Below are 72,089 nucleotides of genomic sequence, written 5' to 3'. Positions count from 1 at the left end.
CTGTTGTTTGTATAAGACCACATATGGGTAGTGTGGGTATTTTTGTTACTCTTTTACGCGTTTGGGATAAACAAGATAATAGACTGTCAGTTAATTGTTCAAATTCACTTAGTAGGAAGTAGCATTCTTAGGGTCACTTAGAGGTAGTGTATTGCCTGCCCTTTTCCCTGTTCAACTCCAAACCATCACGGTGGGTGATTTTATAATGGATGTATAAACTGAAGAGGTGAAAATTATTTAGTAGAACTATTTTTTTTTTTTTTTTTTTGAGACGGAGTCTTGCTCTGTCCCCCTGGCTGGAGTGCAGTGGCGCGATCTCGGCTCACTGCAAGCTCCGCCTCCCGGGTTCCTGCCATTCTCCTGCCTCAGCCTCCCAAGTAGCTGGGACTACAGGCACCTGCCACCGCGCCCGGCTAATTTTTTGTATTTTTAGTAGAGACGGGGTTTCACCATGGTCTCGATCTCCTGACCTTGTGATCCGCCCGCCTCGGCCTCCCAAAGTGCTGGGATTACAGGCGTGAGCCACCGCGCCCGGCCAGTAGAACTATTTAGTAAGATTGGGAAAACAGAAACATCCCCCTAACCTCCACTCACCCACCTAGTCCCTGGTAGCCTCTACTCCTCCTAGTTCAACGTTTTTTATTGCTCCACATGTAAGTGAGATCATGTGGTATTTGTCCTTCTGTCCCTGGCTTATGTCATTTAACATAATGTCCTTTAGGTGCATTCATGTCACAAATGACAGGATTACCTTCTTTTTTAAGGCTGACTAGCATTCCATGTGTACATATACCACATTTGCTTTATTCATTCATCTTATTTTCTAAAGTCATAATGTGAGTAGTTGTGGTCCTCTGAATTCTTCATATCTTACTTGCCTTTCACCGTTAGTGGTATATTCAATACCTACTTTAAACATCTGGCATATACTAGACTCTGTAGTGGAGTCTAGAGGCACAAAGATGAATTTGAAATATTCCCTGACCTCACCATTGGTTAAGAGACATATCAATGTAGTTTCTACAAAAAGGGAGATGAATAAATTAATGGTTGCATCTTGCTTACTCCTTCCAAGAAAACTTGGGTCTCTCTGTCCACTAGAAACAGTGATTTCCTCTAGGGAGCAAGGCCACAGCTGATGCTGGAGAGGCCTTAGAACTTCCCATATCTACACTCCATCCAATAGACTGCAAAGGTTTAATCCTGTAGCAACCTTGTGATAAATGTAATCTACTATGACTCATATTATTATCTCTGATCGCCATCCAGTATATAAACTCCTCTGGCATCTGCTCTTTCCTACAGCCTTACTCTTAGGAATGTTCAGCCTCCATATCCGTGATTGGTCCTTATGCTGTTCCTCTTCAATTGCCCCGTGGACCTGATGTCTATAGTCTCCTCTTAGAAACTCTCTGTTTATAGCTAAGCTTGTCTGTATTTTCTCTAACTGGTGGCCTTAATTGAAACTGAGACCTTCATTATGACAGCCCTTCTGCCATGTAAATGGGAAAATCTAGTATCAGGAAGGAGGCAATCATAAGAGGTTGTGTGGGTTTATGGCTCAACTACAAACATTCTAAAAAATAGTTATTTGTTTGGCATTGCTTTTAGAAGTCAATGGGAAACTGAGACACTTTCCCAGGTGTGTTTCCATTGATCTTGAGGTCTATCAGTAGTAAGCATCTGACACCTGACTAACTGCAAGTATCAGACCTTTAAAGTAAGAGCAGAAGAATAAACCATTGAGTCAGGTCCAAGCTGTTCTATACAAGCCAGTGTTCTTTCTCTGAAGAGGGATGTGTCTATCTTGCCTTAACGTCATCTCAATTTTTAAAAATAAATTTCAAATAGCTTTGTTTCCTATCACAACATGTTGTCTTTTTTCTGGCTTGTGAATCTTTCTATATTTTTAAGCTTAATTTTATTTTTCACCTTTGTAATCTATTTTTCACTTCTACTACCACATGAGGTAAAAAATGTACGTCTGCTTCTGCTGGGTAAAGTACTACAAGAAATGTATTATTTCTCATAAATGCGTTATGAGGTATTCTGATTATCAAAAAAGAGTCATGCTATGCACATTCTCAAAATATGGCATAATAGAATGTACCGAATAATAATCTTGTTCTTTTTTTAATAGCAGCTTAAATTTAGTAACATATGAAAACTCTGCTCCTTTACAGCTTCTTTTTCATCTCTTTCAATTGTCAATATCATAAAATTATGTTTGTACATTATATACCCAAAAACATAAACTAATAATTTTTAAAATGCATTTTTCTCTTAAATTATGTAGAGAACAAAATATGAAGTTACAAACCAATGTTAAAATAATACTAGATTTTAATCTAATAATGTTTTAATGTATTAGTCTCAAGTCATGTAGAAAACAAAAATGTAGTTACAAACCATTATAATAATACTAACTTTCATAATTGTCCATATAATTACCTTTATTGAGATTTCTATTTCTTTGTACAGCGTTTAGTCTTGTTCTAAGTTTAATTTACACCTTCTTAAGATGACTCAAAAGCCAATTCACTATCATACAGAAATCTCAGGGACAACGTGACTTATTATGGTAAATATGCATAAGTGTCAACTAACAGATTTCAGATTCTCTGAGAAATATACTTTGTGTTTAAGTGTAAAAAATGTATGTTAATGTAAAGTACTTTATAAATAGAATTATATGTGCTGTTTTTAAGAAAATGAAAGATGTAAAAGTCTCAAGGTCACTTTCTTGAACTGCAGAAACTTCTTGATGAAAATAAATCACTAATCTGTTTTCTGGATTTCATTATCTTCTTTCAAAGATGACATTGTTTTTGCCTAGGCCAGCAATATAGTCTTTAATTCTGCCTCCCGTGTGCCAATACACAGCATCGAAACAGAAAACACTTAAGCATTGAAATCACAATCCTGAGAATGAAATAAAATCTTCTTCTACCACTTAGTAGTTTGTGACCAAGGATAACGTTTTTTAAAAACATTTCCCAGTTTTAGTTTCCTAATCTGCAAACTGGAGATAATTTTTACCACATTGAGTTCTTGCATGAATCCATGGGACAATTTAGGTAAAGCATTTAGAATTGTTCCTGGCACATAGTCTATGTTTAGCAAATGCTTTCTGTTAATATTATCCATTTTTAACTTAAAACAGTAGCTCATAGACGAGGTCCTACTAGTTTTGAGACTTAGTGAGCACATCTTTGTTGACTTAAAATGGACTATATCATCTCTTAATGGTTGTTTCTTTTTTCCAGATGGGAGAGGCCTAATCCCTTTAATCTTTGCTCATCATCATCTCATTGTGGATGCAGCATCTGGCGGCTTAGGGCATAATGAAATACTGTGGAGGTGGAGGGAGGATTCAGTGTTGCCCTAGCCTCTTAGTTGGAAAGTTCTCTCTCTGATTCCGAAGTGAAAGTCAGTTTTCCTGTATCTTCCTTTCAATTTTCCTACTCCTGCTTCCTGGGCTGCATCGACTGTGTAATCATTCTGATCATTGGACAAAGCTTCTAACATTTTTAAATAGAGATTTGTTTCAAATAAACATCTCTTTTCATTTCGACATCCCTGGTTCCTACAAGCTTTCCTGATAACTGTTTCCAAACATTTGTCATCCTGGTCACCCTCTTTTGTTCTTTGCGCCCTAAAGTGTTCTTGGAGCAGAACATGCTGTTCTAGATATTTCAAAGAATTGTGGATTTCTCTTCTTGTAGACACTATGTTTCCATTAATGCAGCATGAGATTGTACTCATTTAGGAAAAGCCTTGCTATGATAAGGCTTGAACTCAATGACAGTATTTGAATTTTTTCCTTGGAACAACTTGTTAAAATAGGTTTCCCTGGTCATGTAACTTTACTGATGGTATTTTGAACCTAATTCTAGGACTTTTCATTTCTATCTGCAAAATTTCATGTTACTACTTTCATCTAACTTCTTCAGTATATTCAGAATTTTCTATCATTGTAAGTATTTTATCTCAGCATTGAGGCATCTGATAATTTGACAGATATGCCTGAATAGATGATATATAATAATGGAATCCTTACTGATAAAGTTTATTACAGTAAGGCTCAATACACAAATGGCTGACATGCTGGACCCTTTATTCATGTTAGAAATGAACAATAATTGATAATTTTTAGTCTCTAGTCTTATCTTACCTCTTTCATGGTTAACAATTATTTTAATCGGGTGATTTACTGAATGAGACCAGTGAGTGTCTCATCATTCTATGACATAAATCATCTGGGACTGTAATGGACTTATACTCATATAAAGCATGTATGTATTCTCTTACCATTTCTACATGTTTTCTCAGTTGCAAAGTTTTTCTCTGAACACACACACACATACACACACACACACCCCACATATGCCTCTCTTGTTTATTTTTAAATTTTAAAATTTTGATTACCATATTTTATAATTTTTGTAGGTACATAGTAGATGTATATGAGGCTCTATCACTTTTTTTTTTTTTTTCCGGAGACAGAGTAGCACTCTGTCACCCAGGCTGGAGTGTTGTGGTGCCACTTTGGCCCACTGCAACCTACACCTCCCAGGTTCAAATGATTCTCCTGCCTCCACTTCCCAAGTGGCTGGGATTATAGGTGTGTGCCACCAGACCCAGCTAATTTTTGTATTTTTAGTCGATACAGGGTTTTGCCCTGTTGGCCAGACTGGTCTCAAACTCCTGTCCTCAAGTGATCTGCCCACCTCGGCCTCTAAAATGCTGGGATTACAGGCATAAGCCCTTGTGCCCGGCCCACCCCTCTTGTTTATGTAAGACTGGTATCATATGTAATATGATTTGGCTCTGTGTCCCCACTCAGATCTCAACTCGAATTTTAATCTCCATGTGTTAGGGGAGGGACTTGATGGGAGGTGATCGGATCATGGGAGTGTTTTCCCCCATGCTCTTCTCGTGATAGTGAGAACGTTCTTATGAGATCTGAATATAGACATGAAAGATACTAAGGTAGAGCATTGGAAGATTCTTCTCTGAAGAAATGGATTGGCAGGAGAAAAAAGACCTGACATGGGCATTTTACTGGTCCCTAATGAAATAACAGCCTAATTACTTTAAATTGCTGTTCACCACACAAAACCTCCAACATGTTTTTGGTGTTTTGTTGTTGTTGTTGTTGTTGCCTTTATTTTACATTTGAAGGGGGCGGGCGAAGATAACCTTACTTTGGAGAAAACCTGCTTCAAAAAAAGCTTCATTCAAAGCAAGGGAAAGGGAATTTGGAAGAAGCAAAAGCAATGCAGATAGAGAGTGAAAAATTTAAAAACCTGTAGATGTAATTAATAATGTTGTATTCTTAAAAAAGCATGTTATATTCCAAATAAAGAGCACATAAAGAATGAGAAAGAGGTCTTATCAATTAAAAATATAATAAAAACACAACATTTTGTAGAAGACTTGTGCTAAGAAGGGCAATATCTCCCACACAATAACAAAAAAGTCAAATAAATGTATAATGAATTACAAAATATATAATCATGACTGTAACAAGCCAGAAAGTTTAATTTCTAACTAACAGGAAATCCAGAGAGATAATGGAGAAAAAGGAGAAACAATCAGTGGTTAAATAAGTAATACAAAAAAATTTCTCAGAACTCTAGAAGGCATATTTTCAGATTCAAACATTTTTTTATAGCCCAGCATTATGAAAAATAAGCAACACAATATGGCATATCATTATGAAATTTTAGGTCATAAGACATAAATGACATAAGACATTCATTAAACATTCATTAAACTAAACTAGGCGAGAGGGAAAAAATAAAGGCCATATAACCAATGTAAATTAGCAAGAAAATAGGAAATTGCTTTAAAAGGCTGAAGGAATTCCTTACAGCTAAAAGATCATAACAAAGGATCTCAAAAAACCTTTTTTATCTTTTCATGGCAGAAAAGAACACAAATACATGAATAATTTATCTATATAATATCTATTGCACCTATTGCAAAGATGGAAAAGGTTTTGAAGCAAGTAATGTAGGCACATTTTTCAGCTAAAGCACATGAATTTTATTACATCTCTGTGGAATCTTACACAATCTTAACAATGGGATGTGTTACATAATTTATAAGAATAACCACTTGTTAAAAAGGAAACAGGTTCTGTAGGTAACCAAATGATTTATTAGCTGAAATTCTGCAAACAGATTTTTATTGGCAAGGAGAAAAGTGAGGAGAAGAAAACTATCTATCTATCTATCTATCTATCTATCTATCTATCTATCTATCTATCTAGTTTATCTATCTCTCTGTTATCTATCTTCATCATCATCATCTGTATCATCTATCATCATATCTCTATATAACCCAATTTATATATAATTCAGCCCTCTAAATGATTTTTGAGGAGTGATTTAAGTTAGGAAAGGTAAGTTGCCTTTGCTTCCTCTGAAAGTTATTTGAAAAAGAATACTAATTTTTCAACAATCAATTTGAAGGAGTTCAGCAAAAATTTATTATCTTTATTTCTTCTTTTTATTTATTTCTTCTTTTGATTTCTTGATATTCTGCTCCCATGCACTTTGAATAAAGGAATTATGTGAGGGTGTACAAAATAAAGAAACAATGATTTAGTTTGTATCTCTGTGTCAATCCTCTGGGTTAATTTTCTGCAGGCCATGTGCTACACATGTTAGCATATTACCACACAGTGCTCCACCAAATTTTTTCATCTTTACCAATTCAATGCAGTATAGTTTTGATTTGCATTTCTCAAGTTATCAATGAGGTTGAGTATCTTTTAATACTTTTGAGACTCACTTTTATTTTCATTTATGTGAATCTGTTGTTTCTATTGTTTTCTCCTTTGTTTTTATGTTAATCCTTTATTCATTGCTTATATTTTTGAGTCTCTGGCCCTTTTCTTATTGATTTGTAGAAACTTTCTTCTATTAGGAGAGCACCCATATTTCTGCAAATATTATTACTGTTTGTCAGCTTTTTCTTTTACTCTGTGCTTGTTGACTTTGCCATCAAGATTTTTAAAATATATTATATATTCAAATATATCAATCATTTACAAATGTTTCCTAAGCTTTTTATTACAGTTAGAAAGGCTGTGAAATCTAGAGAATTATAAAAAGTTCAGTCATGATTTCTTCTAGATTTATAAATTTTCATTTACTAAATGCACTTATGTATTTATTAGGGATATTTCTTATTGTAGTATGGGAGATATGAATCCAACTTTAATTTTTTCAGATTACATTCTATTAGAATTTATTAGTTCCAATATTACTTGTTGAATAATCCATCCCTTTCCCCTGGCACACACTGATTTGAAGCACCAAATTTATAATACACTTAATTCCTATAGGAATTTGGAAATATATCTAAATTTTCTCATAAGGGACTCTGCCCTATCAGTTTCAAAAATGGAAATTCCCCCCTACATATGAGAAGGGTGTTTGTGGACACTTCCTTCATGTCCAACTTTCATTTCTCATTAATAATCTTCGACAATCTTTTATAGCAGCTTCCACTAGAATAGAGATAACTGGGTTAGAAATGTTGAAGACTCACTTATAATTAGCTATAGTTTTGTATATTCTCTACCAGCCAATATGAGATTGTAGACACAGCTTCTAGGTACAACACATCATGGGATAAGTTAACCAGGTATATTTGTGCATACATTTTCTCAGATGTTGTAGATTCCCTGGAAAAGGTTTTACTACATATATCTCTTCTAATTTACACTTTGAACGGAAAAGGTAAGTTACTCGGTATGTGATGTTGTGCTCGGTGGGTGCTGGTTAATGTTACATATCTGTAAGAAATCTGAATTTTAAAACATTTGTAGGTCCACATTCAGGTATTTGAACTTTGTTACTTAAAGTTATCTGGGAAAAGTCCTTGTCTAAGGAATGAATGGGAAGATGGCTACGTTTATCTCCAAAAAAAAAAAAAACAAAACAAAACAAAAAAAAAGATTTCTGATGAACTTTCAGTCTCATATGCTGGGAACACTTATCCTAATGATTTTGATTGCATTATCTGGTAAGCTAGATGTAATTAATTTTAAACAGGTAAACTAAGTTTAGCAAGCATTACTCTTCTTAACGTGCTTTTTCTGGGGAGAGAGGGTACATGTATATTTTATGATCACTTGGCAAATAAATACATAAAAATAAAACTTGACTTCTCAGTGCAGGCTTTCATACATATTTTTCTATGACTTAAAATATTTCAATATACTTGTTCTAGAAAGAAGTAGATTTTCTAAAACTTTAGTTATATATTTTTATTATGTGATTCCATTATACTTAACGAGATATAGTGGGAAATGCAGTATTATGAAAACCAGTGAAGAGTAAATGGAGAATTTGTGTGTTTGTAGTGTTGAAACATGAAAAATATGTTAGCCCTTTTTTTAACCAATAAGAAAGAACAAGGAAAAGTATGGTTTTAGAAAAATAAACTTAGAGGAAATGTGACATACAATTATGAGTTTCAGTACATGCTTTTACTAATGAACTTGTGAACAGGTCTCCAGAAAAAACACGTTTTTTTTTTTCGTTTGTGAATCGTTAATGGCACTGGACATGCTTTAACTATATTGCCACGTGATTTATAAATCAAAAATGATAAAAAAAAAAAAAAAAAAAAACTTGGCCAGGTGTAGTGGCTCAGCCTGTAATCCCAGCACTTTGGGGGCTATCGCAGGCAGATCACGAGGGCAGGAGTTCAAGACCAGCCTGGCCACCATGGTGAAACCCCGTGTCTACTGAAAATACAAACATTAGCTGGGTATGGTGGCACATGCCTGTAATCCCACACTTGGGAGGCTGAGGCAGGAGAACTGCTTGCAGTGAGCCGAGATTGCACCACTGCACTCCAGTTTGGGCTACAGAGTGAGACCCCGTCTCAAATAATAATAACAATAATAATAATAATAATAACTTTCTGGCACTTTCATATTAGAGATGAAGGGAAGTAGTTATAAGGGAATGAAAATAATAGGACTGTTAATAATTTGGGAAACATAATTTCCTATTAAAGTAAAATAAACCTTTATATGCAGGACATAGGACATAAATGCAAGTTCTAAGAAATCTTTTTGTTTGTACTTGCCAAAAGCATATGTTATAACTTTAATACTAAATATATCATCCATATTTATTTTTGAAAGATAAACATCCTCAGATATTTTCAAAACCTATAAGCATTGTAAGATCAAGTATTAAAATTATGTAGTTTATGAGCCAGTATACATTCGATACACTTAACCTATAGCATTTAATTTTAAATGCCATTTTTAACATTCACATTCCCACTGATAGCATACAAAGGTTTCTATTTCTCTACATCCTTGCTGACTTACATTTTGTTTTTTTTGTATGTGTTTTCTTTGTGAATAGCAATCCCAACAGGTGTGAAGTAATATCTCATAATTTTGACCTGTATTTCCCTGATAAATAATGATGTTGAGCATCTTTTCATATACTTGTTTGGCCATTTTTATGTCTTCTTTGGAGAAATGTCCATTAAAGTCTTTTGCTCATTTGTTAATTGAATTGGTTTTCTTTGTTTATTTGTTTGTTGCTTTGGGTTGTATGAGTTGCTTATATTTCATAAATTAACCACTTATCAGATATGTAATTTGCAAATATTTTTATCTCGTTCTGTAGTTTACCTTTTCATTCTGTTGTTTTCTTTGCTGCAAAGGATTTTGTTTGTTTATTTCATATAATCCTTCTTGTCCATTTTTTTATGTTATTGTCTATGCTTTTGTTGTTGTGTCTGAGAAATCATTGCAAAGACCACACTCAAGAAATATGTCTCCTATGTTTTCTTTGAGTAGTTTTATAGTTTCAAGACTTATGTTTAAGTCTTTGATCTATTTTGAGTTTATTTTTTTGTAGATTATGTAAGATGGGGTCCAATTTTATTTTTTGTACGTGAATAGCAGCTTTCCCAACACTTGATGAAACAAACTATCTTTTCACCAATGTGTACTATTCTTGGCACCCTTGTCAAACGGTGCTATAGCTATGGAAAACAGTATGGCAGTTCCTCAAAAGTTAAAAAATAGAACTGCCATATGATTGATCAATTCCACTTCTGAACATATATCAAAAATAATTCAGGATTATCAAATCAGGATTTTGAAGAGAAATATGCAGCATTATTCACAATAGGCAAGATACCGAAACAACCCAAGTGTCTACTATCAACAGATGAATAAAGAAAATATAGTAAATCCATACAATGAAAGAAATTCCGTTATTTGCAAGAACATGGATGAATCTTGAGGAAATTATTCTAAGTGAAATAAGCCAATCACAGAAGGATAAATATTGCATGATTCCACTTAAATGGGGCATCTATAATAGTCCATCTCAGAGAAGCAGAGAATGCAATAGTGGTTTTCAGGTGCTTGGGTGTGGAGGAAATAAGAAATTTTTATCCAACCTGTGTAAAGCTTCATTTATGCTAGGTGAATAAGTTCTAGGGCTCTGCTGTATAATGAAGTGCCTGCAGTTAAGAGTACAGTACTATGCACTTTAAAATTTGTTAAGAATATAGGTTTTATAATAAGTGTTCTTACCACCCAAATAAAAAGAAAGAAAGGAATAAAGCAAAGAAAGAATAAAAGAAAAGAAAAGAAAGGGACAAAAGGAAATTTTGAGAGTTGTTGGATGTCTATTACCTTGATTGCAATAATTGTACCATGAGTGTTTGCTTATGTCCAAACTCATCAAACTGTACACATTAAATATGTGCAGTTTTTGTATATAAATTATGCCTCAATAAATCTGTTCAAGATACATAAAATGCAGGCACTTTATATGAGAAGCTTAGGCACATTCACTAATTACTCAAGAATTTTGGAAATGGAGAATTAATTTCATGTTATGAATAGAAATATATCTTTATTAGATGTGCCAGAACTCACATAATTCTTTTGGCATTAGGCTTATTCTTTACAGCCTTTTGATGATTATTTGTTGAGATCTCTCAGCTTGAGTGCACCATGTTCTTTCCAAATGTAATCCATCAAATTTTTTAACCCCATATGAAAAGATTCCCTTATGCCAATTGAAATAAATATTTTGAAATCAAGACGGAGATGTGCAGAAGGGAAAAGGTGGTATGGATTTGTTCTGCCAAATCATTTCACGCAGAATACCTGAGTTATACCCAGCACCTAAGCAAGCCAGGGTAGCTTGCAGGAATTTGGTTTCTAAAGATGGAAAAGACCCCCAAGGAACTGACTTGTATTTTTCATTTAATTCAATTTACAGAAATAGGTTTGAGGGGGTTTAGCAGTTTAATGCTCTATCAAACCACTCCAACACTCAGTAACTTAAGGCAATAAACATTCATTTACGTCACAAATCTCAAGTTTAGCTGGGCGGGATCTACTAGTCTTAGCTAGACTCTTCCATATGTCAGGGGTAGGCTGGAGTTGGCGTGATTTTGAATGGCCTTGGCTGAGCTACCTAAATTCCTTTCCATGTGTCTCATCTTCCAGCAAACTAGCCTTGGTGTGTCCTTCTTACGGATGATAGAGAGCTAAAGAGAGTAAGCCATATTGTACAAGTGATTTTTTAGACCCCGTTTGTCTGAGCAAGTCACATGGCTGACCCCAGAGTTAGAGCGGGGAGGACCTTACAAAGCTTTATGACAAAGGGCGTAGATACAGGAAGAGGTGAAGAATTAGTGCTATTTTGCAATATGCCACTGTGATTGTCCTACAATCATGTTTTCTACAATGAATATGCACACTTTATGTGTGCTCTAATGCTTCCAGAGAGCAGAACTACTTCAAAGCTATTAAAATCTCACAAGAGAGTACAGAGTTAAAGCTGTATTGCCTTATGGCACCATGTCCTATAAACATTGCACTAAAATACTCAGAGTTCATACTGTTGACTAATAATAGGAAAGATGCCATTTGGGAACATTATTCTGATACTGAAGCCTACTGGAACTTTAACCACAATGCAGTTCAGATTTTCATACATGTATCCCTTAGGAGAAATAAAGAAAACTAATTAAATGTTGAATTATTGCTCCCAAGCAACCCATTTGTGAAGGATAATGATCTCACCTGGAAGATAAAAGTTTTCAAGTGATCAGGTTCTTCAGCTCATGAAGCATTATCAAACACCTGAGAGTAATATGTAAAAGGCCTTCCTTTAGTTCCTTGGGCTAATTAAGAAGAATGGCGTCTCTAAGGAGTCTTCATGCACCAGGCTTCCACAAGTGCCTCATTGTAGGGTTTTCAGTTATAAGTCATGACTCGCAGCTGCTGGGTTTTGTTCAAGATCATGAAGTTTATTTTCAAGATGTGGTATAAATTTTTCTTCTTAGACTCCATTGCCAAGCAAACACTACCACCATTCAGCTCATAAATTGTACAACACAATAAGCAATTGCACACATTTTTTACTAGTTCTGTTTTCTTCTACCCCATGAAAAGTCTAAAAAATGCCACTTACTATGACTTGCTATTACATGAATTTCGACAGGTTCTACCAATTTTATAGTCTTCTTGTGTCATGAAATTCTAAATTTTCTTCATCTAAAGTATGGTAACCTCACTAAAAATAAAAACATTGTAATATATGTAATTAATATTAATAATGGCTAAAATTTGTTGGGCACTTACTGCTTGGATGATTTTACGTCCATATAATATATGTTATATATCTGATGTATATTACACATGTTATGTATATGTTATTTATATATAACAGATATAAAAAAATTATGTTACTTGATTTTTGCAGCAATTCTAAACAAGGGTATAATAATTATCAGGATATTTAAGCTCAGAGCAACATGTTTCTAACAGATTGGATCTTGTAGATCAAGGGAAAGAGTGATTGTGCTCAGCTTGGGAGCCATTTCCTATGTTATCTGGAAATCGACTCCACATAGAAATCTAGGAAGATTGTAGGACTCATCTCCTTTGTTACTTTTCTCTGTACCACAGCCCTATACTGCCTCTTGTTCAATGTCTGAAAACTGTTGTTTTACATATTCCTTCCAGTTATTTATTTATTTATTTATTACAAAAACAATAAGTTTAGTACCTGTTACTGGGGCATGGCAGAAGCCATTTAACTTTTCCAAGTAGAAGGAAGATATAAAGAATTTTGAAAGGGCCAATTAACAGTATCTACCACACCTTTCCATTCTGATTTTGTCTTTGAAACTCTTTTTTGGACCACCAAGGACTACATAAATCGAATGAAATGATAAGAATTATTTCAGTTCATTAGAAAATACAGATGTTTTGTTACCACAAAAGCCAAACATAACTCTTAAATTAAAAATCAACATCAGACTTCCAGGTAAAAAAATGCAGAGTAATTAAGAGTTAATTGTCTAATGCTCCACAGTCCTTGAGGTCTGTCTTACCTTAACATTTCAGGCTTAGCGAATACTAGTCCAGATCTTATGCATGGGGTGATTTGGGGGCAGTCATTTTTTCTGTGCCTGTTAATACCTTCATGGTGACACAACTTAGCATTATGCTCTTCTCTCTCTCTTTAGCTTTGAATTTCAAGTTATCAAATTATACACTAATCCTTGGCAACCATTTCAAACCATCTTTCTCTGAAATGTGCTGGGCTCTTTACAGATGTCAATCTGAATATTCCTTCAACTTAGGAAATACTGTTAATATTATGTATTCAAATCATTTCTCTGCTCAATTTGTTGATTTCTATCTGTTAGGAGATCCAATTTTTTTTTATGTTGTTTCATTTTCATCTTGCCCCAATGTCAACTATTTTCTCACAAATTGTTTGGATTTCTTAGCCTTCTTCTCAGCATTTTCTACAATTATCTCAAGTCATTCTTCTACGTTATCATCTCAATTTTAAGGTATATTTCATTTAAGGAGTGAGAAGTGTGTAGCATTTTTTTACCTGGAAGTCTGATGCTGATTTTTAACTAAGAGTTAAGTTTGGATTTTGTGGTCATAAAACATCTATTTTTCCTAAAGAACTGAAATAATTCTTATCATTTAATTACATTTATGTAGGCTTAGTTGCCAACACGTTTAATACACTAGCTCTTCTAAACCTGATTTTCTGTATAAGTGTCTATCCCCAAACTTGTATAACATGATGTTATTTTAATTTAGTGTTAGTGACTCGGTGTACTTCTTGCTTTCGACTGTAAGCCAATTCAAGTTCTGTTTGGAGTTAAGTAAAGTATGCAATTTAAAAACAAAATCACTTTCTTGGAAACAAAATGATATACCCTAAATCCCTATTATAACAACAGCTTCTCAGCCAACTGTCAAAATATTTTCTCCCACCATCATAAAGGGGCTCAAAATATTTTAATTTTGTGGCTTTTTAAAACCAAAGGAAATTAAATTAAAAAGTTAAAATAAGCACACATGATCCAACCAAATAGTCACTTTTATAGAATCCTTCAAATAGAAATTTAGTTCACAAGTGGAGACCCATTACTATGTATTTTAAGTTTTTTTGATCTGGTCATTATGCCCTTAGTTTACAAGAAGAGATGGAAAAAACAGCTCTGTGAAAATTACTTAGAGAGATGTCAATGAAGATGAAATTCCTTCTGTCAATCTGATTTGTCTTCATGAAAATCTAAGGAAGAAATTTTGCTGAAGTTACAGTATTGACAAAGGGTGAAACTACCTCTGAGAATAACATTTTAATCCTAAGAACTGAGACTCGCAAGTAGTATGTTTCCCTTTCTGGTTTGACTATTCAGAAATTCCAAACAACACTGTGACCTATTTCTATCAACTATTTGGGATTGGGATTGCATGCTGTATATTTCCAGTATTGGTCTTTCTCTGACTCCATTTTTATTCCTATTTTTCATTTTTCTTTTTGTAATTTATTTAGTTTTTCATTTGAAGGCTCTAACACATGTAAAAATACTTAGAGTTTGGCCTAATAAATAAATCAAATACCTAACCATTCATTCCATCACAGGTAGGGTAAGAATCTATACTTAAAATTTTATTAATGAAATGGATAAAATTATAAAGCCACTTCAATCAAAACAAAACTTATATGTCGATTTATCTCAGGCCCCTTTAGAGTACCAAAAAAAAAAAAAAAAAAAGAAAAAAAGAAACATATTAATACACAACAAAGACATTTTAAAATATACTACTGTTTTATGTATATTATTTCTGTCAAATAATATACATAATGCCTTAAACGATAAGGGCAAATTCCTATGATGTTACAAGTAACCTAATGGAATGCAAGAGTCTATTACTTGCATTAGTAATCTTAATTTAGTTTCTATAATATGAATAGAAAATATCTTCAAGTAAATACTTCAAATGTTAAATGTTACTCATAATTGGTGTGACTGCAGATCATTTGTATTTTGTCTTGGTTTTACAGTTTTCATACATTCTACCATGAATATCTATTACTTTTATTAATAGAAACATATTGGGCAGAGCAAGATGGCCGAATAGGAACAGCTCCAATCTCCAGCTCCCAGTGCCAGCAACACAGAAGACAGGTGATTACTGCATTTTCAACTGAGGTACTGGGTTCATCTCACTAAGGAGTGCCGGACAATGGGTGCTGGTCAGCTGCTGCAGCCCGACCAGCGAGAGCTGAAGCAGGGTGAGGCATCGCCTCACCTGGGAAGCGCAAGAGTGAAGGGGATCCCTTTTCCTAGCCAGGGGAACTGAGACACACAACACCTGGAAAATCGGGTAACTCCCACCCCAATACTGCGCTTTACCAAGGGTCTTAGCAAACGGGCACACCAGGAGATTATATCCCACACCTGGCCAGGAGGGTCCTACGCCCATGGAGCCTCCCTCATTGCTAGCACAGCAGTCTGTGATCTAACGGCAAGGCAGCAGTGAGGCTGGGGGGGGGGGGCGCCTGCCATTGCTGAGGCTTAAGTAGGTAAACAAAGCTGCTGGGAAGCTCGAGCTGGGTGGAGCTCACAGCAGCTCAAGGAGGTCTGCCTGTCTCTGTAGACTCCACCTCTGGGGACAGGGCACAGCTAAACAACAACAACAACAACAAAAGCAGCAGAAACCTCTGCAGACGCAAACGACTCTGTCTGACAGCTTTGAAGAGAGCAGTGGATCTCCCAACATGGAGGTTGAGATCTGAGAATGGACAGACTGCCTGCTCAAGTGGGTCCCTGACCCCTGAGTAACCTAACTGGGAGACATCCCCTACTAGGGGCAGACCGACACCCCACACCTCACACGGTGGAGTACACCCCTGAGAGGAAGCTTCCAAAGCAAGAATCAGACAGGTACACTTGCTGTTCAGCAATATTCTATCTTCTGCAGCCTCTGCTGCTGATACCCAGGCAAACAGGGTCTGGAGTGGACCTCAAGCAATCTCCAACAGACCTACAGCTGAGGGTCCTGACTGTTAGAAGGAAAACTAACAAACAGGAAGGACACCCACACCAAAACCCCATCAGTACGTCACCATCATCAAAGACCAGAGGCAGACAAAACCACAAAAATGGGGAAAAAGCAGGGCAGAAAGCTGGAAATTCAAAAAATTAGAGCGCATCTCCCCCTGCAAAGGAACGCAGCTCATCACCAGCAATGGATCAAATCTGGACGGAGAATGACTTTGACAAGATGAGAGAAGAAGGCTTCAGTCCATCAAACTTCTCAGAGCTAAAGGAGGAATTACGTACCCAGTGCAAAAAAAAAACAAAAATCTTGAAAAAAGAGTGGAAGAATTGATAACTAGAATAATTAATGCAGAGAAGGCCATAAACGAACTGAACTGACAGAGATGAAAACCATGACACCAGAAATACATGACAAATGCACAAGCTTCAGTAACTGACTCAATCAACTGGAAGAAAGAGTATCAGCAATTGAGGATCAAATAAATGAAATGAAGTGAGAAGAGAAACCTAAAGAAAAAATAAGAAAAAGAAATGAACAAAGCCTGCAAGAAGTATGGGATTATGTAAAAAGACCAAATCTACGTCTGATTGGGGTGCCTGAAAGTGAGGGAGAAAATGGAACCAAGTTGGAAAACACTCTTCAGGATATCATCCAGGAGAACTTCCCCAACCTAGTAGGGCAGGCCAACATTCAAATCCAGGAAATACAGAGAACGCCACAAAGATACTCCTCGAGAAGAGCAACTCCAAGACACATAATTGCCAGATTCACCAAAGTTGAAATGAAGGAAAAAATCTTAAGGGCAGCCAGAGAGAAAGGTCGGGTTACCCACAAAGGGAAGCCCATCAGACTCACAGCAGATCTCTCGGCAGAAACTCTACAAGCCAGAAGAGAGTGGGGGCCAATATTCAACATTCTTAAAGAAAAGAATTTTAAACCCAGAATTTCATATCCAGCCAAACTAAGTTTCATAAGTGAAGGAGAAATAAAATCCTTTACAGATAAGCAAATGCTTAGAGATTTTGTCACCACCAGGCCTGCCTTACAAGAGACCCTGCAGGAAGCACTAAACATGGAAAGGAACAACCGGTACCAGCCATTGCAAAAACATGCCAAAATGTAAAGACCATCGAGGCTAGGAAGAAACTGCATCAACTAACGAGCAAAATAACCAGTTAATATCATAATGGCAGGATCAAGTTCACACATAACAATCTTAACCTTAAATGTAAATAGACTAAATGCTCCAATTAAAAGACATAGACTGGCAAACTGGATAAAGAGTCAAGATCCATCAGTTTGCTGTATTCAGGAGACCCATCTCACATGCAGAGACATACATAGGCTCAAAATAAAGGGATGGAGGAAGATCTACCAAGCAAATGGAGAACAAAAGAAAGCAAGGGTTGCAATCCTAGTCTCTGATAAAACAGACTTTAAACCATCAAAGATCAAAAGAGACAAAGAAGGCCATTACATAATGGTAAAGGGATCAATTTAACAGGAAGAGCTAACTATCCTAAATATATATGCACCCAATACAGGAGCACCCAGATTCATAAAGCAAGTCCTTAGAGACTTACAAAGAGACTTAGACTCCCATACAATAATAATGGGAGACTTCAACACCCCACTGTCAACATTAGACAGATCAACGAGACAGAAAGTTAATAAGGATATCCAGGAATTGAACTCATCTCTGCAGCAAGCAGACCTAATAGACATCTACAGAACTCTCCACCCCAAATCAACAGAATATACATTCTTCTCAGCACCACATCACACTTATTCCAAAATTGACCACATAGTTGGAAGTAAAGCACTCCTCAGCAAATGTAAAAGAACAGAAATTATAACAAACTGTCTTAGACCACAGTGCAATCAAACTAGAACTCAGGACTAAGAAACTCAATCAAAATCACTCAACTACATGGAGATGGAATAACCTGCTCCTGAATGACTACTGGGTACATAATGAAATGAAGGCAGAAATAAAGATGTTCTTTGAAACCAATGAGAACAAATATACAATTTACCAGAATATCTGAGACACATTTAAAGCAGTGTGTAGAGGGAAATTTATAGCACTAAATGCCCACAAGAGAAAGCTGGAAAGATCTAAAATTGACACTCTAACATCACAATTAAAAGAACTAGAGAACCAAGAGCAAACACATTCAAAAGCTAGCAGAAGGCAAGAAATAACTAAGATCAGAGCAGAACTGAAGGAGGTAGAGACACAAAAAACCCTCCAAAAAATCAATGAATCCAGGAGTTGGTTTTTTGAAAAGATCAACAAAATTGATAGACCGCTAGCAAGACTAATAAAGAAGAAAAGAGAGAAGAATCAAATAGATGCAATAAAAAATCATAAAGGGGATATCACCACTGACCCCACAGAAATACAAACTACCATCAGAGAATACTATAAACACCTCTACGCAAATAAACTAGAAAACCTAGAAGAAATGGATAATTTCCTGGACACTTACACTCTCCCAAGACTAAACCAGGAAGAAGTTGAATTCCTGAATAGACCAATAGCAGGCTCTGAAATTGAGGCAATAATTAATAGCCTACCAACCAAAAAAAGTCCAGGACCAGATGGATTCACAGCTGAATTCTACCAGAGGTACAAGGAAGAGCTGGCACCATTCCTTCTGAAACTATTCCGATCAATAGAAAAAGAGGGAATCCTCCCTAACACATTTTATGAGGCCAACGTCATCCTGATACCAAAGCCTGGCAGAGACACAACAAAAAAAGAGAATTTTAGACCAATATCCCTGATGAACATCGATGCAAAAATCCTCAATAAAATACTGGCAAACCGGATTCAGCAGCACATCAAAAACCTTATCCACCATGATCAAGTGGGCTTCATCCCTGGGATGCAAGGCTGGTTCAACATTCGCAAATCAATAAACATAATCCAGCATATAAACAGAACCAAAGACAAAAACCACATGATTATCTCAATAGATGCAGAAAAGGCCTTTGACAAAATTGAACTGCCCTTCATGCTAAAAACGCTCAATAAATTCGGTATTGATGGAATGTATCTCAAAATAATAAGAGTTCTTTATGACAAACCCACAGCCAATATCATACTGAATGGGCAAAAACTGGAAGTATTCCCTTTGAAAACTGGCACAAGACAGGGATGCCCTCTCTCACCACTCCTATTCAACATAGTGTTGGAAGTTCTGGCTAGGGCAATCAGGCAAGAGAAAGAAATCAAGGGTATTCAGTTAGGAAAAGAAGAAGTCAAATTGTCCCTGTTTGCAGATGACATGATTGTATATTTAGAAAACTCCATTGTCTCAGCCCAAAATCTCCTTAAGCTGATAAGAAACTTCAGCAAAGTCTCAGGATACAAAATCAATGTGCAAAAATCACAAGCATTCGTATACACCAGTAACAGACAGGGAGCCAAATCATGAAGGAACTTCCATTCACAATTGCTTCAAAGAGAATCAAATACCTAGGAATCCAACTTACAAGGGATGTAAAGGACCTCTTCGAGGAGAACTACAAACCACTGCTCAGTGAAATAAAAGAGGACACAAACAAATGGAAGAATATACCATGCTCGTGGATAGGAAGAATCAATATCGTGAAAATGGCCATACTGCCCAAGGTAATTTATAGATTCAATGCCATCCCCATCAAGCTACCAATGAGTTTCTTCACAGAATTGGAAAAAACTGCTTTAAAGTTCATATGGAACCAAAAAAGAGCCCGCATCTCCAAGACAATCCTAAGTCAAAAGAACAAAGCTGGAGGCATCACGCTACCTGACTTCAAACTCTACTACAAGGCTACAGTAACCAAAACAGCAATGGTACTGGTACCAAAACAGAGATACAGACCAATGGAACAGAACAGAGTCCTCAGAAATAATACCACACATCTACAGCCATCTGATCTTTGACAAACCTGACAAAAACAAGAAATGGGGAAGGATTCCCTATTTAATAAATGGTGCTGGGAAAATTGGCTAGCCATAAGTAGAAAGCTGAAACTGGATCCTTTCCTTACTCCTTATACGAAAATTAATTCAAGATGGATTAGAGACTTGAATGTTAGACCTAATACCATAAAAACCCTAGAAGAAAACCTAGGTAATACCATCCAGGACATAGGCATGGGCAAGAACTTCATGTCTAAAACACCAAAAGCGATGGCAGCAAAAGCCAAAATTGACAAATGGGATCTCATTAAACTAAAGAGCTTCTGCACAGCAAAAGAAACTACCATCAGAGTGAACAGGCTATCTACAGAATGGGAGAAAATTTTTGCAATCTACTCATCTGACAAAGGGCTAATATCCAGAACCTACAAAGAACTCAAACAAATTTACAAGAAAAAAAAAAAACAGCCCCATCAAAAAGTGGGCAAAGTATATGAACAGACATTTCTCAAGAGAAGACATTCATACAGCCAACAGACACATGAAAAAATGCTCATCATCACTGGCCATCAGAGAAATGCAAATCAAAACCACAATGAGATACCATCTGACACCAGTTAGAATGGCAATCATTAAAAAGTCAGGAAACAACAGGTGCTGGAGAGGATGTGGAGAAATAGGAACACTTTTACACTGTTGGTGGGATTGTAAACTAGTTCAACCATTGTGGAAAACAGTATGGCAATTCCTCAAGGATCTAGAACTAGAAGTACCATATGACCCAGCCATCCCATCCCATTACTGGGTATATACCCAAAGGATTATAAATCATGCTACTATAAAGACACATGCACACGTATGTTTATTGTGGCACTATTCATAATAGCAAAGACTTGGAATCAACCCAAATGTTCATCAGTGACAGACTGGATTAAGAAAATGTGGCACATATACACCATGGAATACTATGCAGCCATAAAAAAGGATGAGTTTGCGTCCTTTGTAGGGACATGATGCAGCTGGAAACCATCATTCTCAGCAAACTATCGCAAGAACAGAAAACCAAACACCGCATGTTCTCACTCATAGGTGGGAACTGAACAATGAGATCACTTGGACTCGGGAAGGGGAACATCACACACCGGGGCCTATCATGGGGAGGGGGAAGGGGGGAGAGATTGCATTGGGAGTTATACCTGATGTAAATTACTAGTTGATGGGTGCTGACGAGTTGATGGGTGCAGCACACCAACATGGCACAAGTATACATACGTAACAAACCTGCACGTTATGCACATGTACCCTATAACTTAAAGTATAATAATAATAAAAAATAAAAAAATAAAAAATAAAAATAATCAATAGAAACATATACCATTTTAAGTCACCTTTTAATTTTCAGTTTTCTGCCATAATCTTGAAACATGCTTTGTGGAAACAGATATTAGTATTATTTGTCACCTTAAGTCATTTACTTAAACCCTATTCCTTCTATTCACACACAAAAAATGTCTACCTTGTTAAGCTTACTAAGGAAAATATAAGATTTTAACTTTCAAAGAAATTGTTGTTTTCCTGCAAAAATATCCAGAGAGGGTTCTCTTTTAGTCACAACAGTCAGGGTGATTTCTTTGTCACAAAGATGAAAATCTAAAGTGTTAAAGTCTTATGTCTAGGGACTCAAAATGATCACTTGAGCTCAGGAATTTTCTGTGACTCATGAAATAAGAAAGGTGACCCGAATTTTGATCATACTGACTATTTTGGAAACAAGACTTATTTTATAGAATGCCAACACTAAAGAAGTTGAACTTTTCAACACTATTTAATTTTACACTTTTACTTCAATGGCTTTCACATTCTTAAAAAGGTAGTGTGAAAAATCTGTTAGTGCGAGAGATGTCATGATTACAAAGCTGCCATTTCCTCTCATGGATAATTATACTGATTCCATTTCCATATTATTCTCTGCTGTTGACATTAGTATCATGTCTCACATGTTGAGAACATAAAGAGTATATTTTATTTCAAAGGAGATAAAAACAAGAGATGAATTGTAATTGCTCATGTTGAGTTATGAGTAACTTTTTCTCCTCGGCAAAATGAGTACTATTTTTAGACCAGCTCCCAGTTCATTGAGCACTTGGTAATTTCTTTTACTTGGTCTTAATGTTTTCTTCACAATAAAAATATACTCTCTTAAGTGTGGGATGAATATGTTTTCTTTCTTTTGTTGTCTAGTCTACATTTATAGCTAAATTATTGCTTTTCAAGGACTTTGTTTTAGCTGTGTGTGTGTGTGTGTGTGTGTGTGTCAGGAAAACAAAACCAAAGAATTCTAAACAAAAAATGTGTTGTTACATCTAATTATTTTACTATTGCCAATAGTGTGAGACATCAAAATTTTAAAAAATTTTAAAAGAGTTATTATTTTATCTATAACATTAAGCTGTTCTACATTCCCAACAGTTGATGGTGTGTTTGAATATCCAGGTATGGGCACAGTGAAAACAATTTTAGTTAACATTTTTTTTTTTTGGCACTAGAATTAATAACAACTGTAAACAATATTAGCTGATTATCACTTTTTTCTCCTTCATTTGTTATCAAAAGTCTCTGGACTTGTAATTCTATGAGAACACCTTAAGATTGTTCAGATTCTTTCTCCAAAGATAATTTTATTTTATTTTAAAACATGCTATCAAACAGCATTACTTGCTAAAGATAAATCTTTTGTGAAAAGAAGAGTTAATTGGTGTGGCAAACTTCATTGTTGTCTTCTTTTAAGTAATTGCAACAGCCACCACCAATCTTTAGCAACCACCACCCTGATCAGTCAGCAGCCATTAACATCAAGGCAAGACACTCCACCAGCATAAAGATTATAGCTCTCCAAAGGCTCAGGTGACTGTTAGCCTTTTTCAGCAATAAAGCATTTTAAATTTAATTTCAAAAATATGCTGAAAACAAATTATGCTTTTAGGGTTTTTAAGTCTCTGTAAAATAAAAACATTTATTGAAGTGATATTTGACTAGCATTTTCCCTGGTATGACTCACACCAAATGTATATAAATAAAAGTGAGGGAATTTCCTATCTTTGGGAATTCTTGGGCACTTAAAAAACACTGCTTCTAGTCTCAACCTTTTTGTCTCTTAAAATTCATTCAAAGATTTGGACTCTGCTTCTAATATTTTGTGAACGATGGAAGAAGCTAAACATGTTTGGAAAAAAAAAAAAAAAGGAAGAAGCTTAGCATCATGTTTAAAAATGGTGCTCCTTTTGCCGAGGAGAAATATTTATTTGCATGTTTGAAAAAGGCCAAAGGTCAGATTGTGTTTATAAACTTTAAACCACTGCTCTTGCAGTTTCACAGCTGTTATCCGCCACCCCCCCCCACACCCCCCCAGTAGTAATGCTTCTTTTGCCTGAAAATTGACTTTCAAAGATCATCATATTATCTTTTATTTCTCTTTGGAATACAGATTCTTAAAGAAATTGCCTTTTCTTTTACTTTTTTTTTTTTTTTTTTGGTTCATGAACTCTCAAATGTCCACAAATAGGGGAACATCCATCTTATTTTCCCCATCTTACAAAAGGCAAAGAAAATGAAAACTTGCTATTCCTCATTTTCCTTTTGTTGTCCCTTACAACCAAACTTCCCAAGTTTTGCTACTCACAATCTCGGATTCATAATGTCAAATCTCATAATCTTAAATAAAACTCACAAAATTTCAAAGTTTCTCCTTTTATTCTCTCTTGAATCATTCTAACTAACTGACTTTCATCTCTGCCATTCCACTAAAACTACTTCTGTCAAGGTCCATTACCTCTCCGTAGTTAACTCCACGGCCATCACTGTCTTCAACATGATTGACCTACCCGCTGCTTTCAAGACAGCTGATCCTTTACACCAGGGTGTCCAATCTTTTTGCTTCCCTGGGCCTCACTGGAAGAACAATAGTTATCTTGGGCCACAGGTAGAATACACTAACACCAACAATAGCTGATGAGCTAAAAAAACAATCACAAAAAGCCCCATAAGGTTTTAAGAAAGTTTACAAATTTGTGTAGCGCTGCATTCAAAGCCGTCCTGGGCCGCATGCGACCCACAGGCTGTGGGTTGGACAAGCTTGCTTTAGGCCCTAAGAAACTTTTCTTTTAGCTTTTAGGAGTTTTACTACTACCTAGTTTCTTTTGCTAACTCCTCCTCCTTTCTCTGACAACTAAAGAGTGGAATGACCCAGACTCAGCCCTTGAACCTCTTCTCTTCTCTCTATACCTTTTACTTTTATGAGTTCATCTAATTCATTGATTTAAATCCTTTCTATATACCAGTGATGCCCAAATGTATTCATCATGTCTGAAACTCTCCCTTAAATGCCACACTTATGTAACCTATTGCCTCATCTAAATCTCTCTGAACTTCTAACGGGAAACTCAACCTTTAATGTCTAAACTTGCCCCGCTATTGTTTTTCCAGTCTCAATTAATGGCCACTCCATCCTTCCAGTTGATAAAGCCAAAAAAGCTTGGAGTCACACTATATACTCTCATATTTCACATTCACTTAATCAGCAAATTCTATTAGAATTTCTTTCTAAACACATCCAGCGCTATTGACAGGATCCCCAGCAGGCATTATCTTTTAGCTGGATCATCATATGATAACCTCCAAAACGGTCTTTCCGCTTCTGTTCTTGTGCCCTTATTTTCCAAAATGCAAGAGATCTTCTTAAAATAAGAGGAAAACCATGTTGCTTTTCTATTCAGAACTTGCTAATGGCTTTCTTTCTTAGCGTAATAGAAATGTTCTTATTATGACTGAAAGATCCTAAAATTAGGCTACGCTGGCCTCCTTAACCTCTATCTCAGATCAATAGCTCACACTGACCTCCTGGATTTTCCTCGGATACTCTAGGTATGCTTCTGCCTCAGAGCTTTTGTGTTTGCTTCTTCCTTTGTCTGGAATGCTCTGCTCCCAGGTATTCATATAGCTTCCTTTCTCATCTTGTTCAGGTCTTTACTGAAGTGTCACACTTTCAATGTCACCTTCCCTGGATGCTCTATTTAAAATTTCATCTCCACAAGTTCCTTGTCCTATCTCTCTACTTTATTTTCTTACTTAGCAGACATCACCATCTAACATAGAATACATTTTAAAATTTGACTTGCTTGTCGGTCTCTCTCAAAACAATAATGTAAATCTGAGTTCCATCTCTTTTGTTCAGATCTGTATCAACATAACCTAAAACTGTTTAAAACATGTGGGGTACACAATAAATATTTGTAGAATGATTGAATGAATGAATGCACACAAAATTATGACAAATGTAGCATACTTTTAAACTTTGAAGTGAGTTATGTTATTTGGGGATAGTAATTTTTTCTTCCAAAATATTTTGTATCCACTGATATTAAATTTAGGTTTTATTAGATTGTACTTCCATTACCTTACACAAAATACTCAAAACAGATACTTCATAGCATTTCTTGGATATAAAATTTTTTGCACACACATAAATGGAAATGAAGAGATGTGTTAGGAGACATAAACAGAGTAAGAATCACCAGGTTAAAATTTTAAATTGTATCACATAATATAATGTAAGAATAACTGAATTAAATTGATAGGTAAGAGAGTGGACACAAAATAATATAGAAACTCCCCTTGCCTTAGGCAATAGAATAGAATTGTTGAAGAGCTTTGCACAGACACATCTTGAAAACTTTAGATGGTACCAAAACAATATCCTGAGAAGGATTTTCTTCATGGGTATACTGTCCATTGAGACCATTTTCTAGGAAGAATATCAGATCTACTTGTAATTATACATACATACTTTGAGTAATCTAATTTTTTTCTCCAAGAGAAAGGCTAACTAATGGCCAATATATGCCCTTGTTCTATTCCTTGGATCAAGATTCTGCCTTCTTTAGGCAGACTGGATGGGACATTGTGGATTTGTTCTGGATCATTCAAGAGTATCAGTGGCTAGTCTATGGAGAACATGGAGGGGAGTCAGGACAGGAGTTTTAGTTTCAGTTCTTTTTTCCCCTCCCTTCCTTTGTCCACCATGCATTCCTCAATATACAATGTTTGACAACTGTAATAGTTTGTTAATGACACATTTGAAAGTTGTGGGGTCAAATTCATTTTGTATGTGAAACAGCTTTTTAAGGTCTTAATTGGGAAATTATAATATGATTGTTTGCCAGGGATGTTGTGGAAAGAATTCTTGAATTGTATGAGAGGTTGGACTAAATATATCCTTCAATTTCAATTCCAAGCTTCTAGATTTGATTATCTTAAAAAGTTATTTATTTACACATTGCACTTTAGTGTTCATGCAAGGAAATGGAATTTCATTCCTTAACCTTATTTCTAATTTCTTTTTAATAGAAATCTATAGCAGAAAAAACATTTTTTACTCTATGAATTTTGGATGAATAAAAATAGAGGCTGGAAGCAATTGGCAGTTGGTTTCTATAGGAAAAAAGCTGGAATATTTTAAAATATAAATTACATGTCACAGAAAATGTATTAAAGACAGAAACCTGGCTCTAGTTGAAGAGCAATATAATGTATCACTTGGCCCAGGTTTGTTCCCTTCTAAGAAAGAAGGTGGCAGAATATGAATTGTTCTCTGAAAATGTAGATTAAAAAGTAAAATGCATTTTGATGTGTAAATATATCAACAGACTTATTAATGAAAACAGGAAACTAGCAATTGGACCCCTGGAAAAAAAAAAATCATACGGTGTAGTATTTGGGTCACAGCATGATAAATATAAAAAAAAGAGTTCCTAAAAATCAGTCTCTGAGTATTATACAGATTTTGAACCATTTATTGTTATTCTTTGTAGATCTCATATAACATGAATAAGAAACTTTAGACATTAAAGAAAAACTAAATATAAAATTATTTTAGGTTAAAAAGTGTATGTTGTTGCCATGTGGAGGACAAAACAACATGACTGAATTTTTACCTTTCCAATTAGCTAATTTGGATTTGTGTAGATATGACCAATATTATCTGGCAGCTGAAGGAATTATTGCCTCGTTTCTTGTCTTTTTTTTTGGCTGAGAAATTCAAGCTAAGCTATAATAGAAGTCAGCTATTTTCTAAACCAAGAAATTTTTAGAAAGGAATGAATGTTTTATTCTAACCAAATATAAAATTGAGCCTAGTGAATTTTCTAAAGCAAAATCATTTAAAGAAGTCTTCCTCTGTTTGATTTGTTATGTATTGGTTGTGAGATCAGTAGATAAAAACATTATTCATTAAGCAAGAATGATGACAGGCATGATGATGCATAATGAAACTTCAAGTAATTTAATATCTTAACAGTTGGAAAATAATGAATTCCAATCATTATTTAAGCATTACAGCTAACATTGAACTCAGCCCTTATGCAAGTAAATGCTTTACGTGGTCAATAGGCTCAGTAAATTCAGCTATCTGCATCTGAGAGTATAAACAAAATGTGCATACATCTGACTATGTGTATATCACATATATTATTATGATTATTTAAAATTAATTTAAGATAAATTTGTTAGAAAAATAATGCAGAAAGTGGATTAGTTTCATAAGACATTATCAAGACATATATGTAATATCACAGAAGTAAATATATTCAATAAATTAAAATATGTAATTTTAGATCCCCTATATTAAATTTTAAATGGCATCTAGATTAGTCACACCTGAAGGATTTACTCCCTCAAGGCTCTTGAGTCAATTTTTTTCTGTTTTTGTTTTTTTTAAATACCACTTAAGTCAGATTTTTGTAACTTTCAACCACAAATCTTGACTTCGAAAGTTGGTTACGCTACAATAAGCATATAATACTTCTGTTGTACTAATTTATTTTAAGAGTATAAAATTGCCAGGGTATTTTATATCATCTTTTTTAGTCTTTTCTCCCCAGTGGACTACGTCTCCTAGTCTTATCCATCAAATGAATATAAGTATTCAAAACATTGTTCATCTGCTTTTTGTTGAGAGGACGGGGACATACACCTTCAAGTAGAGTCAATTCCTCACTCTTGTTTCCAACACTGTAGATGCCTCTTTTGTATAACTTCATGAGACACTATAATTATTTATTAATCTCTCTATATGTCCCTGAATGCAATGAGCTTCCCAGTCAGCTGTCAGTGTCTGGCACATCTTTAGTGCTCAGATTTTTTTGACTACATGAACAAATAAATTGATTAATTTATTATATTTAATTGAATAAAGACTGACCCAACAATTAGTAGTTTTTGGATTCAGAGTAATTTTCTTAAGCATAGGACACCTGGTTTTATGTAAAAGGATGCTGATATATAGTTAAGAAATTTTGTGCAAGACATATGCAAAAAAAATTGCATTTATTACATTGATAGTTTCTGTTTGCTAACCAAATTACAAGTCATTGACCTTTCACAGGAAAAAAAATATTTTATGGTAGGTAAATTCTTGTGTCAGGAGAAACATCATGGGCCCTAAAAACTCAATCATTACTTCCATAGGTTTGAAGGCTGGTTTATAATCAGCAAAGAGATTGAGAAAAGGGGTAGAGTGGGAAACCACAGGTACTTCTTGAGTCCTACCAGAGGCAAGAGGGCATTCACCTCCAGTCCTGCATTCCAGAGCTCCAACCTTGCCAACCTCTCAGCAGACAAACTTCCATGATATCATGGGAAGAAAATCTGTGGGGCTCTATTTCAAGGAATAAGAGAAGTGAAGGTGATTTCAAAGTAAAGTCAATGGTAACTCAAGCCTGACCAATTAAAAGTTCACAATTAAATAGTGATATTGTTTGTATATCTGTCCCTGCCCAAATCTCATGTTGAAATGTAATTCCCAACGTTGCCCAGTATTGGAGGTAGAGCCTGGTGGGCGGTGCTTTGGTCAACAGAGTGGATCCCTCATTGTTTGGTGCTGTCTTTGTGATAGTGAGTGAGTTACTGCAAGATCTGGTCATTTAAAAGTGTGTAGCACCTCCTCACTCCAGTCTCTCTCTCTCTTTTGCTCCTGGTTTTGTCATGTGAAATGACAGCTCATGTTTTACTTTCTGCTATGATTATAAGCTTCTTGAGCACTATGCTTCTTGTAATACCTGCAGAACTGTGAGCAATTAAACCTCTTTTCTTAACAAATTATCTAGTCTGATGTATTTCTTTATAGCGAGACGAGAACAGCCTAATACAGAAAATTGGTACCAGGGGTGGTGTATTACCATAAAGATACCTGAAAATGTGGAAGCAACTTTGGAACTCTGTGATAGGCAGGATTTGGAGAGCTCAAAAGGAGACAGGAAGACAAAGAAATTTTGGAACTTTTTAGAGACTGATAGCATGACTGTGACTGAAATGCTGATAATGATATGGACTGTGAAGTCCAGGCTGCCAAAGCCTCAGATGGAAATGAGAAACTTCTTGGGAACTGGAGTATATTAGTCCATTTGCACACTGCCAGACATACCAGAGACTAGGTAATTTATAAAGAAAACAGGTTTAATTGACTCACAGTGCTGCATTGCCTGAGAGGCCTCAGGAAACTTACAGTCATGGCGGAAGGGGAAGCAGGCCAGTCTTACATAGCAGCAGACAAGAGAGAGCATGTGATAGCAAGGAAAACTTCCTTATCAAATCATCAGATGTCATGAGAACTCACTCACTGTCACAAGAACCACATGGGGGAACCTGCCCCCATGATCCAATAATCTCCCACCAGGTTCTCCCTCAACACGCGGGGATTATTGGGATCACAATTCATGATGAGATTTGGGTGAGGACACAAACAAACCATATCGTGGAGCAAAAGTCACAAATGTTATGTCTTAGCAAAGAGTTTGGCTGTATTCTGTTCATGCCCTCAGGATCTGTGGAAGTTTGAATTTGAGAGTATTTAGGGTATCTGGTGGAAGAAATTTCTAAGCAGCAAAACATTCAAGATTTGACCTGGCTGCTTCTAACAACCTATACTCAGAGGTAGGAGTGAAGAAAAGACTTAAAGTGAAAACCCATATTTGAAGACAAAGCAGAGCATAAAAGTTTGTGGGAAATGTGCAGGCTGGCCATGTGGAAAAGAAAGCAAAAGCTTTTTCAAGCAAGGAATTCAAGCAGGCTGTGGAGCAAACACTTGCTAGAAATACTTGTGTAACTAAAAAGGAGCCAAGTGCTAATATCCAGGAAAATACCTCAAAGGCATTTTAGAGACTTTTATGGCAGCCCCTTCTACAACAGGCCCAGAGGTCAAGGAGGAAAAAATGGTTTCATGAGCCCGATCCAGGCCTCAACTGCCCTATGGAGTCTTGGGACACTGCTCCCTGCATCCTGGCTGCTTTCAGCTCCAGCTCCAGCCAGGGCTCAAAGAGGTTCTAGTAGAGCTTGAGTTGCCAATTTGGAGAATACAAGTCATAAGCCTTGACAATTTCCACGTGGTATTAAACCTGTAGGTGCACAGAATGCAAGAGTGATGAATGCTTGGAAGTTTATGCCTGGGTTTCAAAAGGTGTATGAAAAAGCCTGAGTACCCATGAAGAAGCCTCCTGTAGGAGTGGAGCCCTCATGGAGAACCTCTACTAGGGCAATGCAAAGGGTAAAAGTGGAGTTGGAACCCCTACATAAAGTCCCCAGTGAGGCAGGGCCTAGTGGAGCTGTGAGAAGGGTGCCACCATCCTCAAGACCTGAGAATGGTAGATCTATCAACAGTTTGACACTGTACCTAGAAAAGCCACAAGTACTCAACTCCAGCCCATGACAGAAGCTGTGGGCTGTACCATGCAAAGCCATGGGGCTGAAATGCCCAAGACTTTGGTAGCCCACCCCTTGCACCAGTGTGCCCTGGATGTGGAGGATAATGAGCCAAAGGAGATTATCTTGGAGTTTAAGATTTAATACCACGTTGATGTGTTTCAAACCTATGTGGAGCTTGTAGCCCCTTTCTTTTGGCTGATTTCTCCCTTTCGGAATGGCAATGTTTACTCAACGCCTGTACCTCCATTGTATCTTGAAAGTACATAACTTGCCTTTAATTTTACAGGCTCATACATGGAAGGAATTTACCTTGTCTCAGATGAGACTTTGGACTTTAAAGTGAATGCTGAAATGAGTTAAGGCATTGAGGGACTATTGGGAAGACACTGTTGCATTTTGCAGTGGAGAAGGACATAATATTTGGAGGGGGGTCAAGGTTGCAATGATATTGTTTGTATATTTGTCCCTGTTTATGTCTTATATTTAAATATAATCCCTAATGTTGAAAGTGGGGCCCAGTAGGCAGCGTTTGAGTCATGGAGGCAGATCCCTCAGGGCTTGGCGCTGTCTTCACAATGGTTAGTGAGTTCTCATGAGATATGGCTGTTTAAAAATATGTGGTACCCTTCTTCCTCTCTTGTGCCTGTTTTCATCATGTGAAGTGCCTGTTTCTGCCTTTCCTTCCACCATGATTATAAGTTTCCTGATGTTTCCCCAGAAGCTGAGTGGATGCCAGCATCATGATTCCTGTAAAGCCTATATAACTGTGAGTGATTAAAACTATTTTCCTTATAATTACCCAGTCTCAGGTATTTCTTTATAACAATGTTAGAACGGCCTAATACAAATGAGAAACATTTCATACTCTCTTAGACATGACACTGCCTTTAGCAAATTTAAGATTTTTGACAAGTTATTCAGGAAACATGGTTATATTTGAAAGTAAGCTTTTGGCTTCATTTTTTTCTCCTGAAATACTGTTGCCTCCACAGTTTATCACACAGAAAATATACATAGCTAACAGAGAAGAGTTAGGTATGGCACTTGCATCAAGTGTAACTCAATTCACTCATCTGCCTTTCCTGGGCTGGATTTGAGCCCTCCAAAGAGATAACCAAAAATTATTTTCTGATTTCCAAAAATTAGATTTCAAAAAATATCTTGAGAATTCTCCACACATTTTCAGTATCAAATATTTTAGCCACTAACATAAATTTCTTTTAAACTATATTTTATGCCTTATTATTCTTTCTTTTTTCTTTTTTGAAAACTGTTTTTCTTGTCTATAGATTTACTTGAATTCAGACAAAAATAGGAATAGTTGGACACTTAGCATTCCAAAATACCTGTGAGTACTGCCAAAAGGGAAAAAAAAAATAAACTTTTAAGCAATTTTTGAATCTTGCTGCAACCTCTTATTTCTGGTCTTCAAACAAGATTGCAGATAGAAAAACCAGTTAGGAGGTTGTTGCAGGTGTTTGGTGATGAATTAAACAAAATTTCCTACAGTAGTTGAGCATGGTATATGATGCTCATGTATTTTGCTAACTTATACAAGTACTAGAAAATAAAACATTAGGTAATGGCAATGTAAATGATTTCTTCTTCTTTCTTTCTTTATTTTGTTCTTTCCTGTTTTTTCTTTTCTCCTTCAATCTTTCTTTTTTTTTTTTTTTTTTTTTTTAATTTTTGGAGACAAGGGCTCACTCTTGCCACTCAGGCTGGAGTGCAGTGGTCTGATCATAACTCACTGCAGCCTAGAACTCCTAAAATTAAGCAATCCTCTCACCTTAGCCTTCTGAGTAGCTAAGACTCCAGGCATACACCAACATGCCCACTTAATTTTTTAAACTTTTTTTTTTTTTTTTGTAGAGATAGAGTATCACTTGTTGCCCATACTGGAGTGTTTTCTTTTCTTTTCTTTTTTTTTTAAATGTAAAAGGTATTATTAATTAGATATAAGACATCAATAATGTTATTAAAATATCAGCTTACTGAGCCCTAAAGTTAATAAAATTCAGGAATAAAAGTTTAGTGTGCTACCATTACCTTATACTAAAATATAACCTCTAAGTAGAATGTAGAAATTCAGTCTCATATAAATTACATGTTTTCAAACCACATCATTTTTTTTCAAAGAAAAAGACAAAATGAAATGCACACTCATCACAGTTGACATAAAATTAGCAGGTAAAATATGAGTTTGGTTTTTTTTTTATCTTTAAAAGATAAAACAAGTAACAGTCATCTAATCTACTTCCCTGTCATTGTTACATCACTGAAGGCTGGACTGCTCCCTTAGCTCGATTATCTTGGTTGCCAAGGCCAAGGTCTCAGAGGTAGCATGGTGCAAGGACGCCTCTCCACCAAAAATGTCCTGAATAGAGAAACTTCAGACCTCAGAAATGGACTGCCTTGGCAGAAGAATATGGAAACGTTTGCAGTTACTGAGCCTGAGAGAGACCAGAGAGCTTTCTGAACAGAGGGCAAAGATAAAACTGGGACATAAAGCATAAACATTCTTCAAAGAGGAAGGACTACTGGTCCATACTGGAGACCCCACAGTAAACAAATAAGAAGAACTCCAGGAATTCAAAGGCAGCCCAAGTGTGCCCTGAGCAATAGAAACCAACATTCTTTATTCTGTAATTTGTGCCTATGGTAACCCTCCTAACACAGGATCCCAGAACGGTGTTCACTCCTGTCCACCCTTGCCTGTACTTCTGTGTTCATTCTGATAACCCTTCCTTGGCACTGACCTACCATTCTTTATTGTAAATACTCTCCTTCCTGAAACATGGAAAATGTTCCCTGGGAAATGCCAAGTTCTACTTACTAATCATTTTATTTATGAATTTTAATTGTTTAGATGAAGCAAAAAAATTATAAGGTACTTAAGTAATAGTTTTGTAATACTTCAGATATATTTTGCTCAATAATTTTTTTCTTTAAAAATAATGAAAGGATAGATGAGTTAATCTGTTTATCCGCCTTCATAGCCCTGCCATAGAGGATGATTTTACATTTAACCTTTTCTTTCTGACACTTGTGGTTTTTATCAACACTGTGGAGGTGAAATGCCAGCATATAAAATAGGAAGTCATTAAGAAAATTTCATAGCAGATGGTTGAGGGGAGGGGAGGAGTTCCTTCTTCCAACTGAGGGCAAAGAGTCTTAATAATAATATGATAAGAATAGTACTAAACATTATTACTAATGAGTGCTAGTTATTTGGGGTGTATTTTATTATCTAACTCTTTAATAACTATAGGACATAAGGCATTATTGATCAGAACTGGCACTTAGAAATTTTTACCGTATATGACAGTGTACATCGTCACTGGCCACCCCAACCTCACCAGTGCCCTGCCCCTCCAACACCACTGTGGCCACCAGTGTAAGTGCACATAGGAATGCCACCACCCTACTCCAACTGGTACCCTGCCACAGCCAACATGTGTGCATCCCACCACACCGATGCAGTGGCTAGTATGTGTGAGAAAGTGTGGATCCCACTGACACTACCCTGACAAAACACTTTGAACAGCATGTCTCATCATAGTGCTGTGGCCAGCAGATCAGGAACACCTTGGACCCTCCAGAGCAGTGAATTTCTAACCTCGAGGGTCCAGAGAATAAAGTTAGGGCACAATACCAGCCCCCGAGAGTTAGAGCACACATCTTCCTCAAATGGAGACAGTTGACTGAACCCACCATTTATCACAATCAAAATCCCAAGGGCATCAAAGAAGCAAAAATCTCCAACCAAAGGAAAGCAACTTCGAAGACTGAAAGAACATCAGCCAACATAAATTAGAAAGGATCAGTGCAAGAACTCCGGTAACTGAAGAAGCCAGAGTTTACTTACCTCTAAATCACCACACTAGTTTCCCAGCAACAGTTCATAACCAGGCTGAAACGGCTGAAATGACAGACATAGAACTCAGAGTATGGATATAAATGAAGATCATTGAGATTCAGGAAACAGTCAAAACCCAATCCAAGAAAACTAAGGAATACAATAAAATGATACAAAAGCTGAAAGACAAAATGCCCATTTTAAGAAATAACTAAACTTATCTGATAGAGCTGAAAAACTCACTACAAGAATTTTGAAATACAATCACAAGTATTAAGAGCAGAATATAATAAGCTGAGGAAAGAATCTCAGAGCTCTAAGACTCTAATCTTCAGAGCTCTCTGAATTAACTCAGTCAGACAAAAATAAAAAAGAGAATAAAAAAGAATGAACAAAACATCCATAAAATATGGGACTATGTAGAAACCAAATTTATGACTCATTGGTGTTCCTAAAAGAGAGGGAGGAAAAGCAAGCAACCTGGAAAATGTATTTGAGGATATCATCCATGATCATACCCCCAACCTTGCTAGAGAGACCAACATTCTAATTCAGAATATGTGGAGAACCCCTGCAAGATACTATTCAAGATGACCATTCCCATGACACATAGTTATCAGATTCTCCTAGGTCAAAATGAGAGAAAAAATATTAAAGGCAGCTGGAGATAAAGAGCAGGTCATTTAAAAAGGGACCCAATCAGGCTAGAAACAGATATTTTAGTTGAAACCATAGAAGCCCAAAGAGATTGGGGGACTTTATTCAGCATTCCTCAAAAAAAAATTCCAACCAATAATTTCATATCCAGCCAAACTAAGCTTCCTAAATGAAGGAGAAATAGGATTCTTTTCATAGAAGCAAATGCTAAGGAAATTTGTTTCCACCAGACCTTTCATAAAAGAGGTTCTAAAAGGAGTCCTAAATATGGATAGGTAAGGCCATTACTAGCCATCACAAAAACACACTTAAGTACTATGCCATTGACACTATAAATCAACTACAAAATCAAGTTTGCACAATAACCAGTTAGCAACATGGGGAAAGGATTAAATCTATACAAATCAATATCAACCTTGCATGTAAATAGGCTAAATGCTTCAATTAAAAGGCACAGAGTGGAAAGTTGGATAAAGAAGCAAGACCCAAAAGATGGATCTCTTATCTTCAAGAGCCCATCGCACATGCATTAACACCCATAGGCCAAAAAAAAAAAAAAAAAAAAAAAAAAAATGGATGGAGAAAAATCTACCAAGCAAATAAGAAATTTTAAAAAATAGGTAATGCTATTCTAATTTTAGACAAAACAGATGTTAAGCCAACAATGATCAAAAAAGACAAAGAAGGGCATTACATGATGGTAAAGAGCTAAATTCAACAAGAAGATCTGACTATACTAAGTATATGTGTACTCAACATAGCAGCACCCAGATTTATAAAAAATCTTCTTAGAGACCTATGAAGATACTTAGATAACACAAAATAGTGGGAGACTTCAACACCCCACTGGCAGTATTAGACAGACCATCAAGGCAGAAAACTAACAAAGATATTCAGAATGTGAACTCAACACTTGACCAAACAGACCTAGTAGATATCTACAGGAATCTCCACCCAAACACAACAGAATATACATTCTTCTCACTGCCACATGACACATATATTAAAATCAACCATGCAATTGGCCATAAAACAATTATCAGCAAACTCAAAGGAAATGAAATTATACGAACCACATTATTGGATAATAGTGCAATAAGAATAGAAATCAATACTAAGATCACTCAAAACCGTACAATTACATGGAAGTTAAACAACCTGCTCCTGAATGACTGGGGGAGCCAGTGAAATTAAGGCAGAAGTAAAGAAATTCTTAGAAACTGAGATGAAAGATGTAATATGCCAAAATCTCTGGGATACAGCTAAAGCAGTGTAAAGAGGAAAGTTCATAGTGCTAAGATTTCACATCAAAAGTTAGAAAAATCTCAAATTAACAACCTAACATGGCACCTAGAGGACATAGAAAAACATGAGCAAACCAACCCCAAAGCTAGCAGAAGACAAGATATAATCAAAATCAGAGCTGACTGAAGGAAATTGACATGTGAAGAGTCATAAAAAAGTTAAATACAGAAGTTTGTTCTTTGAAAGAATGAATAAATTGGCTAACTCCTAGCCACCAGTAAACACATGGTAGCTATGTGTTTATTGGTAGCTAATAATTTTTTTCTTTATCATAAAAATAGAAAAGAGAAGATCCAAATAAACACAAACAGAAATGACCAGGACAATGTTACTTCTGATTCCACACACACACACACACACACACACACACACAAATTCCTCTGAGACTATTACAAAGCACCGTTATGCCCACAAACAAGAAAACCTACAATAAATGGATAAATTCTTGGAAACATACATACAACCTCTCAAAATTGAACCAGAAAGAAATTGAAATCCCCAGCAGACAAATAACAAGTTCGCAAACTGAATCAGTAACAAAATGTCTGCCAACCAAAAAAAGCCTGGAAGCAGAGATTCACAGCCTAATCCTACCAGATGTATAAAGAAGAGCTGGTACCATTCCCACTGATACTATTCCAAAAACACTGAGGAGGAGGGACTCCTCCCTAACACATTCTATGAGGCCAGCATTATTCTGGTGCCAAAACCTGGCAAAGACACAACAAAAAAATAAAACTTAATACCAATATCCTGGATGAACATTGATGCAAAAATCCTCAATAAAATGCTAGCAAACCAAATCCACCACAATCGAGTAGGTTTTATATCTGGGATGTAAAGTTGGTTCAACATACACAAATCAGTAAATATAATTAATCACAAAAACAGAACTAAAAACAAAAACTACATGATTATGTCAATAGATGCAGGAAAGGCTTTTGATAAAATTCAACATCCCTTCATGTTAAAAACCCTTAACAAACTAGGCATTGAAGGAACATACTTCAAAATCATAAGAACCATGTATGACAAAGCCACAGCTAACATCATATTGAATGGGCCAAAGCTGAAAGTACTCCCCTTGAAAATTGGAGTAAGACAAGAATATCTATTTTCTCCATTCCTATTCAATATATTACTGGAAGTCCTAGCCAGAACAATCAGGCAAGAGAAAAAATAAAAGGCATCCAAATAAGAAGAGATGAAGTCAAACTATCTCTGTTTGCAGTTTATATGATTTTTATATAGAAAATCCCATAGCCTCTGCTCAAAAACTCCCTGTTCTGATAAACAACTTTAGAAAAGTTTTAGAATACAAAATCGATGTGCAAAAATTAGTAGCCTTTACATACACCAACAACGTCCAAACTGACAGCCAGATGAAGAATGCAATTGTTTTGACAATGGCCACAAAATGAATCAAATACCCAGGAACATAACTAACCAGGGAGGTGAAAGATCTCTACAGTGAGAATTACCAAACACTGCTCAAATGAATCACAGGTAACACAAACAAATAGAAAACATTCCATGCTTTTGGATAGAAAGATTCAATATTGTAAAAATGGCCATACTGCTGAAAGCAAGTTACAGATTCAGTTCTATTCCTATCAAACTACCAATTACATTTTTCACAGAATTAGAAAAAATACTATTCTACAGTTTATATTGAAAAACAACAAACTTCAAGATAATCCTAAACAAAAAGAATAAAGCTGGAGGCATTACATTACCAAACTTCAAACTATGATGCAAGGCTACAATAATAAAAACAATCTGATTAGGGCATAAAAACAGACACATAGACTAATGAAACAGAATAGAGAGCCCAGAAATAATGCTGCACACCTACACCCATCTGATCTTTAGAAAAGTTCACAAGAATAAGCAATGGGGAAAGGACATTTTATCCAATAAATGGTGCTGAGATAACTGGTTGGCCATAGGCAGAAGTTTAGAACTGGACCCCTTCCTTACATCATATCCAAAATCAACTCAAGATGGATTAAAGACTTAAATGTAAAAGCGAAAACTACAAAAATCCTAGATGCAAACCTGGGGCATACCATCCTGAACATAGGCCCTGGCAAACACTTCATGATGAAGATGAAGAAAGCAATTGAAACAACAACAACAACAAAAAATTGACAAATGGAGCCTCATTAAATGAAAGGGCTTCTGCAAAACAACAGACACTATCAATTGAGTAAAGAAAAAAACCTGTAAAACGGAAGAAAATATTTTCAAACTATACATTTGACAAAGGTCTACTATTCAGAATCTATAAGCAACTTAAACAAATTAACAAGCTAAACAAACAAACAAACAACAATGTCATTAAAAAGTGGGCAAAGGACATAAACAGACACATTTCAAAAGAAGGCATGCATGCGGGCAACAAGCATATGAAAAAATGTTCAATGTCATTAATCATTAGTGAAACGCAAATGAAAACCAGAATGACATACCATCTCACACCAGTCAGAATGGCTATTTTTTAAAAGTCAAAAAATAACAGATGCTGGTGAGTTGTGGAGAAAAGGAAACACTTATGCACTGCAAGTGGGAATGTGAATCAGTTCAGCCATTGTGGAAAGCAGTGTGGCAATTTCTCAAAGAACTTAAAACAGCTATACCATTTTACCCAGCAACCCCATTATTGGATATATACCCTGTATTCGTTCATTTTCACAATGCAACAAAACTTCCTGAGACTGCATAAGTTATAAACAAAAGAGGTTTCATTGACTTACAATTCTGCATGACTAGGGAGGTCTCAGGAAACTTACAGCCATGGTGGAAGGTGAAGGGGGATAGAAAGCACTTTCTTCACACGGCAGCAGGACAGAGGGAGTACAGAGGAAACTGCAACTTTTAAACCATTAGATCTTGTGAGAACTCCCTCACTATCAAGAGAACAGCATGGGGGAAACTGCTTCCATGATCCTATCACCTCCTGTTATATCCCTTTCTGGACATGTGTGGATTACAATTCATGATGAGATTTGCATGGGGAAACAGAGCCAAACCATGTTATTCCACCCTGGCCCCACCCAAATCTCATGTCCTTTTTTTTTCTCTCCCTCCTGCTCTCCTCTAATGTCCCTTCCACATTTCAAAACCAATCATGCCATCCCAATAGTTCCTCCATAGTCTTAACTCATTCTAGCATTAACTCAAAAGCTCAAGTCCAAAGTCTCATCTGAGACAAGGAAAGGCCTTTCTGCTTATGAGTCTGTAAAATCAAATACAAGTTAGTTACTTTCAAGATGCAATGGGGGTACAGGCATTAGGTAAATATTCCCATTCTAAATGGGAGTAATTGGCCACAACAAAGGGTCCACAGGCCCCATGCAAGTCTGAAACTCACCAGGGCACTCATTAAATCTTAAAATTTCAAAATAATTTCCTTTGACTCCATGTCATACATCCAGGGCATGCCTGTGTAAGGGATAGGCTCCCAAGGACTTGGGCAGATCTGCACCTGTGGCTCAGCAGGATACGGCCCCCGCAGCTGCTTTCACGAGCTGGCATTGAGTGTCTGCAGCTTTCCTAGGTGCACAGTGCAAACTGTTGGTGGATCTACCATTGTGGGTGGTGGCTCTTTTCTCGCAGCTTGACTAGGCAATGCCCTAGTGGGTACTCTGTGTAAGGGCTCCAACCCTACATTTTCCCTCCACATTGTCCTAGTGGAGGTTCTCCATGGGGGCTCTGCCCCTGCAGCAGACTTCTGCCTGGGTGTCAAGGCATTTCTATACCTCCTCTGAAATCTGGGTGAAGAATCCCAAAGCTCAACTCTTGTCTTCTGCACACCTACAGGCTCAACACCACGTGAAAGGCACCAAGGCTTGGGGCTTGCATCCTCTGAAGCTATGGTGTAAGCTGTAGCTTGGTCCCTTTTGGCCGTGGCTGGAGCTGGAGCAACTGAAATGCAGGGCACCATTGTCCTGAGGCTGCACAGAGCAGTGGGGCCCTGGGCTCAGTCCACAAAATCATTTTTCCCTCCTAGGTGTCCAGGCCTGTGATGAGAGGGGCTACCGCCCTGGGGGCATTTTCCCCATAGTTTGGCTATTAACATTTGGCTCATATAGTTATGCAAATTTCTGTAATTGGCTTGAATTTATTCCCAGAAAATTGGGTTAACGCTGTCAGAAAAAGCCAGGTTGCGTTACCTTCTTTTTTTTTTTTTTTTTTTTCTGAGACAGAGTCATGCTCTGTTGCCAGACTGGAGTGCAGTGGCACAGTCTCGGCTCACTTCAAGCTCTGCCTCCCAGGTTCAAGCAAGTCTCCTGCTTCAGCCTCCTGAGTAGCTGGAACTACATGCACATGCCACCAAACCCAGCTAATTTTTGTATTTCTAGTAGAGACAGAGTTTCACCATGTTGGACAGGATGGTCTTGATCCCTCAGCTGGGTTAACTCTTGAATGCTTTGCTGCTTGGAAATTTCTTCCACAAGATAGCCTAAATCACCTCTCTCAAGTTCAAAATTCCACAGATCTCTAGGGCAGGGGCAAAATGCTGTCAATCGCTTTCCTAAATCATAACCAGAGTGACCTTTCTTCCAGTTCCCAATAAGTTCCTCATCTCCATCTGAACCACCTCATCCAATATCCTGTCCGGAGGGCACAAATGACTTTGTAACTTCACTTCATCCTCTCCATTTACATTTAAAAAAATTAAAAAACTCTTAATATGCTCAGTGAAACCAATAGTTTTAAATTCCACCATTAGGAACATTCATCACTTGTGCATGAAGCAAACATATCATTGAATTTTCCCATTACTTTCCATTAGTACCCAAAGTAACTAATGGAATTCTTTGGGGGTATTTAAACTCCCAAAAATTCTGGAATGGGGCCTTTGAGCCCCTATGCTCAGACCTGGTCCCACACTGTGGAGTATACTTTCATTTTCAATAAAACCCTGCATTCCTTCCTTGCTTTGTTTGTGTGTTTTGTCCAATTCTTTGTTCAAGACGCCAACAACCTGGATATCCTCCACCATTAACACTTCCCACATATTCCTGTCTTCTTCTGAACCCTCCTAACTGTTCTTACTTCTGCCCATTACCCAGCTCCAAAGTCGCTTCCACATTTCCAGGTATCTTTATAGCAGTACCCCACTCTCAGTACCAATTTTCTGTATTCATCCATTTTAACACTGCTATAAAGAACTTTCTGAGACTGGGTAATTTATAAGCAAAAGAGTTTTAATTGACTCACAGGGGAGGCCTAAGGAATCTTACAATCATGGTAGAAGGTGAAGGGGAAGCAGGTTTCTTCTTCACAAGGAGGCAAGAGAGACAGAGAGAGAAGGAGAAACTGCCAAAAACTTTCAAACCAAGAGATATTTTGAGAACTCACTCACTATCATGAGAAAAACATAAATAGTCTTCATGATCCAATCACTTTTTACCAAGTCCTTCCCTTGACACATGGGTATTATAATTTGAGGTGAGATTTGGATGGGGACACAAAGCCAAACTATATCATACCCAAAGGAATATATAAATTGTTTTACCATAAAGACACATGCATACATATGTTCATTACAGCACTATTCACAATAGCAAAGGCATGGATCAACCTACATGTCCATTCACAGTAGACTAGATAAAGAAAATGTGGTTCATATACACTATGGAATACTAAAACAGCCATAAAAAAGAACAAAATCATGTCCTTTGCAGCAATATGAAGGGGCTGAGGGCCATTATCATAAGTAAACAAATGCAGGAACAGACAACCAAATAATACACATTCTCACTTATAAGTGGGAGTTAAACATTGGGTACACATGGACACAAAGGAGGAAGTGACAAACACTGGGGCCTACTTGAAGTTGGAGGGTAGCAGGAGGGTGAGAATTGAGAAACTACCTACCAGATACTATGCTTATTATCTGGGTGATAAAATAATATGACACCAAACCCCTGTGACATGCAGAAATTAGATTTAAAATCTTTTTATTAAAAATAAAGGGCTTTGAAATTAAAAATGAAAAGAAAAAATAGAAATACTTATTAATTTGGTATATTTAAGCAATCAATATATATCAAAGATTGGATACAAAGCATGAATATCTGATTCTGAAATATTAGGAGTTTAGCATCATAGTATACTATGTGCTTGTTAAATATGTCTTGCTTGGCTTGGACAAATGAGAAAGTAGTATGGGGTGTGGAGGTACTAATAGCACGTCTGTGTCTTGCTTGCGGCCTTTGGTCCAGCAAGGGGAGAACGCTACAGGATAGTGACATGTTAAAGGTATGATCATTCTATATTCTTTCAAATCAGATTCCCTGATATGAAATTCAGGCACACACAACCAGGAAGAAAACATAAAGCTTTATAACCCACTTAAAGAAAAATAAATAGAAACAATTATGATAAGGGGTGATTGATTAAAAAGAACAGGCCCATCTCCGATTGATAAACCATAGAAAAATTTCGTAATGCCGAATTTGTTCTGTCTTCTTGGAAGTTATTCACAAATGATGATCTCTTATTTTTCTCTCTTTTTTTCATATTGTTTCCCATGGGCTAGTTATTAGAAGCTATGCAATGCCCCATCAACATACTTAATTGTCTGCCTTGTTCACTAAAGTTCTCTCACATCTCCAAGGCTTAGTCTGTTCCTTTGTATTCTTTGGGAACATTTAATTACTCCCACATCATAGATCCCTTCAAAAGCAACAAGAAAGACACAGAGAGAAACTGAAGGAAGTTGATTATTTTCCTTTTGCTCCATTGCCTTTGGGGTGAAATTGTCTCCACAACATTTTCATTGATTTCAAGACAACGGAGCTTTCCCTGCCTTAAATTCTGTGCCTTGACTTATATCAGGCCAAGAATAAATGCTGTCAGAGAGTCGAGCTATTTTCTAAACAGCTTCAGCTTATAAATCTTTAAACACATCTTACTGAGTGTTTCCCAGTCTTTGGGAAAATTCAATGATATGTTTGCTTCATGCCCAAGTGACAACTGTTCCTAATAGTGGAATTTAAAACTATTTGTTTCACTGAGCTTATTAAGAGCTTTTTTTTAAAATTTTTTTTAAATGTGCTTTCAACTAGCGAATCATTTCCAATATACATAACAATCTATGCCTGATATGACTGGAAAATAACTTTGTTAATAGATATCCAGGCCTAGTCACAGCTAGTCCCTCCTGCAAAAATAAGATTTATTGAAAGGTCAAATCAATCTAGCACATCGTGCATTTGGCATGATGAAAATCTGGAAAAGGGTTGAGGAAACGAAAAGATGATTATTTTAGAGCCCTTAAAATAAGTCTTTGGGGAAGACATTATGGAGATCAAAGTCAGCCCATTAACCCACAAAAGCAGAAAGTCTATATGGTAGGCAGAATTCTAAGATGGCCCCTATGTTTCCTACCCTGATTTACATGCCCTGTACCTTCCATTCACCTTGGATGCGGGCAGAACCCATGAATATGATGGGATGGTCACTTCCTTAAGTTATGCTACCTGATAAAGCTGAAAGAATTTTACATATATAATTAAGGTCCCAAATCAGTTGACTTTAAAAAAAAAAAAAAAAAGAGATTGTCCTTAACCAGCCTGATCTAAGCAAGTAAGACGTTAAAAATAACTGAGCTGTTTCTTGAAGAAAAAGACTCAAATCGTGGTAAAGATCCTGCTCTGTCCTTGAAGTAAGTTGCTATGATGTGAGCGGGCTTATGAAGCGGACCATATGCCGAGAACCCAAGAACAGTCTCTAGGAGCTTGGAGTGGTTCTAGCCAACAGCTAGCAAGAAAACACCGCAGTCACACATCACAAGAAATGAGTTTTGCCAACCGCCTCAGAGAACGAGAAAGTAGATCTTTCCCTACTTAAGCCTTATATGAAGTTGCACTAAGTTAACACATTGATTTGAGCCTTGTGACTCCCAGAAGCAAAGGATCCAACAAATATATGCTGTATTTCTGACCCACTGACATAGTAAGATAATAAATTTGTGTTATTTTAAGCTGCTGAGTCTTTGGTAATTTGTTTTGCAGTAATGGAAAACTAATGCAGTCTATGAAGTGGAGGTGTTTCATACTTGAAGGACTTTTGCCTCTACTTTTCTGAAGAATCTAGTCCATACTTTCTGGTTAAATTCTTCACTATGAGGTTCCAACCTGCCTTTGCAACCTCCTTGTTTTCTGCATGCTTCTCAACACAAAGCTTGGCCTTCCAGTACATGAAAGGTTTCTCTGTGCCCTGGGTAAAGCCCACTCTTATCCCTGAATCTTGTAGCACACTATCCTCTTTGTACAGGAGCCCTTCTTCCCTTTTACATCTGCAAATTCCTTCTCATGGCTCAAAATCCAGATCAAATGTCACTTCCCCTCTGAAGACTTCCCATGACCCCCCGTGCAATAAGCATTCCATTATATTGTCACAATTAATAACAATTTCTTCACATGTCTTCTGTATCTGATGTGCCTTTGGATCCTCAAACCGTCACACAATGACTGGCACATATTAGACTTTAAGCAACTAATGAACTGCTGAACAAACAATAAGTGAATGAATAAACAGGTCTTTGTCACCACCAAGATTAATCATAATGAGAAAATGAGAGTTGCTATATGAAACTATTAAAATAGGTACATTGCTGATTTTCTTTTTCATCTTACAACACAAGGAACTTTCTGTTTTTTCTTTCCTTTTTTTTTTTTTTTTTTTTTGAGACGGAGTTTTGCTCTTGTTGCCCAGACTGGAGTTCAATGGCGCCATCTTGACTCACTACAACCTTCACCTCCTGGGTTCAAGCGATTCTCCTGCCTCAGCCTCCTGAATAGCTGGGATTACAGGCATCCACCACCATGCCTGGCTAATTTTTGTATTTTTAGTAGAGATGGGGTTTCACCATGTTGGCCAGGATGGTTTTGAACTCCTGGTCTCAGGTGATCCACCTGCCTCATCCTCCCGAAGTGCTGGGATTACAAGGGTAAGCCACCATGCCTGGCCAAAACTTTCTGTCTTATATGGCTTGAAGAATCACCAATAAGTTAAAATTAAAAAAATATACAGTCCAAAATTGTCATGAATTTTAAACTCTGCTTTAAGCACTTTACATGTATTAACTTATTTAATCTTTGTATTAACCTTGATAATAATGCTTTGATGTAGATTCTATATCTTAACAGATAAGAAAACAAAGTGGTTAAGCAATGTGGCTAAGTCTTTCTGATAGCAAATATCAGAGCTAGAATTTGAACCTGGGCTGTCTGACTGTAATGTCTGTGCTCTTGGCTACCATAAAGAGGACATGTTGCCTCTTAAGTAGTGAAAGCAGACGTTATGGTGAAATGCACTTGTTCCTGTGCACATCTTTATCTGATGGAAGGGGAACTAGTGCGAAGACCCCATAGCCTTTTCTCAATCTAAACCTGTTTTACTTGGCAACAGCCTGCTTTTCCCAGGGCACTCGCAGAGCACATCTTACCTTAGAATTTAGAATATTCTTATCCAGCATTGCAAAACCATGGTCCAAACTTTCTGTGCTCTAGAGTGGAATCTGCTTTTTCATTTCTGCCTAATGAAACAAATTGATAAAGCTATTTATTTGTTGAAAAGTTTACTCATTTAGACATGACAATTTTTAAATTACTCCTGAGGACTCTGATTATGCCTTTCTTCACACTTTCTGGTTAAAGAAGGAAAAAGTATTCATTTTCAGAGCCAGAATACTTAAATCCCTTCATAGAGTGAAAAGTTGATGGAGAAGCAAAGCTGTGATTTTCTGAGCTGTTTCCCATGACCCTGGATCAGCAGTTGGAGTGGTTTTTCAGACACGGATTATCATCCTTCCTTATTGCTCTGTTCCATTTGGCAATTCTCTTATGAGACAAGAACAAATGCTATGGAGCCAGGTCTAATATCTCCTTTATTCTGGTGATTTCAACAAAGATTTGAAAGAGTGCTGATTTGTCCATCAAAGGCCAAATATAGAACTGAAAAAACCTTTCATAGACAAAGAACAATCTTAATCAACAAAATCGTATCATTTTGCATCTGACAGTTTCAAAAACACATATTTTGGAGTTGCGCATGATATAAAGTTTTCCTATGTTTTCTCACCCTTGACAAAGCTCAGAAGGTGTTTTGTTGTGTTTGTTGTTTTTAAATAGACTATGTTTTAGAGCAATGTTAGGTCCACAGCAAAACTGAGCAGAGAGTGCAGAGAATCTCCATAGATTCCCTGCTTCCACACAGGCATAGCTTTCCCCATTAACAACACCCCACACCAGAGTGGTACATTTGTTGTAATCAGTGAACCTATACTGGCACATTGTTATCACCCAAAGGCCATAATTTACATTAAGGTTTACTTGTGGTATACATTCTAGGGGTTTGGACAAATATATGACATGTATCCACCGTTGAAGTATCACACAGAATAGTTTTGCTGCCCCGAAAATCCTGTGTGCTCCACCTATTCATCCCTCCCTCCCCACTATCCCCTGGCAATCACCGATTTGTTTACTGTCTTCATCATTTTCTTTTCCCAGAATATTGTATAGTCAGAGTCATATCATATATAGCTTTTGTAGATTGGCTTCTTTCACTTTGTAGCATGCATTTAAGCTCTCTCCATATCTTTTTGTGGCCTAAAAAAGACCGAGATCACACCACTGGACTCCAGCCTGGGCAACAGAGCGACACTCCGTCTCAAAAAAAAAAAAAAAAAAAAGAAAAAAAGAGATGACTCGTCTCTTTTTATTGCTGAGTAATATTCCATTGTTTGGATGCAGCATAGTTTATTTATCCATTCACCTACTGAAGTATATCTTGGTTGCTTCTAAGTTTTGACAATTATGAATAAAGCTGCTATAAATATCTCTGTGCACGTTTTTGTGTGAATACAAATTTCAACACCTTTGGGTAAATACCAAGGGGTATGATTGCTAGATCATAGATCATACGGTAAGAAGACGTTTAGTTTTGCAAGAAACTGTCTTCAAAAAATGGTTTTACCATTTTGCATTTTCATCAGTAACAAATGAGTCTTGTTGTTGCACATTCTAGGCATTGTTGCTTTTGTTGTCCATTTTTTGGTGTTTTCCCCACCCTTACCCACAATCTATAGAAAAATCACTAAGCTACTTTTGTGTTTGATACACATTCAGTTACGTCTACTGCACAGAATTGGCAAGTTTTTAAGTATTTCAACTCTAAGCAACTATTACAAGTATTGAAAAGGGTGACTCTCTCATGCTGACGTAGGAGATTAGCAGGACTTGTTTCCTGGTCACAATCCTGTTGACCAAAACAGGATCTGGTCCAGACAGGATAAAGTGAAAAAATCAGCAGGAACCAGCAGATGGTGATCTACAAAGGTGATCCCTAGCTGCCTTCATTGCTCATTAATATAAGATCCTCCCACCAATGCCATGACAGCTTAAAAATGCCATGACAGCAACCCAGAAGTCACCACCCATTTCCATGGCAATGACCCAGAAGTTACTGCCCCTTTTCTGGAAAGTTCTAAATAACATGCCCCTCAATTTGCTTGTAATCGAAAGTGGGTTTACATGAGCATAAAAACAGTTGCCAAGAAATCATACATTGCCGAACTCTGGGCACACTGCCTATGAGTTAGCCCTGCTCTGCGTGGAGCAGCTCCAGTTCAATAAAATATTACTGCTTAACACCACTGGTTTCATCCTTGAATTCTTTCCTGAGTAAAGCTAAGAACCCTCATGGGCTAAGCCCCAATTTGAGGGCTCATGTGTCTTGCATCAATGCTATCGTGGTAATTTTCAGTAGTATAGCCAACACAATTTTCGTAAAATTCAATGTGAGAAGTGAATTTGTTTACATAAGTTCTAACATTCACATAGAAGATCAAAGGTCTCCAAGAATAGCAGAGACAATATTCAAATAGAAGAGGGAGGGGGTGCTTGTTTTAACAAATAAAAAGCCTCACTGTAAATTTATAGTAATCCAAAGAGTGTAATACTAGTGCAGAGAGAAAAAAATAGAGCAACCAAATAAAATAACACAGAAACAGATATAGGACCCAGACACATAATAGGGGAAACATGGCAAACCAATAGGGAAAACTGGATTTTAAAAAAATGGATTGACAGAACTGGTTTTGATATAAAAATTTGACAATATTATTGAAGCTACCATTCACATACTCCAAACATACTCTTAAAATGAATTAAAGATTTAAATGTAAAAGGTACTGTAAGAGAATATCCCTATTACGTCATAGAAGGAAGGAATTTCATGATAATGAAAAAAAAAATCAGTCATTTCCTATCCCCCAATTCAAAAAAGTTGTATGGATTTATAATAGACATAATAAACTGCACATATATAAAGTGTACAATATTCTAAGTTTTGAAATATCTGTATGCTGGTGAAGTCATCATTATAGTCAGGTTGGTAAACATATTCATATTTCCGAAGTTCACTAGTGTCCTTTTATAATCCTACATTCTGTATCTGCATATTACCCCAGACTCGTACAATGACAGATTTGACTTCTGTTGCCATATATAGTGTCACTATACAAGCTAACTTGCAACATAGAAACACACACACATGCACACACAGTGTGTGCAAGTGTGTCTTCATTACACATAAAAATAATTCATACTGAGATTCTGAGCCAGATCTTACTGAATAATATTCATCTGATAAGCTCATGGCAAATCTAAAAGAAATGTATTCAATTGAATATGCATAATTATGCTCTTGATTGAAATTTTAGAAAATATAATTGGCACCTAGAAAGCACTTTCACGGTAAGCCCAGTAGAATGTTGAGACTTCTAACTGACTACTTCAAATCTCAAATTCCACTACTGAAAACAAGACACTCCTTCAGCCTCCCAGTCTGGCAAGCAATGCATCTCATAGTTCATCAGTTAATGTCTGATTTCTCCACTTTCTTAGGCCCAATCATATGCAGTGTTATATGTATATGGGCTAATGCTGTTTTTGAAGTTTGTTTTGTTTCTTTAGTATCAGAACTATGGGATATTCCTTTGTTATTCAAGAAGCCATTAGCCTCTCAACTAGGTCTGATTTATTTGTAGCATCTGACTCTAGTTGACCTAGCTCTTTTTCCACCTGCTTCCATGCTATTTGAGAAAGGGGAGCAGATCTCATCCAACTTTGAATGTCCTACAACATTAGGACAGATAATAGGTATTTTCGTAACTATTCAGTTAAATTAAATAAAATTTAATAAATCATATTAATAAGGCATTGTAAACATTGTTTTTAATGCAATTTTATCTGAGGCCTTAGGTTCCAAATGAACATAATAAACAAAAATTCTGGACTTTGCCAATGTAAGAGAGACCAAACAAAGAATATAATTGAATTGGATCTTTTTTTCCCCAGGATTGTTAAACTATAAGCCATTCCTTAAAATTTTTATTCCTATTCCATTTGGACCAGTGGTTCTCAAAATTAGTTGCACACTAGAATTACTTAGCGTAACTTTTTGTTTGTTTGTTTGTTTGTTTTTCTGTTTAAGATGGAGTCTTGCTCTGCTGCCCAGGCTGGAGTGCAATGGCACAATCTCGGCTGACCGAAACCTCTGCCTCCCGAGTTCAAGCGATTCTCCCGCCTCAGCCTCCCAAGTAGCTGGGATTACAGGCGGCCACCACCACGCCCAGTTAATTTTGTATTTTTAGTAGAGATGGGGTTTCTCCAGGTTGGTCAGGCTGGTTTCAAACTCTTGACCTCAGGTGATCTGCCCACTTTGCCCTCCCAAAGTGCTGGGATTACAGGCGTGAGCCACCACGCCTGGTCTACTTGGGGTAACTTTTAAGGTCTTTGATGCCCAGGCCATGCTCAGATCAATTCGATAAGAATTTGGGGGATGGCACTCAATATTCCGTAATTTAAAAAACTCCTTAAGTGATTCCAACATTCATTCGATGTGGAGAACATTGCTTTAGATGAAGGTAAATAGTAACTTGACAACCACTCTTCCCTTCTTTTTCTTCCTTACATCTTGAAGCAGACATCAACCCTCCAACAGTTTGACGTGATCCTGCAAATAAACCACTGAGTTTCCAAAAGTTAAAATGTGGCCCGGGCCACTGAAGGCAATTGTCCAAAAATGGGGAACACTTAGTTTCAGAACTTTTTAAAGAAATGAATTTTAAAAGTAAGCATCTTAACCATTAATAAAACCTAAAACAATTTTTTCCTAACAGATTGTGTTTCAAATTAATTAAACTTTCATCAGCATATGGAAATCACAATTTGCAGATTCCTTTTCCTTCCGGCTCCTTTTCTTACTCATTCTGTTCACACATATCTTTGAGGTGAGAGAGATTAGTTTATAATGGTTCTTCATAAATTATCTTTCAGTTATTGTTATGTTGGGCTTTGATTACAGGATTTAATTGTTTATTTGTTTTCTTTATAATACAATACAATATAGGTCTTTCAAATAGGATAAAGGGATTCACTAGAAATAATTACAGTATCTCCTTAAGGTCAAATCAGTTCCCTTGCTTTACTGGTACATTTTAAAACAACAAATCATTATATATTATAGATACAAAGTATTTATCTGGTGATTCTTCTTCTTTTTGTCTAAAGCACCATATTTATGAGATTCATCACTGGAGACCTTGACATTAGTAAAAATGTTTCAAATCATTTTTTAAAAGAAACTTATGACAACACTTTTTTAACACTGCAAGCTAACTTTTAGCACGTATTTATGTTCCCTCCCTTCTCTCTCCAGTTTATTTTATTTTAAATATTATTTTTTATTTCTTAGAAATAAGAATTGACTGTAGACTTAAGAAAGAATGATTTTTGTTTGCCTATCATCTGGTTGAGAAAGTAGGTTTTATGTAACCTAGTACATAATCACCTGAAATTACAACTAAGAAGAATAGTAATCATTTTTAATTTCAAGAGAAATATCTTCAAGGACATTCTTCTAATAGAAACATTGCTTACAACTTGTAAGAGGGCATTAAATGTTTTAAGCAATAGTGCTATATATGTGTGTGTATATATATATGTGATACTATATGTATGTGTGTACATATATGTGTGTGTATACTATGCTGTACAACACCACACGTATGCAAACACATACATATATATAACTATATATACATATATAAAGACCTAGATATTATTAATTAATTTATTTCATAAGCATTTATTAAGCATATGCATTATTCTAGGCACTTCGTATTATAGATAGGAAAACTCAAGCTTAAATATGACAGTTTGTGCCCTAAGTTTACAAAACAGTACAATGTACTATTCACCAAACTGATAGGGGTAGAGAGTTCTCTTGTAACACTGTCTGTATACAATGACATTTTTGTTCACAATTATTGATGCTAGTTTGTTTTCATGTCTGTAACAACACTTGACATGGAGTGCAAGTTTCACATATCATTGAGTTTTACATGTATAGGAAACTTTTATTAGATTATTTTGAATATTATAAAAGATATTATGTTTTTCAAAACTATTTTTAAAAATCTGTGTTTTTGCAGAGCTCCAGATGGTAAAATCTTCATATAATACTCTGGAATTTCATCAATGGTGACAGCATATTTCTAATACACGGACAATTTGTTTCTTCTGTATAGCATGTTAGTGGGTATTGGGAAATAATTAAACAGAAGTTGTTTTCTACAGTGGTTTCAGAACATAAGTATTTTAAAACAATAATTTAGAAGAAACTTCAAAGCATCCAGTACAGACATGCTTATGGGGATAACAAAATCCCGTAACCCTGATGCTTTATGGAGAAAGCTAAGCTTGGTACCATTGAGAAGAGATGAGGAGGGAAGGGGCAAGAAATCAGTAAACCTTTGCTGATAATACTATTTTACTTGATTGTTTGTAGGTCAGAAACGTTCATATTCCAAGACAGAATCTAAACTAGGATGTTCTCATTTGAAAGAGTTAAGTGATTTGTTCTCTGCGTCTGCTTCCCCACAGGAACAATAAGCCCTGTCATTTTCCTATGATGGCTGGATCCCCTGCAGGCTTCAGTGACACCTTGTACATCACACAATGTTGGCCCACTAAGTCCAGATGCAAAATCAACAAGGGGTCTTCCGATGAGCCAAGACCACGCACATGCCACCAGTTGCCAGAGAATCTATGTGTCAAAGTGCTGAACTTTTCTGGGTTAGAATCTGGTAGACATCATTCTGTGAATGGCTTGAAAATATACGATGACCATAGTAGCTCTGAACTTCAAATCAACTCCTAACCATCTAGTAAGCAGTGCATTAAAAGAATAGAAATGGTAATAACTAACACTTACACAGTGAATGACACTCCAGGCATGGTTCTAAATTCTTTCCATAGCTTAACTGATTCAATCTTCAACACAATTGTGTGAGGTTGTTACTATTAGTATATTCCTTTGTAGATGATGGGACTGGGACAAATAATGGTCTTGCTTATGCTAGATTTGCCTATGTTACTCAGCTAAAGAGTGGGGAAGTAGGAAATTAAATGTAAGCAGTCTAACTCCACAGAGTGCGTAATTAACCACTATTCAATACGGCTTCTCATCCAAAATACCGCTAACATCAATTTACTTCAACTTAAAAAATAAAATGTTCATAATTATGACATCAAGTAATAAAGTACAAGAATAATAGTTAAATGAAAGTAGTTGGAAGGAGGTAAGGAAGAGAGAGAGACAATGAATTAATACATTTGTTATTATGCCCTTGGGGAAAATAATTTAACCTGTAGAATATTTTTGCTTAATCCTAGAATCCTAGCAAGAAGAGTGTCACAAAAATCAATCATAGGGCATTAGAAGTCGAAAAATTTAGGAGTTATTTACTTTTGGGAAAATCTCTCTCTCTCCATATATATGTGTGTATATATATATATTTGTATTTTTAGTAGAGACAATATATATATATTTGTATTTTTAGTAGAGACAGGGTTTCGCCATTTTGGCCAGGCTGGTCTCGAATTCCTGACCTCAGGTGATCTACCCACCTCGGCCTCCCAAAGTTCTGGGATTACAAGGGTGAGCCACTGTGCCCGGCCTCAATGTTTCTTTAAGAGTTAATGCATCTCAAAATGAATGAGAAAATGGTTTAGGGGTAGAGAATAAGATTATGACTGCAATAGGGCATCCTTAAGCTAAAATATTTCAGGATGTGTCTTCCCAGTATACTTGTGGAAATTTCTTGTTCTTATTACTACATTAACTCTTTAATATGATAGAAGGAAATCAAACCCTAAAATTGTCTTGGCTTCATCTTTTCACCTTTTGTTGGGGTTGGATAAAATCATTTAGCTTTTCTGGGAATTTGAACTGTCCATATGTTAAATGGGGTCAAAGGATAATTTTTTTTACTTTCTTATAGAATGCTTTGAAATGAATAGATTTTGGCACTTTTCAAAAAAATAAAGGATAGAAAACCCATGAGAGTGACATAATTAGTGAGACATTTTAGAGTGATTTAGAGTTGAGGAACTAGTTAAATGATTTCAAGCTTCGAGTTTTTATTTGATTATGCTATATTTTGACATTGCTCCATTTATGACATAATCAAAACTGACATTACAAAATATTATGTTTTCCAATCCTTCTGCATGAATTAACCTTCAGGGGCTATCATTCCTGGTGATCTCTCTAGAAAAAGGTCTCAGGTCCTTTTCTCCTTCTCCAGGGCATTTGTATCCTGTTCGTATAGCAGCATCTTTAAACAGAAATACAAGTCATTTCCTTCAAATTGTTTCAAATATATCCATTTCTAATTTCTTGCTTATTCCGGCTGCATTGATCCAGACTTTTATGAAATCCAAAAATGCAACTTTCCATGCTTCCTCCTATTCTCAAGAGAGACATTCCTTCATATAGTATTCCAGGCCTAGGTAAAAGAAAAACAGGTGCCCACAACTTACTCTCCCTACAGGTGATAAATGGTAGCTAAAAGCAAGGCTAGTGAGGAAGATAACCTTCCTCTCTAGAAGGTGGCCATGGGCTATCTTGAGAGTAGTAGGGGACAGCCAAATGCCTAGGCAGATGGGGCGGGTCCCTGGTGAAATCCCACTTCCAAACTGAAGACAGTGAAAAGCCTGAACAGTGAAAAGTGCTTGTCTTGAAAAGCCAAGCAACAAGTTAAATCCTCAGACCAGACTGAGAACTTGTCTTCCTGTTTGGAAAGCTCTCTTCTGATTGGTCCTCACCCTTCACCTATTTTACATATACCTACCCATTCCTAACTGGTTTTTCTACACTGTTTTGCCCACCTTGGAGTGATGTCTTTGCTTTAACTTTTTTTGCATACTCACAAACCAATCAGCACACACTCCCCATTCTTAGTCCATAAAAGGCCCCAGACCCAGCTACACGGTGGGAACCTTTCCTACCTTTGGATAGGGGAACCATTCCACCCCCACATCTCCTCTCTGCTGAAAGCCATTTTTTATCGCTCAATAAGATTCTTCTCTGCCCTCCTCACCCTTCAATGTCTTGCATATCCTCATTCTTCCTGGATGTGGTATGAGAGCTTGGGAGCCACCGAACGCAAGTACAAGCTATAACAGGTGAGCTGAGGCATAGTAGCATGGCCCAGCTAGACCCAAGTGGGGCATCACTGGTTGGGACTCCCTGGCTTGCAAAGCGACTAAGAAGAAAAATCCTATATCACTGGGAGTCATGTCAGTGCAATCAGGACACATCTTGAATAAAGGGAGAGAAAACCCAGACCAGATTATACGAAGATGGAAACTACTTACTGAAGAAATGTTGAGAGGTATGGGGGGAATGAATGTGTACAGAGCATTAAGACTTTGATAAAATTAGAAAATAGAAAAAGGTGAGTCTTCAAGGGATTTTATTTATTCTGTATTCTTCTTATATCTTTCTGTTTACGACCTGATATATTTTCACTGAACTCACCTAACATCCAAATGCATCATATATTATAAAGTCTGATGCAGGTGTTTTAAATTTGCTATGATTATGACTTTAACTTTTTTCTTGAAGCCATCTTATACCATTTTGTTATTTACATTTAGTAATTTAACTAAATCATTAGTAATCAAGTTAACTCTTTTTCAGTTACTTTTTCCTTCTTCTCCTCTCCGTTTTTGTCTCACTCTCTTCCTCTTCTCCCTCCCTTTCTCCTCCTCCTTCTTCTCTTCCTTTCTCTTTGTCCTTCTTACCTCTACTCCTTCCTTTTTTGGACAAATGTCCTCTTGAATGAGTGGATTAAGCTGAGTATCCATACCTGTCTGAGGCCTCTCTAAAACTTTTGTAGCATATGTATCACACAAGTTATAACTTTAAAAAATAGTGTTTCTAAGAGTTTTTGAATTCAACACTATTTTTGTGGAATATATAAACTGTGGAAATCATTATAATTTCTTAGTCTTATCTAAATAGCATTACTGAAAAGGACACTTTTGATTATTTTTAGTTTTGTGTACTCTTTCAAAATGCTGTTTGGATGAAGCTTTAGAAGACACATATCAGGGCTAAGACAGGGCCAGTCTCGCAGTTGAACACAGGAACTTTGAAGTAAGAAGCCCAAGGTGTGAATTCTTGCTTCATCTTGCATAGCTTGTGTAACCTTTGGTGGACTAGTTAACTTCTCTAATATCCTGGTTCTTCATCTATAAAGTGAGATAATAGCAGTTCCTACTCAGTAAGATTATTATCAGGGTTAAATGATGTTAGTAAATATTTGTGCAGGGTGCCTAGCATGTAACAATGTATCACACATTTATAGCTGTACTTTGTAGTTATATTGTATAACCTATCAATTCTTTCCCTTTTCTTTTTTTGCTACTTTTGTCTTTTTCCTTAGTTGCTAATGAAAACAACAACAACAACAACAACAACAAAAATAAGACAGTTCCTGTATTCCCATATATTGAAAGAAAGACAGTAGGAGTAAATAACCTGTAAGGCCTATTGAAATCTTTGAAAACTGTGGTGTTCTTTTTGATGGCATCTAAATACTACAGATGAAAATACAAGAGAGCTGCAAAGAAATGAACTCTATATAGAGGATTTAGAAATCACCAAATACCATCGGAATGGATCCATAAAGAAACACACCTGGGAGTAAAATTGATAATGGTTTTAGGAGATATTATTACAAGGAAAACAAATTTAAAACACACAAAAAAACTGAAAAAAAATGACGGCGTGAGTATGTACACACATGCATATTTGTGCAAAAAGGAAAAATAAGAATGCGTGGAAAGAAGTAAAGAAGCAAAGAGCAATGGCTATTTAACAATTCTATATCAACCATTTTTTGCATTTATATTTATGGCCCGTATAACCTTATATACTTATAAAAATTTTCTTTATGTAATGTATCTTTTTAGAAGTTTATAACACCTGCATATTAGCCTGAATTTATATTTAAAATTGTCTTAGTCTCACAAACTCTACCCTGACATTGTCATCATTACAAATGTCTAACTCGCCCCTATCACAGTCACTTCCATGAGCCGTTCTGGCATCCTTGCTGTTCTAAGGATATATTTTACTTGATAGAACATCTATGCCTTTGTTAAAAGAAGTATTTTTACCTAGAAGGCATTCCCTCCACCTAATATTTATATGTAGAAGATCTATGTCTTCTCTAGAATATCTTTGTTTTTTACGAAAAATCATATTTGTACATTTTACTTGCCAGAATCTGTTAATTATGTTTTCTGTTGTTTATGCTTATCTACTTCCTTTAATTGGATTCGAGGCTTTGCAAGGTAAAGAATCTTATTTTCTGCGTCAGTTGTCTCTTCTAAAGTAATTAAAAGAGAAGTGGCTCAATAAATTGTTGATTGACCAACATTTCCTACTTCCCTGTGTCTCCACATTTAGTCCTATTTTCTTTAGTCATTTACATGTACATTAATTGTTTTTTCATTCATACAGTAATTTACCAACATGAAAATGTGACCAATGCAACTCAAGTTTACAGTATTTTGTTTAGATTTTTCTAAATCCTTTTAGAAAGGTTTTTGTTTGTTTGTTTGTTTGTTTTTGCATTTTGCCATGCTCACATACATGACCTCTATGAACATAAAAGAAGATGTTTCTTTTTCATCCACAAAGGCATCCTTTCACTCATCTAATTAGGTCCTCTTGATTATCCTCTGAGAACTTTTGTTCATGTCAGGAATTAAAGAATATTTTGTTCTTATTTATCCTACCAGGTTCTCCTTCATTAGTTTAATTTTAGATGCATTCTTGCAGTGAAGCTCTTTGATCTTTAGTCATGCTTTATTAAATCTCTCTACTGAAATGCACAATCCCTTCAACTTACATCATGGTGTGTATGTTTCAAGAATCCATTTCATATGCTACTTATTTCATGACATAATTCATAATTCTCTTCTCTCTGGTCTTCAGCACTCTGATTTCACCTGTACCATTCGACATCACATTTATGTTTTCCATTCACTGAAATTCCTTGAGTTCCTTTCATTTGTCAGGCTGTATACTATGCCATGGAGACACAAAGACAAATGAGATAAGGTCTCTTCTCTCAAGGATGCTATACACTAGTGGAGGAGACACAAATTTTGTGTTAGGTTTAGAAATGAAACTACTCATATCAGAGTACAGGAGGCCAAAGGAGAAAAACTTTTTCAGTATTTGGGCCCCAGAAAACTCTACAAAATAAGCTGATATATACGTGAAGTCTTTAAAAATGAATTGGGGAGTTGGAGCAGGTGGGTAGTAGGCAATGTTGAGTACAATCTGACAGGGCATGACATGCAGACAATTCCATATTCTTTGGGGTTTGGGGATAATATACAGTATGAGGTGAGAGGGGGAAGAAGTAAGATTGAAAAAGACAGGACCAATTTTTGAGGGTTTTGTCTGCCAGCAGAAGGACTTGGGCATGATCTGAGAGCAGTGAGGCTATTGAGTTTTTTGTTGTTGTTGTTTTGTTTTTGTTTTTGTTTGCCAATGAATGATATGGTCAGAGTTGAATTTTTACTAAAGTATTTTTGAAATTATACCAAGAATGGCTTTGAGGGCACAAGACTATAGACAGAAAGACTGATTAGGAAGTTGTTGCAAGATTCCTGGTAATGAAAGATTACTGCCCAAATTATGATATTGCTAACAGTAATGGAGGGAACAGTTTGAGAGATATAGGAGTTAGAATCTGAAAAACTTGTTGATTTATTGTATTGGAGGGTGAAAGAGAGGAAAAAAATCAAGGATGCCTCACAGGGTTTGAGATTTATAATACATCTACAGTTTTCTAGCTAAACACAGAAGGAGAGAGAGAGAGAGAGAGTAATGCAGACATACAATCAAAGGATTACAGGCTTGTACAGGAAATGGTCATGAGAATGGATGAAAGAAATGAAAAAGATACAGTCCAGAGGTCAAACTACTGAGAGACTTCCCATTTTGAGGTCTTGGAGAAGGACTCTGGTGATGTGATTACCTGTGTCATATATTTTGTAAAATTTGCAAAGGTGAGTTGTTTTAATAGGAATTAATTAAAATTTGTGGTGTTGTTATTTTTCAGTCCCACTTTCCTTCTTTCAAACTTCTGCTTTTGTTGAGTGGTGTTGGGGTAGTAGCCACAGAAATGTGAAGTTTATTTAGGGATACATTAAATTTGAATTTCCTAAGATATATTTATGTGTCCTATAGTTACTTTCATGTATAATTGAGTTATAGCTTTCTCAGTGCAGTGATAATTTCCAGGAACACTCTCACCACAAACTGTGATACATTCACCCCTCCTGTCATGGTAACATTAATGACAAAGTACCTTGCTAAGTGTCTTCACTTCAAAATATATTTCAGTTTAGTCATTGTGCAAGAAAACTTACAGCCCATGCATAAAAGAAAACTGATAAGGCCAGCTGCAGTGGCTCATGCCAATAATCCTAGTTCTTTGATAAGGTGAGACAAGAGGATTTCTTGAAGCTAGGAGTTTGAGACCAACCTGGGCAAAATAGCGAGATCACATCTCCACAAAAATAACAATAAAAAAATTAGCTGGGTGTGGTGGTGTGAGCCTGTAGCTACTTGGGAGGCTGAGGTTGGGAGGATTGCTTGAGCCCAGGAGTTCAAGGCTATGGTGAGCCATGATCATGCCATTGAAGGAAGGAAGGAAGGAAGGAAGGAAGGAAGGAAGGAAGGAAGGAAGGAAGGAAGGAAGGAAGGAAGGAAGGAAAGAAGGAAGGAAGAAAAAAGAAAAGAAAAGAGGAAGGAAGGAAGGGGAAAAGGAAAGAAGGAAAGAAAGAAAGAAAGAAAGAAAGAAAGAAAGAAAGAAAGAAAGAAAGAATGAACGAACAGAGAAAGGGAGAGAAAGAGATAGGGAGAGAAAGAGAAAGAAAATAAAAGAAAGAAGAAAAAAGAAAGGTAGAAATTTGATAAAAATTTGCCCAAATTTTAAAACAATTGCATATTATTTACAAGACATTAGCAACAATAATTGTGAAGCTGAAAGAAACTTTCCTAATCTATCAGTAATAAAAAAAAATCTGGAATCATGTACTTGAGTCATAAAAAACAAAAACATTAAAAAAAATTTCTACCAAATTTTTCAGAAGAAAGTCTAAAATATTATATTCCTGCTATAGAAAAGGAGTTGCCACATCATTGAATTAGGAACAGGTAATCAGAGTGTGCAACTGTAAATGTAGAAAAAAGAATCATAATTTTTTTTTTTTTTTGGAGGCAGAGTCTCATTCTGTCACCCAGGCTGAAGTGCAGTGGCGTGATCTTGGCTCACTACAAATTCCGCCACCTGGGTTCAAGTGATTCTCCTGCCTCAACCTCCCAAGTAGCTGGGATTACAGGCGCCTGCCACCATGCCTGGCTAATTTTTGTATTTTTAGTAGAGACAGGGTTTCACCATGTTGGCCAAGCTGGTCTCAAATTCCTGACCTCAGGTGATCTGTAGCCCACCTCGGCCTCCCAAAGTGCTGGGATTACAGGCATGAACCACCACGCCCAGCTTATAAAAAGTTTACTAAGCAGTTAGTTAATTTAGATATTGCTATTTTAATCCATTTACACAATGTGATTTTGGATGGCTTTTTGTTTTTTTTGTTTGTTTTGTTTCTTTGTTTGTTTGTTTGTTTTTTGTTTGTTTTGTTGAGACCTTCTGTCGCTCAGGCTGGAGTGCAGTGGCACAATCTCGGCTCACTCCACCTCCCAAAGTGCTGGGTCCGCCTCGGCCTCCCAAAGTGCTGGGCCTCCCAAAGTGCTGGGATTACAGACGTGAGCCCCCGCGCCCAGCCCGGTTTTGGATCGCTTTTTAAAATTGGTAATTTGTTGTGAATTTATTTTCTTGTACTTTTGTACTATTTTTGCATTTGTAAACTGAACTCTTGTTTTTAAAGAGGGCGTGTAACATGCTTCACATCCCACAAAACCTGGGTCAGCTCTTAAAATCCTTGAAATTGATCAAGAACCTAGGAAGTAAGGGTGATGGACCAAGTGTCAATAGAAATTGAAGACCCTCAGGGGTATGGCTAGACTTGTAGTGAAAAGGAAGGCTGAGATGTAGACTCTGTAATCTAAAGTCACTCCTGATTATGAACAAGATGCACATTACAGAGATTATGAGAAGAAAGAATGGAGCTGCTGAAGGCCTGGGCCACAAAGACTTTTATATCATGCTCACTGGTTTATATCTGTATTAGTGGTCTGTATATTCCTGGAAGAGGATTTTACTCTTCTTTGTCCATTCGCTGCATCAATACTGTGCATTGCACATGGTAATAGTTTTTGAGTTGTGAGTGAGAACTTGGTACAGAATAAAACAGAGAAAGGTCTAGTTCCTGCCCTTGGGGCTTTGGACTTTATTATATTATTATATTGTGCTCACTGTACTTAAGTAGAGTCTGGGCCTCTTGCCAGGGGTTGTCACCTGTGCTGCCTAATACCAGACTGGGTATGACTTCTTTCATCCTCAAGAGTGGATGCAGCCCTGTCTATCTTGTAACATCACTACAAATAACACTGTCCTCCATCCTCAACTTTTTTTTTTTCCACTAACACTTTTTGTTGGTCCACCTAGTTAAATGGGTAAATGTCAGAGAAAAAAAGGTAAACTACAGGAGATTAGAGAAGGGCGGTTACGAATCACGACAGGTCCAAGATGTTTTCTGGTGTAAGTCACTAATGCACAAAAACAGAGGATTTGGATTTTGGTGATCTAAGAATTATAAAGTCTGCTCACTCAGAATGATAGCAGGACATCAGGAAGACAGGGAACAATATGTAGTGTAACATTAGCTTGAAATTTATTTTTTTTAAATAAAGAGCCCTTAAGATATGGGGCAGGAGTTACATTCATTTTATAGTATAACACATTATATGTAGAATTACTGTATGGAATGAGACTTAGGGAGTGCTTAATAATAATTTGTGCTAAAAGGTTTCTATTGGCCAGTGTAGTAGCTCACTCCTGTAATCCCAGCACTTTGGGAGGTCGAGGTGGGTGAATCAAAAGGTCAGGAGTTTGAGACCAACCTGGCCAATATGGTGAAACCCTGTCTCTAAAAATACAAAAATACGAAAATACAAAATACTAAATACAAAATACTAAAAATACAAAAATTAGCCAGGTGTGGTGGCAGGCGTGTCCCAGCTACTCGGGAGGCTGAGACAAGAGAATCGCTTGAACCCGGGAGGTGAAGGTTGCAGTGAGCCAAGACTGCGCCACTGCACTCCAGCCCGGGCGATAGAGCTAGACTCTGTCTCAAAAAAAAAAAAAAAAAAAAAAAAAAGGTTTCTATTACAGTGTAGTGTTTACCATGTTAACCAAATTGATTAATCAATGTTTGGGAGGACTATTGGGGTGGGGGCCAAGGAAATGGATATAGCCTGTTTACTTCATTTGTTTAAACAGTTGGTAAGTATTTAATTGCATTAGGTGTTTTGCAGGTAATAAAATTATGGGATACACTCTCAATAGCCTGATGGTTTGTTTTTATCAGTAATTGTAGTAGATTCTCATAAATTGAGAGGAATAATTTCTTTCTTTGCTCTTGCCTCACTGGAAGGAACACATATTATCAAGATCCTAATGATGATTTGTCTAAGAAAGCACAAATACTAAATTCTAAAATTAAATAACATGGAACTGTCTTTGAAAGCCCAATTTTGCTACAAATGACCATTGCCGATTGTTTAATAAACTGTCTTATCTTCGTACAGAAAACTCTGCCTCAAACAAAAATTTTACAGTGACAAAAGCTGTGCGAAATTTATATAATTCCAATGAACTTCAGTGACCTGAGATTTTAGTAGAGTTATAAGATTTTATAGGCTGCAATGAAAAACATTAACATTAAAATATTAGTAATTATCTGTTTATAAACTCAAATTTTATAAATGACATTATTGCCTGATAAAATGTTGAATCTAGAACATGGATGAATTTAACTATTTTTATTTTTATTAATTAATTTATTTTTTAAAGTATTTTATTTTATTCTTAATTGACAAAAATATATTATGTACAACATGTTGTTTTGAAAATTTATACACTGTGAAATGGTTATTTCAGGTTAGTTAAAATAGGTGTTACTTTACATACTTATCATTTTTGTGGTGAGAACACTTAAAATCTATTGTCTTAGCAATTTTCAACAATGCAGTGCATTGTTATCACCTATGATCAACCTGTTATGTAATAGATTTCTTGAAGTTATTTCTCTTATCAACAGATTAATGGATTCAAAAAATGTGTTATATATACACAAAAGAATACTATTCGGCCTTATAAAGGAAATCCTGTCCTATGGGACATGGGTGAACCTGGAGGACATTATGATAAGTGAAATAAACCAGGCATAGATGGACAATTACTTCATGATCTCTCTCATACATGGAGTGTAAAAAAGGTGAACTCAGAGAAGTAGAATGGAATGGTGTTACCAGGAGTCAGGGGTTGGGAGGGATTGTCAGATGTTATAGTGGTTTATACCTGTAATCCCAGCATTTTGGGAGACCGAGGCAGGAGGATAGTTGGAAGCCAGGAGTTTGAGATCAGCCTGGGCAACATAGTAAGTCCCTGTCTCTATAAAATATTTTTAAAAGTATCTGGTTATGGTGGCACATGCCTGTGATCCTAGCTACTCAGGAAGCTACTTAGGAGGATCACCTGAACCCAGGAATTTGAGGTGACAGTGAGCTATGATCACTTCATTGCATTCCAGCCTGAGTGACAGAGTAAGACCCCATCTCTAAAAAAAGCAACAACAACAAAGATACACATTTCAGCTTCATGGTTAGGTTTGCCCAAAATTAGACTAAGGAATGGGTCTTATAAAAAGGCCAGTTCTCTGTCACTAAAAGGTTTTAAAGAATCAAGGTGAAGTTCTAAGAGGAGTTTCTTTGTGGGTGACATTGGGACAGATGATCAATAATATTATCTTTAGTGTTTAGGTTTGGGGACTTCCATAGAGCAAATGAGATGTATTCCTGATTTTTCCTTGCAAATTTTCTGAGATTATGCCCCTAGATTTGTCATCACCTCTAAGGCAGTGAGAAGTGATGGATTTTTGTATAAGCATATTCATTACATTGAACACATTATTTTTTAATTTACTACCATGTATTAAATATTTATTATGCTTCCAAATATAATGTGCCATGTACTTTCTAAGTAATATAATGGATTAAACAGTATCTGTACAAGGTACAAATTATTAACTTCATTCAAATTTAGAAAAGTTTGGGTTAAAGAAGTCTGGTAGCTTTCCTAACATCACACCCTAGAAAGTAACACAGAGCTGTTATTCCATACTAATCAGTAAAATAATAAACATGGAAGTGATACAGCATTGTGATTTAAGGTAAGGGTGGCAGGATCATAACTGTTGCTTTGAAGACCTGAACAACTTCCCTCTTTCAGTACCCAGAGGTATCCAAGCTTCATTCACATTTGCTTGAGGCAGAAGCCAGAAAGCCAAAATAGGAACAATCATATATATATATATATAACCCTATATACATTAAATATATTAAATATATAATAAAACTCCTTACTCTTAGGCACTTTGGAAAAATAATTGATAGCCATTTCATTTACTTACCAAGAGAAATGATAGTCATAAGGCACACGCATAACAGGATGAGAATCAATACATTTTCCCTTGCTAGGTTGTTCGTTCCACATATTGACTGAATCAATAAAGAAATGAAGACAGACCAACATGGAATTAAGCACATGTTGGAGACCACACAAACTGAGAAAGAAGAATTAAGTCAGTCAAGCACTTAATGCTCTTTGTCTAAAATAGTTGTGCTTTCATTTCTGATTGACAAACTATCTTATATATATTAACATATTCAATTTACTAACCAGCAAGTCTCATGGCCAAGTCTGCAGCCTTTTCCTGTTAAGTTGTTGACAATGTATATTCTAACCCATAGTGTTGATATTACATCTTAAAACTTAGAGGACAAATGTATAACTCTAATTTCTGGTTGGTACAGAACTTAGAAATAAGTGCTGATCAAAGAATTAAAGTTTGTCTGACTCCAAAGCCCAGTGAAAGCCATGTAAGTCAGGAATAAAGTTATTAAAAACTATCTTATGCTTAATCAAATAACATTTACTTTGGGTACAACTATAAATTCTTAAAATGGCAATTTCAAGGGGAAAATGGAAATCTCTAAATCACTAATGTGGCAATGGAGTGAACTTGGATGATCAGTCCAAGAAATTTAAAAAAAAAAAAAAAAAAAAGCAGGTCTCTTGGAAGCACCATAAATTAGGCTGTTAAATTGTGGCTGGAGTCTAATGCAAATCCCGGTTACCCAGGCATAAAAGAAAGCAGCAGTTGGCAAACACTGTGTTATTTATTTTGTAGATAAGCCATCTATCAAACTTTTCTTTTCCTCAGTGAAATGCACACTCAAGCACCATGGAGAAAAATAATCTGGTAGTGATAGAGTGTACCCTGGGAGCTTCTTTTCGGAACTTTGGTGAAATCAAGTGAAAACTAAAGTCCTTTGTAAATTAACAGTTTACTTGCTTGTCTAAATCAAACAACAAGAGGAAGATATTCATCTGGTTGCTAAGTAGAGAAGAGAGGTTTCACTGAAGTGCTTCATGCTGTTTGACCAGCCTCTCATAAACACACCAATTTGAACCTCAAAGTTACAAAAATGGCGACTCTCATCCTGAAATTGCCAATTCTCCCAAATCTCCTAAGAATAAAATGAATGGAGCAACCATAGGGTTAAAGAAACCTGAGCCAAATGACCAATAGTAGAGATTTTTCCAAAGTCTGGAGTGGTGGGATTTAGTAATAACGTAATTTCAAGTCAGAGAATTTCTGTTTCATAGGTTATTCCAAAAAAGAAGAATGAGTATTTCTTCATCACTGTTTTATTTAATATTTAACAGAAGATTCAGGAGGAGTAGTGAGTATAAATCTTAATCCACAATCTTGACTATAAGAGAAATATTATTATTTTCTTTAAGTCAAATTAAATCCGGTTAAAACCTCTATTCAGACATTTGATGGGAATTTAAATACATTTTGGGGTTATTCCTCTCACCATACCCCCATTGTAACATGGGATCCAGAATTGCCTGGTGCCAGAGGAATAAGCAAAGGCCTTTCACTTTAGTTTATTATGATTGTTACAGGTTTGATAATTGCCCAAATCCACAGAGATGCCAGAAGGTTGCCGCTCTTCTATTCCCTCATCACATGGCCGAGTTTGAAGTCCAGAATCTTGGTTGCAGCTGGGAATTTCAGTGCCCTGTAATCACCCATGAAAAAAAAGACCAACAAAGACCGAGTCACGCCTTGTAAAGCATTCAAACAGAAGAAAAAATGCCATTTTGTATATCAAAAACAGCAAACATCAAACACAACTAAAATAAATGAATATATCAGTACATTATGATTCCTACAACAGAATTTGTGTCTACAATTTTTGCTTGAGGCCCAGAATTATTTTTTAACTCTTATTTGAAATGATTTTAGATTTAACGAAAAAGTAAATAATAGAGTTTCTATATTCCCTTCTCCCAGCATCCCCTAATGTTAACATCTTATGTAACCATAGTAAAATGATCAAAATCAAAATTAACATTGGTACACTGCCATTAATTAAAATACAGACCTTGTTCAAATTTTACCACGTTTTCCACTAGTTACCTTTTTCTCTTCCAAAATTTGATCCGAAGTTCTACATTGCAATTAGTTATCCTGTCTGCTTAGTCTCTTCCTGTCTATGAGCATTCCTCAGTTTTTCATTGTCTTTCAGGACTTTGATACTATTGAAGAGTATTGGTCAGTTAATTCATAGAACATTTCTCACTTGGTTTTGTCTAATTTTTTTATGGGATTATGTATGTTTGGAAAGAAGGCTACAGAGGTAATTTTGTGCCTTTCTCAATGTACATCAGAGGAACATGATGTCAGTCTTATTAGCGACATTACTAGTGATTACTTGGCTAAAGATCTATCTGTAGGTCTTGAGTTTCTCCACTCTTTTCCAATTTGTAATTAGTAAGTACCTTGGTAAACATATATCAGGTCATGCAAATTTCCAATTTCTCCTCAAATATTTACTCACTAATTTTAGCAACCATTGATGATCATGCCCACAATAATTATTATTATGGTACTTGCTCAATGGCTATTTTGAATTCTTCCTTCATTCCTTCTACGTTTATTAATTGAATTTTTTCAATAAGAAAAAATCATCCTTTTCACTCTTTATTTATGCATTTGATTGTTTATATCAGCATAAAATCATAGATACTACATTATTCTCTGAGTTAGAATCCAACAATATCAAGGACTCAGAGTTTTCAACTGTAATAATACTTAATTCCTTTTCAAGTTCCACAGATTTCTTTTTCTACCTTAACTGTATTTGTCTTTCTGGCTCACTGCAACATGTCTGTTTATTCTTCTTTTATATTTTTCCTTTTATCTTCCATCGAACCAAAGGAAAAATCACCAAATTCCTCCTTTTAAAAATTCTGTGTCTAACACTCTGTCATTTTTTACTTAAACACTTATCTTTTCTCACCTTCCCTACCTCAATTTTGTTTTGTCCCCATTTACCTCCTTTATTTCTGTTTACTTTATGTATAGGTGCCGACGGGTAGAGATAGCCTGTTCGGTATAAACAGAGATAAATTGCCTCTTCCCATCTTTTGAAAATAGTCTGTTCGTTCTTTTGACTTTCAAGATGAATGTGAGCAAATTAAAGTAGTCATGCCTCTATTTTGGCCATCAATTTTCAAGTCACTGAGTCAGGTGACTGCTAATGACATTGGTAATGGTTTGCACTTCTTTTTGTTCTATTATTGTGGTTGACTTCAGAGAAGAATTGACAATACTTTTTGAACATCAACTAATTATATCAATCTTTGTACTAAAAATAATTTAAAACGACACATTTCTGCATGAAAATTAAAGCAAAATTCTGTCTTTTGTATCTCTATATGACAGTCACTTAAATTGCCCATATACTCTTACAGTTAGAACACATTAAATAAATACATTTTCCCTACTCTAACCAGAGGCTATAAATCTGAGTTTGTTTTTCAGGTACATCAAAAAATATATACCCGTGATATGTATTTTATTGTGATTGTAGAAGAGAAATCTTAAAAGGAGAAGAACAGAATCATAAACATGCTATCTCTTTCTCTCTCCTGTATTCTTTGGAAAATTTTAACCAAAGCTTATTCAGAATGTTTTCTAAATTGTAAATTGATAAAAAATATCTTTATACGGATGGGCAGTGTGAATTATAAGTGAGTGAGATAGCAACCATCCAAACACAACACGATTAATCTAATTGCACCTACATACTCAATTTAAATAGTTTTAAATCTTTGAAATTCTGAATGGTTCATTATACTCCGAAATAATAAGTAGAAAGCAGAGACCTTTCAAACTAAAGACACTGTAAATTTAGCAGTGGATGACTTAAAATGCTTGAATACTATTTTAAAATACCACTTAAATTATTAAATAAAAATAAACCTTATACATGTATTTCAAAGTGTAATTAAATTAATGTTTACTTTATTTAAAAACTCCCTAAATGAAAAAAAAACCTGAGGCCGTCCATTTAAATGCTAGCAACCCAGAAATATGTATTCGAATATTCTTTCCCATTAAAAAATCTTAGTAATTATAACCAAAAACTATTTTCATTCCCAAGAGTAGAAATAAGAATATCAAAGAATAACCTAAGAAAGAAATGTGAAGGATTTATGGCTAGGAGACAAAGTATAGCTAATAAATATTAATGACTAATAAGTAAATACATGGATGTCATAATCTGATATAGGAAAATTCTGTTGTATAATTGTAATAGCTACCTCAAGTTAATTTACACATTTAAACACATCCCAGGCAAATACAGCTTGAACTTAATGAAATAAGTTTATATGGGAGGAAAATTTCTATGGGAGGAAAATGTATTTGAGAGGAAAAATGTACATAGAATTAATCTGAGTCAAGAAACATAAGATGCGAGTGGTGGAAACATGCCTGATCACTTAAAAACTGCATTTTAAAGTCCCAGTAGTTAACACATCCAGTCTATTCCTGTCTTAAGTGTATTTCTGTAAGAAATGGGTATTTGGACTCATGCTAGGGTGCTCTGAATTCAGATATATGGTAGTGTGGTGTCTTTGCAGTAAAGACCATTATTTAAGAGCCTGCTTCTTATTTCCCCACTAGTATCAAAGGATACATCACTGTTAAGAGAGAAGGTGTTGTGAGTTAAGCAAAGTGGAAAGGAAGTGCACAAACAGCACTTGCCTAATGCAAGCAGTTTATTTTCAACAATTTTAAATCTCATCCCTAAGACATGTCATTGAGTTGGAAAGAAAATAACTTTCAAATAGCCTAAGTAGTACAGGTGAGTGATATTGATTCTTCTAACTGTAACTGAAATAGTTTTGTAGGTCACGTATTCTCAATTCATATTGTTTAAAACTCATAGGTAAAACTTTAACACAGTTTATTTCAAATTTGGTACACATTATTCAGTAGGCTATTTAGAACTATTTTGTCAGGTATAATGAAATATTGATATCAGTTACTAATTATACTAATTTTATTTTGTGTTACAAAATGTGTTAGTATTTTCTGCCTCTTATTAACAAAAAATAAAATGACATGCAAGTTGCCAGATTAATCAGATTTTAGAAGTATACACTTTTCTTTTTCCTTTTTTTAACATACAGGAAAACTTTGATTATAAGACTTAATGAATTCAATTGAATTATGTCTGATTTTTATATTTGATTTATATTTATTTCCAAAAGCAGAATCCAGGGTGATGGTGGGCTGAATTATTTGCCTCCTCTCTTTATTTCTTCCTGCATCTGTGTCCTTACTTAGCTATACAACTGTGCAGTGTGCTCGCCTTGTGATCCAGCATAATTTCCTATCCCAGAGTTTGGCCTTGTGACCTGCTTTGGCCAATAAAATGAGAAATGGTATGCTAACTTTCAGCCTAAACCTCAAGAGACCTAAGTGTTTGGAAACACTTTCTACTTTATGATTCTGCCATCACCTTGTGAAGGATATGATCAGGCTAAACTGTGCATTTTAGAAAAACAATGAGAGACATATGCAAAAAAGCCAACCCACCATCTTAGCCCAGCCTAGATCAGCTGACTCCCAGGCAAGTGAAGAAACTTCAGCAAGAATGGAAGAGCCGCCAAGTCCAGTCTGGACTAGATTAGTTGACACTAGGAATACGTGAGAAATGAATATTTATGCTGGGACACTGATGTTATGTGGGTGGTTGTTATGCAACCATATTGAATCAATAGGTAGCTGATAAACCATCACATGTACTAAAGGATCACCAAGTCTTATATTACAACTCTTGTTTTACAAATATCTTAACAGTTTCACTAAATATTTAACTGAATTATTCCAAATTAAATAATTTAAAAGGCATACTGATTTTTATATTGTTTTCATAATGCATTAATTATTCTTGATGGGCATCATTTTAATATTAATAACTACTTAACAGTAATCACTTTAAATATAATTTATTTCCTCACAGGTGTTTTTACAATAGCTCTTAAAAAGTGTATTAATACTTTTTTTTAATTGAAACGAAAAGTCAACATTTTTTTTCCGACAGAATGTAACTGTGATAATGTTGGGCATTGGACTGTCCCTCATAATCCTTATTAGTTCTTAGCTATTAGCATTGCTCATTAAACTCCAATATATTTGTCCTGTGAGCAACTACTTCATTAGTATCTGCTTGATTTTACAAGTAAATTTGATGTTGATGCAGTGAAGAAGAGCTAGAGCTGGAGCTCATTTCCTAAAGCACTTGCATTCTGCACTTTACCTCTGCACAGTCTTTTCCTTACCCCATATGGAGAAAGCTGGCTGTGCAACTCCTCTCCTGTCTTCACTTAAAACAGCCAGGGATTGCCAGGAGAAAGCCTGCTGGTTGCAAACAGTGAGGTGAGATTTCGACTTTCCAGCAGTTAGATGTACTTGTTTAATAACCTTGCACACCATGGCACTGTTTTTCAATGTGCCTCCATTAGGAGTAAAATACAGGCTTTTTTTTTTTTTTTTTTTTTTTTTTTTTTTTTTTTTTAATCTGCTTTTGTTATTTATAAAACCTTGGAGACTTATCACTTCTCTAACTAGCATAAGGTAGTCATTTTCCTAAGTGAGGCACAATCAAGGTCAGCCTCTCTTTTGTAAAACTAAGGCTATGATAGTTTGGGAAATGAGAATCAAGCTGTAACTAAAGGGTTGGTTGGTTGTTTACCCCTTTATTCATTTTCCTGACCTATTTATTTATTTATTTATTTATTTTCAGGCCTAATTCACTTTATTTTTCTTGTATAAAACCCCTATGTTGTAACCACAGCTAGAGCCTGGGTCCTCTGCACCGAGACTCTGGTACGGGTCTTGACGAGGTGGTCAGTGAATTTCTGATAGAGAGATTTGGTGAATACAGTCTCCTTTCAGAGGTCGGGGGTCAGGTAGCCGTAGGTCTTAGAGATGGCACCAAAGGTGGCCTTGGCGAAGTTGCCCAGGGTGGCAGTGCAGCCCCTGACTAAGGCGTAGCAGTCATCGATACCAACCATCATGAGCAGCTTCTTGGGCACAGGCGATGCCAGTGCCCCTGGGCGCGGGAATGAGGCATACCAGCACAGAGCCGCAGCGACCTGTCACCTTGCGAGGGATGGTGTGGGGCGTGATGAT

The 72,089-nt window shown here is 36.2% G+C and overlaps 1 pseudogene; it reads right to left on the bottom strand.

The window, feature by feature from the left end:
• Positions 1–71,734: 71,734 nt before the first annotated feature.
• LOC112621683 overlaps positions 71,735–72,089 on the bottom strand; it is an 833-nt pseudogene continuing 478 nt past the window's right edge.

Source organism: Theropithecus gelada, chromosome 3, assembly GCF_003255815.1.
Source record: "Theropithecus gelada isolate Dixy chromosome 3, Tgel_1.0, whole genome shotgun sequence".
Taxonomy (NCBI): Eukaryota; Metazoa; Chordata; class Mammalia; order Primates; family Cercopithecidae; genus Theropithecus; species Theropithecus gelada.
Note: the sequence above shows the minus strand (reverse complement) of the source record. Positions and strands in the feature narration are given on the sequence as shown.